This window comes from Chiloscyllium plagiosum, unplaced genomic scaffold, assembly GCF_037043375.1.
Source record: "Chiloscyllium plagiosum isolate Xiang-an unplaced genomic scaffold, Cpla_swu_hap1 HiC_scaffold_10, whole genome shotgun sequence".
NCBI lineage: Eukaryota > Metazoa > Chordata > Chondrichthyes > Orectolobiformes > Hemiscylliidae > Chiloscyllium > Chiloscyllium plagiosum.
The window spans coordinates 6,639,855-6,702,086 of NW_028270148.1; the positions used below are offsets into that span (position 1 = coordinate 6,639,855).

General features: G+C 46.0%; 3 protein-coding genes across 6 annotated transcripts in view; all 3 read right to left on the bottom strand.

The window, feature by feature from the left end:
• Window positions 1–11,219: 11,219 nt before the first annotated feature.
• On the bottom strand, window positions 11,220–21,058 carry LOC122553156 (CD276 antigen homolog). The gene is made up of 5 exons (XM_087990992.1): window positions 21,049–21,058; window positions 17,591–17,938; window positions 14,076–14,360; window positions 12,356–12,640; window positions 11,220–11,707 (listed from the first exon to the last, which is right to left on the bottom strand). Exons 1-5 carry the CDS (start codon window positions 21,056–21,058, stop codon window positions 11,493–11,495), a joined length of 1,143 nt encoding a protein of 380 aa, XP_087847118.1. The 3' UTR covers window positions 11,220–11,492.
• Window positions 21,059–21,536: 478 nt separating this feature from the next.
• LOC122552571 (interferon-inducible GTPase 5-like) lies at window positions 21,537–45,009 on the bottom strand. Of its 2 annotated transcripts, XM_087991043.1 has the most exons (4): window positions 44,498–45,009; window positions 30,312–30,386; window positions 25,717–25,765; window positions 21,537–24,582 (listed from the first exon to the last, which is right to left on the bottom strand). In XM_087991043.1, exon 4 carries the CDS (start codon window positions 24,574–24,576, stop codon window positions 23,380–23,382), a length of 1,197 nt encoding a protein of 398 aa, XP_087847169.1. In that variant the 5' UTR covers window positions 24,577–24,582; window positions 25,717–25,765; window positions 30,312–30,386; window positions 44,498–45,009; the 3' UTR covers window positions 21,537–23,379. The 2 variants fall into 2 exon arrangements, with proteins under 2 accessions (XP_087847169.1, XP_043551212.1); XM_043695277.2 differs by lacking the exon at window positions 25,717–25,765.
• Window positions 45,010–53,784: 8,775 nt separating this feature from the next.
• The window catches only part of LOC122552572 (V-set domain-containing T-cell activation inhibitor 1-like), a 43,310-nt gene continuing 34,862 nt past the window's right edge, over window positions 53,785–62,232 (bottom strand). For all 3 annotated transcript variants that reach the window (XM_043695278.2, XM_087991045.1, XM_087991044.1), the window contains exon 6: window positions 53,785–62,039. The gene's annotated coding sequence lies outside the window, so the exon portion shown is untranslated. The remainder of the gene's footprint in view (window positions 62,040–62,232) is intronic.

A 62,232-nucleotide genomic window follows, 5' to 3' on the forward strand; every position in this document is an offset into this window, starting at 1 on the left:
AGAGAGAGAGTTCTCAGGAGCTTACAGAAATCAACCCCACTTCTGCCAGAACAGTCAAGGCAGTCTTCAACTGCTGTAACCACAAGAACAAGGGAGCTCTTTAAGTCTCTCTTTCTCTCTCAAAGCCCACTTCACTGAGACCTCCTGTATAAACAACCTGCTGCTTATTCAACATCAGAAGCCACCAAAGGAGCTGATTTCTGAGTTCAGGATTTCAATGCCTTGACTTTGAAAATAGAATCTGCATGCAAGGAATAAATTGCAAGGGTAATACGTACAGTCTGTACGTATTAAATATTTGTATCAATGTTTTGCTGTTAACAGCATCACACTTGGTAAATTTTTGATACTTTCAATAGCAGTTGGTCTTATAAACTAACCATTTGAACAAAAGCAATGTCACTTGTTAGTTTGAAAATTAAGCAATTCAAAGCTAAAAGGGAGTTAAATGAATGAGTCACATTCATGCACCCGCCAAGGACAGATAAGCAGGGGGTATGGTGACTGGTAATGGCTTATTGGTATTATCACTAGACATTAATCTAGAGACCCAGATAACGTTCCGTGGACCCCAATTCAAAACCTGCCATCCTCACCTCATCTGGCCTATATGTGACTCCAGACCCATGGCAATGTGATTGACTTTCAATTGTCCTCTGAAATGGCCTAGCAAGCCACTCAGTTGTATCAATCACTAGACAGTCTCAAAGAAATGAAAACAGATGAATCACCTGACACTGACCTAGGCACCAGAAGAGACAATGGCAGAAACAGCCCTGTCAACCCTGCAAAGTCCTCCTCACTAACACCCAGGGGCTAATGCCAACACTGGGAGAGTTGTCTCACAGATTAGCCAAGCTCACGGAATCATACCTTCGAGATAATGTCCCAGACCCCACCATCACCATCCCTAGATATGTTCTGTCCCACTGGCAGGAGAGACCCAGCAGAGGGGGCAGCACAGTGAGATACAGTCAGGAGGCAGTTGCTCTGGGAGTCCTCAACTCCGGACCTCATGAAGTCTCGTGACTTCAGGTTAGACATGATCAAGGAAACCTCCTGCTGATTACCACGTACATCCCCTCTTGGCTGACGAATCGGTACCCCTCCATGTTGATCAACACTTAGAGGAAGCACTGAGGATGGCAAAGGCAGAAAATGTACTCTGGGTGATGGATTTCAATGTCCACCATCAAGTGTGGCTCAGCAGCAGCATTACTGATCGAGCTGGTCGGGTCCTACAGGACATAGCTGCAAGACTGGGTCTGTGTCAAGTGGTGAGGGAACCAATGAGGAAAAAACATACTTGACCTCATTCTTCCCAATCTGCCAGCTGCAAATACATCTGGCCATGACAGTATCGGTAAGAGTGACCACTGCACAGTTCTTGTGGAGACAATGTCCCACCTTCACATTGAGAATACCCTCCATCGTGCTGTGTGGCACTATCACTGTGCTAAATGGGATAGACTTCAATCAGAACTAGCAGCTCAAGACTGGGCATCCATGAGGTGATGCTGTCCATCAATATCAGCAGAACTGTACTCCAGCACAATCTGTAACCTCACGGCCTGGCATATCCCCCATTAAACCATTACCATCAAGCCAGGGAATCAACCCTGGTTCAATGGAGAGTGCAGGAGGGCATGCCAGGAGCAGCATCAGGTATACCTGAAGGTGAGATGTCAACCTGGTGAAGCCACCAAGCAGGACTACCTGCGTGCCAAATGGCATAAGCAGCAAGTCATAGACAGAGCTAAGCAATCCCACCACCAACATATCAGATCTAAACTCTGCAATCCTCCCACATCCAGGCGTGAATGGTGGTGGATAATTAAACACCTCGTTGGAGGAGGAGGCTCCACAAATATCCCCATCCTCAATGATGGAAGAGCCCAGCACATCAGGGCAAAAGGTAGGGCTGAAGCCTTCGCAGCAATCTTCAGCCAGAGGTGCCAAGTGGATGATCCATCTCTGCCTCTTCCAGTGACTCCCTGCATCACAGATGTCAGTCTTCAGTCAATTCGATTCACTCCACGTGATGTCAAGAAATGGTTTGAGACACTGGATACTGCAAAGGCTATGAACCCTGACAATACTCCAGCAAATGTACTGAAGACGTGTGCTCCAGAACTTGCCGCTCCCCTAGCCAAGCTCTTCCAGAACGGGTACAACACTGCATCTACCCAACAATGTGGAAAATTGCCCAATTATGTCCTGTACCTAAAAAGCAGGACAAATCCAACTCAGCCAACAACTGCCCTATCAGTCTACTCTCTATCATCAGTAAAGTGATGGAAGGTGTCATCAATAGGGCTATCAAGCAGTACCCACTCAGCAATAACCTGCTCAATGACACTCAGTTTGAGTTCTGCCAGGGTCACTCAACTCCTGACCCCTTTACAGCCTTGGTTCAAACATAGACAAAAAAGCTGAATTCCAGAAGGGATGTGAGAGTGACAGCCCTTGACATCAAGGCTGTATTTGACAGAGTATGGCATCAAGGAGCATGAACAAAACTGGAATCAATAGGTATCAGGGGGCAAACACTCCGCTAGATTGGAGTCATACTTGGCACAAAGGAAAATGGTTGTGGTTGTGGAGGGTCAGGCAACTCAGCTCCAGGACATCTCTGCAGGAGTCCCTCAGGGTAGTGTCCTAGGCTCAATAATCTTCAGCTGCCTCATCAATGATCTTCCCTCTGTCATAAGGTCAGAAGTGGGGATGTTCACTGATGATTGCACAGTGCTCAGCACCACTCGTGATTCCTCAGATACTGAAGCATCCCATGTTCAAATGCAATAAGATCTGGACAATATCCAGGCACGGGCTGACAAGTGAAAAGTAATATTCACTCCACACAAATGCCAGTGAATGACCATCACCAATAAGAGACAATCTAACCATCCCCGCTTTGATATTCAATTTTGTTACCAAAAATGAACCCCAGCATCAGCATTCTGGGAATTATCATTGATCAGAAACTCAGCTGTACTCACCACATATACACAGTGACTACAAGAGCAGGTCAGAGGCTAGGAGTCTTGCAGTGAGTAACTCACTCCCTGACTCCCCAAAGCCTATCCACCATCTACAAGGCACAAGTCAGGAGTGTGATGGAATACTCCCTAGTTCCCTGGATGGTGCAACTCCAACAACACTCAAGAAACTTGACACCATCCAGGACAAAGCAGCCCACTTGATTTTGGCATCATATCCACAAGCATCCACTCCCTCCACCAGCGATGCTCAGTAACAGCAGTGTGTACTATCTACACTGCAGAAATTCACCAAAGATCCTCAGACAGCACCTTCAAAGCCCATGACCACTTCCATCTAGAAGGACAAGGGCAGCAGATACCTGGGAACACCACCCCCTGCATGTTCCCCTCCGAGCTCCTCATCATCCTTACTTGGAAATATATCACTGTTCCTTCACTGTTGCTGGGTCAAAGTCCTGGAGTCAACCTACAGCAGGTAGGTTCAAGAAGGCAGCTCACTACCACTTTCTCAAGGGGCAACTAGGGAAGGGCAATAAATTCTGGGCCCAGCCAGAGACATTCACATCCCACAAAAGGAAAAGAAAGGCCTTGGTGGCAGGTGGGTGGGGGAGAGTGGCAGGTGGGTGGGGGAGGGTGACAGATGGGCAGGGGGAAGATGACAGGTGGGCGGAGGAGAGTGATGTTTGGGCGGGGGAGGGTGGCAGGTGGGCAGGGGGAGGGTAATGTGTGGGCGGGGAGGGTGGCAGGTGGGCTGGGGCGGGTGGCAGGTGGGCGGGGAGGGTGATGTGTGGACGGGGGAGGGTGGTAGGTAGGCTGGGGGAGGGTGGCAGGTGGGCAGGGAGGGTGATGTGTGGGCAGGGGAGGGTGGCAGGTGGGCGGGGGAGGGTGATGTGTGGGCGGGGAAGGGTGGCAGGTGGGTAGGGGGAGGATGATGTGTGGGTGGGGGAGGGTGGCAGGTGGGCAGGGAAGGGTCATGTGTGAGCGGGGAGAGTGGCAGGTGGGCGGGGGAGGGTGATGTGTGAGCGGGGAGAGTGGCAGGTGGGCGGGGGAGGGTGATGTGTGAACAGGGAGATTGGCAGGTGGGCAGGGAGGGTGATGCGTGAGCGGGGAGAGTGGCAGGTGGGTGGGGAGGGTGATGTGTGGGTGGGGAGGGTGATGTGTGGGTGGGGGAGGGTGATGTGTGGGTGGGGGAGGGTGGCAGGTGGACGGGGGAGGGTGATGTGTGAGCAGGGAGATTGGCAGGTGGGCAGGGAGGGTGATGTGTGGGTGGGGGAGGGTGGCAGCGGGTGGGGGAGGGTGGCAGATGGGCAGGGGGAGGGTGGCAGTGGGTGGGGGAGGGTGGCAGATGGGCAGGCGGAGGATGGCAGGTGGGTGGGGAGGGTGCTGTGTGGGCAGGGGAGGGTGGCAGATGGGCGGGGGAGGGTGGCAGGTGGGCAGGGGAGGGTGATGTGTGGGCAGGGGACGGTGGCAGTGGGCAGGGCAGGGTGATGTGTGGGTAGGGGACTGTGGCAGTGGGCAGGGGAGTGTGGCAGGTGGGCAGGGGAGTGTGGCAGTGGGCAGGGTGATAGGGTGGTAGGTGGGCAGGTAGGTCAAATATGAAATGGAGAAGGAGGATTTTGGGAGGGGTGACAGGCGAATAGAGTCGGGTGGATTTAGGTGATTGAGATTTAAGAGAGGAGTGCAGTTAGTTTGTGTGGGTGGGGGGGGGGGAAGATTGGGCAGGGTGAGGAATTCTATTTATTGTGCAATCAGGAGGTTACCAAGCCATCGAGGGGTCCGTGGCAGTGATTGTGGACTTCAACTGTGTTCTTATCCAGGAGCTATACCAAGTTTTCTTCTGTTGGATGTTTCCTGGACAACTATCCAGGCAAGTAATTCCGCACTGTCTGTAGTCCCCAGCTCTAACTGTCAGTCATTGACTTGTTCTGAGAGCTCACTGGAGCAGTAGAACTGCCCATTGCCAGCTGAAGCCTATGGGGCACCCCCAGAGTCTTTGTATTGGAATCTCTGACGGGTTCCCATGGCACATTCAGCCTCTGCTTACACATACCAGAGCATCTCAGCAATGAAACCCCATCTGTCTGCTTTTGTGGTTCACAATTTCACACTGAATACAGGGTTCCAGACAATAGAGGGAAGCAGAGACCAGGTGAACGTGACAGTCAAAGTGGCCATAAGGGTTGATTTAATGAAATACTGCAGGTTACTGACAATGTCACTGCTGTTGATGAAACATGTAAGACTGAAGCTGGTAACAGCCTTCAGGATGTGGGACTCACACTGTGACCAGAACCATGCCCCAAATTGATCACAACCACAGTCTCACAGAGAGAGCAGCTTATTGAATCCTCAGTTGCTGAGGCTCCTCTGAATATTGTTAAAACTTAAAACAACACATAGGTTTGCTCAACATCTGCCATGGGGAAGATGTTATTAAAAGCCATTATTAAAAATGTGATGGTCATGCACAGAGAAATTCAAAGCAATCAGGCAGAGTCAAGGTTCCGTAGAAGGGAGATCATGTTTAACCCAACATAAAAATCCAAAGAACTGCAGATGCTGGAAATCAGAAACAAAAACAAAAATTGCTGGAGAAACTCAGCAGGTCTGGCAGCAGGTCTGGAGGAGAGAGAGGCAGAGTAAACATGTCAGACCCAGTGACCCTCGTTCAGAACTGTTTAACCCATCCATTGGAGTTTGGTAAAAGTAATATGTTCTGTGGATGAAGGGGAAGGTAAAGTGAATGGAGAGTCTTTACATTTCCAGAATGTACTTAATAATATGCCACATCAAAGGTAATTGTGGAAAATATTGGATTATGTTATAGAGTGTAACACATGGATAGATTAAGGCAGGGAGGTGATTTGACTAATGGGCTTGATTTTGGAAGTGCCAGAGAGGGCAAAAGAGAGAGGATGGGAAATGAGGAAAAGGATGTGAGGGAAGACAGGAGTGTTGATAGTGAACAAAGAAATGATTGTCTTCCAATGGGCAAGAAAGAGAGAAGCAGGGTTAATGATAGAGAAAAGTTTTCTTTCTGGTCAGCAGCCTCCCACTTATCCACATTAAACATCACCTGCCAAATGCTGGTCCATTCACCCAAACCTAACTACATCCATTTGAAAATTTCTTAATCCTTCATTGCAATTTACTGTCTAACCTATTTCAGTGCCATCTATAAATTTGGGTCTCAGTCCCACCCCTCGAACTCAGCACCACCTTCCTAACCTGCAATCTTCTTCCTGACCTCTCCGCCCCCACCCCCACTCCGGCCTATCACCCTCACCTTAACATCCTTCCACCTATCGCATTTCCAACGCCCCTCCCCCAAGTACCTCCTCCCTACCTTTTATCTTAGCCTGCTGGACACACTTTCCTCATTCCTGAAGAAGGGCTTATGCCCGAAACGTCGATTCTCCTGTTCCCTGGATGCTGCCTGACCTGCTGCACTTTTCCAGCAATACATTTTCAGCTCTGATCTCCAGCATCTGCAGTCCTCACTTTCTCCTAGAAACTTAACATCCCTGGTTATACAGGGTGGGCAAAAGCTGAGGAGGTGTAGTGGGCTCAGTCAAATAGAGTATCATTACCCTTGAGTGAGATACAGTTTCTGAATTAGTATCTACTTGGTAGGAGGTGAGAAACAGGAAAGGAGCAGGATCTTGTTAAGTCTTTATTATAGAGTTCCAAATAATGGGGAGGAAGTAGAAAACATTTGTTGGCAAATTATGGAATCCCGCAGGACAGGTAGGATTGTGATAGTTGGTGATGTCAATTACCCTCAGACGGACTGGGGAAAGGGTAGAGTGTGGGGGTACAAATGGGGAGAAATCTCTGCAATGTGTGTAGGTGAACTTTCCGGTCCTACCAGGGAGGGATCTGAGCTGGGTCTGGTCTGAGGAAATGAGGCAGGCCGAGTGGAGAACGTCTCGGGGGAGGGGGGGGGGGGGAGCATTTGGGAAATAGCAGTCGTAATAAAAGAAGGTTCAATATCAAGTTGGAAAAGGATAAAAATCAGTCAAAGATTAAGATGCCAAACTGGGAAAGGGCAGATTTCAGGGGTCTGAAAATGGAACTGGAGCGTGTTGATTGGAAACACATTTTGGTGGATAAAATAATGGATGAAGAATAGAATATCAAAAGGGTTGCAAGCTAGGTACATCCCATGGGGAATCCAAAGGTAATGACTAAGGATATTGATGGGAAAATAAGAAAGAAAAGGTGGACAAAATGGAATAATATTAGTGACAGAAATCAAGAAGAGTATCTCAAATGCAGACGAGAGGTTGCAGCTGGAATAAGGAATGCTAAGAGAAAGCATGAGGAAAGGATAGCAGGCTGTGCTCAAACAGATAGTTAAACGTCCTTCAAGATTTGTGAAGGATTGAGTGGGACCTACAAGGAACAATGAGGGTAAGCTGCCCACTGAAGCAAAGGATTTGACAGAGGCACTTAATGAATAAAAAATTTGAAAGCACTGTGGTTGCTGGTAATCAAAAACAAAAATAAATTGCTGGAAAAGCTCAGCAGGTCTGACAGCCTCTGTGGAGAGAAATCAGAGTTAATGTTTCAGATCCAGTAACCCCTTTAGCAGCCACCCAGGGTGACTGTTATCCACTCCTTTGTCCAACTATTCTTCTCTCTCTTTGGGCTCTATCTCCACCTATCATTTACTCCTCACCCCCTCCCCTTACTCTAGCTTCTGAATAGAAACCATCTTTTCCCAAGCTACCATCAGTTCTGAGGAAGGGTCACCTGGACCTGAAACGTTATCTCCGATTTCTGTCCACACATGCTGCCAGACCTGCTGAGCTTTTCCAGTAATTTTCACTCATGTTCTAAATGAATATTTTGCTCCTGTCTTTACCAAATTAGAAGCTGTTGATAATGGCCCAGTTAAAAATGTGGGTGTTGAGCAACTGAGCAGTATTGTGATAGATAAAGATGAGGTGATAGCACTCTAGGTACAGATGTTGGTGGAACGGACTCAGATGGGACACATCCTAGATTGCGGAGATAGGCAAGGAATAAACTGCAGAGGTATTGACGGAAATTTTCCATGCCTCCTTGAACGCAGGATTAGTCCCAGAGGACTGGAAGATTGCAAATGTGACACTGTTGTTTAGAAAGCAAAAGTTAATTCAGGAAACTACAGAGCTGTCAGCTTGACATCAATAGCAGGAAAACTGATGGCGGTTGTAATATACACTTAGAGAAAAATAAGTTAATACTGGACAGTCAACGTGGATTTGTCAAGGGCAGGTCATGTCTGACAGATTTCATTGCGTTCTTTGATGAGGTGATACAGTGGACAAGGGTACTGTTATCAATATTGCATATTTGAATTTTCAGAAAGCTTTTGGTACGATGCTATATGGCAGGTTGTTTAGCAGATTAGACACGTTTGGAATTGATGGGTCCTTGGCAGCATGGAATAGAAGTTGGCTAAAAGGTAGGAAACAGAGGGTCAATATTGATGTGCATTTTTCACATTGGAGACAAGTTTGTTGAGAACAAAGCCTCACAATTTGCAGCTGATCCTAAGCGAAGGAGGAGAGTGTATTGTGAGGATGTTGCCAAGTGACTTCACAGAGATGTTGACAATTTGGCCCAATGGGTGGGCACCTGGCAGATCAACTTCAATGCAGAGAAATGGGCGGGAATGCATTTTGGCTGGAGAGACACAGAGAGACAATTCAGGTTCAATGGAGGGGGGGGGGGGGGGTACAGGAGCAGATTCATGTGCATGATTCTCTGAAGGTGACAAGGCAAGTTGAAACAATTGTTAAGAAGGTTTGTAGGATCCTTGGGTTTATAATTAGAGGCAAAGAATATAACAGTAAGCAAGTAATGCTACACCTCTCCAAATCATTGGTCACACCTTGTGTAAGGAAGGATGTCAAAGCCCTGGAGAGAGTTCAAAAGAGATTTACTACAATGACACCTGGAATGAGGGATTTTAGACACAATGAAAGATTAGAGCAATTAAGCTTATCCTCCTTGGAACAGAGAAAATTAAGAGGTGATCTGTCAGTGTTTCATCTCGTCCCTATGGGCTTCCACTGACCTCACTCTCAAACCCTCCCAATGCTTCTCATCCTCTGCATTAGCAAGAGGGAGCCTGGCTGGACTCTGACTGTATAAGACCTCTTTCACAGGATGTGGGCATCTCCTGCTGAACCAGGATTTATTTCTGTGAGAAACGAATCTCACACACTTCAATAATTTCAGTCCAAGACAAGATCTGAATCAGTATTGTCATTTATTTCGCTCTTGCAAGAGAGGTGTGGTGTCTACTGTGTACAAAGGCAGTCAGACACACACACACACTGAATTCAACTAGTACACAATATTTATGTAATTTGTTTCTCTTCTCTCCTCCCATTGCTCCTCCCCTGTTTACATCTCCCACTTCTTTATGACCGGTGCCCATTACTCTTGTTTATTTCTTGCCTTATCCGGCCTTGTCTGTGACAAAATGCTTATTTCTGGCCTCACAAGGCCATTTGACCACATCCTGCTGTGGTCCATTGTTAGGTATATCCTCCCTCACTATCATCTGTTTCCCTTACTTGTTATGATCTTATAACCTCATGATTTCTTGATTGTGGTTTGTTCTTGTTTTTGCAGAAGCAGGAAATAGATGCTTATAACTACTGTTTGTGCAGGTATATCTAGCTTAACCCCCTCCCCTCACAGCACCTTATCTATTTGTCTGTAACATCTACCATTGTTTGCAGGCACATTTCATTCTTGTATGCACATTTTAGCTAATACAAAAACAATTATGTATTTCCTTCACATAGTTTTCATTCTTGTTGACTCAGCTCTTGACTGAAACAATTATACACTGGTGTGAGTTCATTTACCTTGCATAAGTAATTATGATTGCAGAAGTAACACTACTTTATCTATATCCCACATTTCCCCTCCCTAATGGCCCCTTAAACCCAGGGAGTCAATGGCGAAAGCTTTGCTAATCCACTGAGTACAATAATTAAACACACAGCTGTGATTCACGATAAACAATAGATATTTATTCTGTTAAAGTGTAATATTCTCTCTATTACAATCAGCCATTGCTGCTGGTTTCTTGTTCGGGAGGTCCAGGGTGAGACTGCCTGAATCTCTCTGACTGGTCACACCATGTTCTGGAATGTTCTCGAATTTCCTTCATTTCTCCGCCTCCTCACTCAGCTGGTGAATAGGCAGTGTGAGCTACAAACAGCAGAACTGATGGTTACCCTGAGCAACACGCAAACTACAGCAGTACATTGATTTGGGACGTTAGCTGTTTCCTAACTCGATTACACTCTCTATCTCCCTCACTCTTATTTGCTCACTCACACCATCTTTCTCCAGTGTCTCTTACAATTGTTCCCAATTACAATCCACCTATCTATTTATCTGTTGTCAGTTCATTGGTCTATCCATCTGCTTATCTATCTTTCTATCCAGCTATCTGTCTGATTTCCTATCTGTGTATTAATCTATCTGTCCGTCTGTCTGTCCATCCCATCCTTCTTACTTTCTTTTTAATATTTCAAGTAAAGTAGACCACAGTAGGTCTGGTAGTGTCTGTGGTGAGAGAAATAGAGTTAACGTTTTTGGTCAAAGACTTTTCATCAGAATACTGTACAGTCTCTCTCTCTCTCTCTCTCTCTCTCTTTCATACTGACTCTTTGTCTCGCTCACTAGCATTCTCACAATTCTCTTTTTCTCAGGGGCTGTCCATGTTTCTTTCTCTCTGCCCTTTGTAGTTCCAGCATTTCTTCCTGAGCTGTCCCCCACTCAGCACCAGGATCTCCACCATCGATGGGGTAAGGAGAAAGATCCATGCCCCCATCCAGAACACCATTGAAGCTCATGCTGTTAGTGCCAATCTGATCCATAGAGCCAGCCATCCAACCAACTGGGCAAGCCCTGCCCCTCCCAGGTTGCTGTGGCACTGTTACAGGGTGTTGTAGCCTGAGCAGTGGGAGAGGGCCCAGCTTTCTGCCCAGCAAGTGGCTGAGCAGGAATCTCTCCTGCTCTCAGCTCCTGCCCTTGGAGGGTTTACAAGTTGCTCCTCAGCCTGTTTGACCACACTATGACACATCTTCTTTCATCAGCAAACCTGGAATGGGACTTGAACTTGTAGCTTCCAGTTCAGAGGCAGGGACACTACCCACTGTATAACAACTTCCAGGATTTGTAACATCTCAATAACATTGACTACCAAGACTAATGCATGTGTATGTGTATGTGTGGAAGGTTGTGTGCAAATGTGTGTGTGTGAGAAAGAGAGACTGTAAGAGTGTGTGTGTTGCTTGTGTGCGTGTGTAAGAGATTCTGTGTGCAAGTGTGTGTGAGAGTGAGCCTGTAAAAGAGTGTGTGAGAGTATGTATGAGTGTATGTGTGAGAAAGTGAGTGAGTGAGAATGTCGGTGACTGTGCGAGATTGTGTGGGTATGTGAGTAAGAGTCAGTGTCAGTGTATGAGAGTGTGTGCATCAGTGTGTGTGAGAGTGCGTGTGCGCCTGTCTGTATGTGAGAAAGAGTGTGTGTGTGTGGGATGAGCTGACACAGTTGACTGTACCTTTCCTGTCCTTCTTTATCTGCCTGATGAAGGTCTTTGCTTTGATCACCGCTGCCACGACCAGGACGGCAGTGGAAACAATGGCACCGGCTGCGTACCAGTGTGACCGGATCTCTTTATACCGGGTCGCTGGAAAAGAAACAAGATTCCAGAAAAGAGATTTCGCCCACGAGGAAAATTCACTCACCCTCAGAGACCAAGAGCAGACTCGTCGAAGGAATAGATAGATTCCTGTGGATATTCAGTATCTGGGATAGGCTTGGGACACGCTCACACACAGTGAGCAGCCCAGGCCCACACTGAGACTCCGAGCTGGGTAACACCGTCAGTCCCAGACTGGCCTCACACCAGGGGAGCTCCTTGGGCACCTTTAGGCGTGGCGAGAGTTGATTTTGGAAAGGTTGTGACCTGTTGAGGCCACATACAGGGAGCAGTTGTAAATGGCCTAGTGAAAACTATTCTGCACTGAGCAGTTACTAGGCTCCAGTTAGGACTCAAGAACACACAAAGTCATTGCTGTCTGCAACCAAACAGAGAGATTTGATTCTGTATCTACACATTCGACACACACTCAAACCAGTCTGAGCAAGCTCACAGACCTGGCTAAAGATTGACCAGAGGAGATTTACATGACTCACCTCTTAAAGGGATACTGTCCCAACTTTAACACAAGTCAACTATAAGACATGCCAAATTCAACACGCACCAACTATAACACGTACCAACTATAACACGCACCAACTATAACACACAGTGAAAGCCTGTGGGTGTACTCACTCAGGACAGTGAAACGGTGAAACAATCCTTGTTCCAACACTGGGTTCCAGATGGTGCAGGTGTAGTTCCCACTCAGCCCAGCCTTCAGTTTGAGTGAGCTCTTCACAGACACACTCCCATCAGTGCTGTTGGTCAGCTCAGTGAGCAGGAACCGTGTCATGGTGTCACCCAGGTCATTGTGCCAGCTGACCTCCGGAGTGGGGTACCAGCCCGAGGACTGGCAGGTCAGCACCGAGCGCCCACCTCCTGTTACCCACGATTGGATGTACGGACCATAGCCTATAGCTGACAGGAGAGAAACACAGGATATCTTTAGAGACACCGCTTTGAGGCTGCCCTTTGCTGAGTAAAATGGGACAGGGTCATATCCTGGAGAATAGGACAGCAACCTCCCACCAGAACATCCTGGGCACTACACCTGCTCTCCTGACACTGGGCTGCAGCCCCACACAGATGGTCAACCTTTTAGGGGAGAAGATGGCCTCAAGGTATTATCGCTGGACTGTGAATCCAAAGACCCAAGTAATGTTCCAGGGACCCAAGTTCAAATCCCACCACAGCAGATGGTAGAATTTGAATTAAATACAAATCTGGAATGAAGAGTTTAATGATGACCATGAATCCATTGTTGAAAAAGACTCATCTGGTTCACTAATGCCGTTTGGGGAAGTAAACTGCCATCCTTACATGGTCTGGCCTATACATGACTCCAGCCCCACAGCAATGTGGATGACGCTTAGCTGTCCTCTGGGATGGACAATAAATGCTGGCTTCATCTGTAACACTCTCATCCAATTAATAAATAAACACACCTTGGGGTGGGTTTAATTCTAGTCCTTTCTTGTCTCCCAGTCATCAGCACCGTTCTTTCCTTTGCCCCCAACCTGACCCTCCTCCCTTTTCTCTCTACCCAGGATGCACTGCAAAGTGCCAGATCCTCATTCCAATTGGGTCTCAATGGCCTTAGAGACAAGATCAAGGTTAACTACAATTGTGTAGAAGCTCAGGTCAGTTTTAATAATACAAGAGTATCTTGTTGATTGTTGGGGGGGGAATGGAATATGTTATGGGATTTTAACAACAGATTGCTGGGACCATGTCTGCAGGGTCCTAAATTGCACAAGACACAGCTCACAGGAAGGTCATGAGATTGCTTCCTGGGATGGCAGGGGTTATGTTGTAAAAAATGGTGGACCTGTATCCATTGGAGTGGTGAAGAATGAGTGGTGACCTCATTGAAACATGTAAGTTCCTGAACGGACTGGACAAGGTGCATACTGAGAAGATATTTTCCCAGTGTGGGTGAGTCAAGAACTAGGGACGTGGTTTGGAAAGAAAGGGTCTTGCCGCCTAAATAAGAGAGAGATGGTGAGTGGAGGAGATGGGGCGTGGCTGAGGAAGACCTCCATCTTGGATATCTTTCTCCCAATGCCTTAAATTTTTCCATTCAAAGGTGTATTCAGCAGCCACTATAAAGGTGGGAATGGCCAAGGGAAGGCAGCATTATTGGCCGTCCTGTCTTACCAATGAGATGTTAAATCCAAGCCAACCCCCTGCAACCCTCCCCTCCCCCAAGGGGCTGTTAAGATACATTTCAAGATGTGATTGGGGGCTGTTGCATTTCCGACACACTTCAGACTGATTTCACTTGGGCACATCCAGAGGGGGAGGTGAACGTTTCTACAGTAATGCAGTTCCTGTTGTGTTGTACGGTACTCACCAGGCAGTGTATAAGTGGAAGAGATGCCCTGGTACAGTAGTGGGTTCCAGATGGTGCAGGTGTAACTGCCTTTGGAGCCAGTGGGGAAGGTCATGGCACTACGTACCCGGACTGTGCCATTTCTGCTGTCTGTCTCATGGGTCTGGGAAGATTTGGTGATGTTCCGCCACGCGGGGTTTTGCCAGGTCACATTCGGTACAGGATACCAGCCTGTGGACTCACAAACCAACACTGAGTCGTTCTTCTTTGTGACAAATGAGTAAAATCTGGGAGAACGGCCAATGGCTCCAGGAGACAGAAAATAAATTCATTCTGTTAACAATCATTCCTTCAAGATTAAACAAAGAAACAGTGTCTGAACTATTAAAAATATACTGTGTCTATTTCTTTTCGCCAAGACTAAACTAGGATAATTCATTTTACAAAGGGAGAATCAATCATTGCTCCTTAAACTCTCAGGACAAGGACAGCATGGGGTTAAAGATACAGAGGAAAGCTCCCTCTACTGTCCCCATCAAATACTCCCAGGACAGGGACAGTGTGGGGTTAGATACAGAGTAAAGCTCCCTCTACATTATCCCCATCAAACACCTCCAGGACAGGGACAGTGTGGGGTTAGATACAGAGTAAAGCTCCCTCTACATTGTCCCCATCAAACATTCCCAGGACAGGGACAGTATGGGGTTAGATACAGAGTAAAGCTCTCTCTCTACTGTCCCCATCAAACACTCTAGGATAGGGATAGCATGGGGTTAGATACAGAGGAAAGCTACCTCTACACTGTCCCCATCAAACACTCCTGGACAGGGACAGCATAGGGTTAGATACAGAGGAAAGCTCCCTCTACTGTCCCCATCAAACACTCCAGGACAGGGACAGCATAGGGTTAGATACAGAGGAAAGCCCCCTCTACTGTCCCCATCAAACACTCCAGGATAGGGACAGCATAGGGTTAGATACAGAGGAAAGCCCCCTCTACTGTCCCCATCAAACACTCCCAGGACAGGGACAGTATGGGGTTAGATACAGAGGAAAGCTCCCTCTACTGCCCCCATCAAACACTCCAGGACAGGGACAGCATGGGGTTAGATACAGAGGAAAGCTCCCTCTACTGCCCCCATCAAACACTCCAGGACAGAGACAGCATGGGGTTAGATACAGAGGAAAGCCTCCTCTACTGTCCCCATCAAACACTCCAGGATAGGGACAGCATGGGGTTAGATACAGAGGAAAGCTCCCTCTACTGCCCCCATCAAACACTCCAGGACAGAGACAGCATGGGCTTAGATACAGAGGAAAGCCTCCTCTACTGTCCCCATCAAACACTCCAGGATAGGGATAGCACGGGGTTAGAGACAGAGTAAAGCTACGTATAAACTGTCCCCCCATCAAACTCTCCTAGGCAGGGCTTGGATGGAGAGGAACGTGTTAAGTGTGCACAACAACATTTTCTAATTCAGTATGTGGATGCACCTACTGGAGAAAGTGCAAAACTTGACCTACTCTTGGGAAATAAGGCAGGGGCAGGTGACTGAGGTGTCTGTGGGGGATCATTATGGGGCTTGTGACCAGAATTCTATTAGTCTTAAAATAGTGATGACAAACAATAGACAGGATCCAAAAGTTAAAGTTCTAAATTGGAGGAAGGCCAACTTTGATGGTATTAGGCAAGAAATTTCAAAAGTTGATTGTGGGTGAACGTTCACAGGTAAAGAGCTGGCTGAAAAATGGGAAGCCTTCAAAATTGAGATTACAAGAGTCCAGAGACTGTATGTTCCTGTTAGAATGAAAGGCAAGGCTAGTAGGTGTAGGGAATGCTGGATGACTAGAGAAACTGAGGGCTTGGTCAAGAAAAAGAAGGAAACATATGCCAGGTGACAGAGATCGAGTGAATCCTCAGAAGTGTATAAGTAGAGGTATACTTAAGAGGGAAATCAGGAGAACAAAAAAGGAGACATGAGGTAGCTTTGGCAAATAGTATTAAGGAGAATCCAAAGGGATTCTATAAATACATTAAAGACAAAAGAGTAACTCAGGAGAGAATAGGGCCCCTTAAAGAGCAACAAGGCAGTCTATGTGTGGAACCGAAGGAAATGGAGGAGATACTAAGTGAGTACTTTGCATCAATATTTACTGTGGTGAAAGATATGGAAGATAGAGAACGTGGGAAAATAAATAGCATCATTTGAGTAAAGCCCATATTACCAACGAGGAGATGCTGGACGTCTTAAAATGCATAAAGGTGAATAAGTCCTCAGAACCTGATCAGGCGTACCCTAGAACTCTGTGGGAAGCTAGGAAAATGATTGTTCAGCCTCTTGCTGAGATATTTGGATCATCAATAGCCACACACAAAGTGTTGGAAGACTGGAGGTTGGCTAACATGGTGCCACTGTTTAAGAAAGGTGGTAAGGAAAAGGTGGGAACTATAGACCGGTGAGCCTGACATCGGTGATGGACAAGTTGTTAGAGGGAATCCTGAGGGACAGGATGTACATGTATTTGGATAGGCAAGGACTGATTAGGGATAGTCAACATGGCTTTGTGCATGGGAAATCATGTCTCACAAACTTGATTGAGTTTTTTGAAGCAGTATTGAAGAGGATTGAAGAGGGCAGAGCGGTGGATGTGATCTATATGGACTTCAGTAAGACGTTTAATAAGGTTCCTCATGTCAGACTGGTTAGCAAGTCCACATGGAATACAGGGAGAACTAGCCATTTGGATAAAGAACTGGTTTGAGGCTAGAAGACAAGATGGTGGTGGAGGCTTGTTTTCAGACTGGGGCTGAATAGGATGGGACTGTTTTCGCTAGAGCGTCGGAGGCTGAGGGATGACCTTATAGAAGTTTATAAAATCATGAGGGGCATAGGTAGGGTAAATAGACGAGGTCTTTGCCCCAGGGTTGGGGAGTTCAAAACAGGTATATGAATAGGAAGGGTTTAGAGGGATATGGGCCAAATGCTGGCAAATGGGACTAGATTTAAGGAGATTGGAGACAGTAAGGACTGCAGATGCTGGAAACAGAGTCCATAAATGTGAAGCTGGAAAAACACAGCAGGTTAGACAGCATCTGAGGAGCAGGAAGGTCAATTGGGCCAAAACCCTTCATCAGGTTTTATATAGGATATCTGGTCAGCATGGATGAGTTGGACTGAAGGGTCTATTTCCATGCTGTATATCTCTATGGCTCTATGACAGGGACAGCACGGGGTTTGATACAGAGTAAAGCTCCTTCTACACTGTCCCCACCAAAAACTCCCAGGGCAGGGACAGTGTGGGGTTAGATACAGAGTAAGGGTCCTTCTACACTATCCCCAACAAACACTGTCATTATTCTGACCATGAATGAATAATATGAGTAAAAATCTAACAATCTGGCCCTGGGATTCTCCGTCAGTGATCTGTTAATCTGCATTGTTCCCAGTCACATCAATGAGATTGAAATGATATTATGGACATTGCCATTCTGGCGGTCTGTGGGACTGGGGTTTAGTTGAAGGCCTTGCTCTTACCTCCCACCTGGATAGTGATATCCTTGTGACCAGCTCCTGAGGTAGCATTGACATTGAGTCGGTATGTCCCTGCATCAGACAGACGCACATTATCTAACCTCAGGGAGACATTGCCTTCTGCAATCTCTTTCTCAAACATCTGCGCTCGGTTTCGATAGTCTGGATCCAGTTGGTCAAAGAAGGTCTTGTTGATCTGGTAACGTTGAACCAATCTGCCAGCTCCCAGTTTCTCCCATTGGACGGTGATGAGTTGGGGCTCGTTTTGTGAGTAAAAGTAACAGGGAATGATAAGATCATCTCCAGCCTGGAGTATAAATCTGTCACTGTCACATCCGACAAGGAACAACCCTGGAACTGCAAACAGGCCTTACTGTCAGAGCAGGAGATAGGAGCGAGTGAACAGGCATACAGCAGCTACACGATGTCCTGACTGGGAGAGCAGCAACATTCAACAATACATTAAAGCTAGGCTAAAGCCTAATATAACAACTGACCTCACACCATTCCTGTCAAATACCGGCCCCAATCCATCTCTAACACTGCCCCGACTCTGTTTCTGTCAAATGCAGACCCCACTTTCTCTCTCTCTAACATGGACCCCACACACACACTCTCTCTCTATCTCTCTGACACAGTCCCCACCCTCTCTGTCTGACACAGGTGCTACCCTCTCTCTACTAACAGAGACCGGCTCTCTCTCTCTCATTCACTGTCCACCCTCTCTCTCTAAAACAGTCCCCTTTCTCTCTAACACAGTCCCATCTCTCTCTCTGTCTCTAACACAGTCCCAACTTTCTCTCTCTAATATAGGCTTCACTTTCTCTCTAACACAGTCTCCGTTCTCATTCTCTGACACAGACCCTACGCTCTCTATTTAATGTGACTCTATTCTCTCTTTAACATGGTTCCCTCTCTCTGAAATCAGCTGTAAACTGAATGAATGACAGAGCAGACTTGATGGAACTCTCCTGCAGCTATTTCTTACTGTCTCACGGTCCTGCAATGGTGGTCCTTACCACCACGGCCAGTGTTCCTGAGCAAAGTGCCCATTCAGGTGGACTGTCCCAGTGACCAGGAAGACCCTCCCACACACCCTTCCAGCTCCCCAGCATCACGCCCTCGTGTGGTCATTCATTGACCTTGAAAAATCCCAGCCACATGCACACCCACACACTCTGTCACACCTTTACACACTGTCGCATAATCACACTCACACAATATCACACATCCCATTCCACACTCCCACACTGTCACACCCTTACACACTGTCAAACACTGACAGTCACACCCACACACTATCACACAGTCACGCCCTTACAATCATGTACACACTTGCTCACATCCACAGGTGTGCATGTGTTTCTCACACACGTGGTGACATATAAAGAGTGACCCAACCTCACACAGTGACACAAACCCTCACACAAACACATGTACAGTGGCACACATGTTAACACAAACCCTAACATACACACAGTGATACACCCACATACAGACAGTGACACACCTGCATTCACACGCATACTAACACACAGTGACACAGACTCTCACACACACAAACACACAGTGACAGAAACCCTCATACACACATATAGAGTGACACACATGGTAACACAGACCCTCACACACAGTGACACAGACACTCTCACACACAGCGACAAACCCTCACACACACACTGTGACTCACACAGTGACACAAACTCTCATACAGTTACACACCCACACACATGGTGATGCACCCTCACACACACCCTCACACTGACATTTTCTCACCAGTATTCGAGCCAACAGTATGATGTGACAGGGTGATCAGACTGATAAATAGGAAGATGAGATGATTCATTTCCCTGTCCAGGTGGTGCCAGGAGCCTGCTGCATAGGAAACACGTCAGTTTGTGTAAACCTGAGCACTCTGACCCACAGCCTGTGGAAAGCCCATGAACCCAATGCGGGACTGTTACTTGGAAATCCATGTTAGCATCCAAGGGGATTGTGTGTTTACACAGTGTAAGCACTGGCTGCACCAGCATAACAATGTGCTGATGTCATGGGGTAATTGTTTGTACTGTGTGATGTCAGAAAATATGGCTCAATACAACTGGCACCCTCAGTGCAGCTGAGTGGGCACAGGGGTGGGGGAAGACAAGGTGGGCACAGTATGTACAGCAGAAGAAGCAGAGTGTGCCTGACCAATCAACATCCCATAGTCACAACATCCAAGCTGCCAATTGCTGGAATATATAGAACCAGTTAAACAGTGTCTGACTCTCACCCAACCATCTTCACCTGCTTCATCAATGACCTTCCCTCCATCGTAAGGTCAGAACAGGGGATTCTTTGGGGATTTTTAAAAAATTCATTCACAAGATGTTGGCATCGCTGGCCAGGCCAGCATTTATGCCCATCCTTAATTGTTAACAGTCAACCACATTGCTGTGGGTCTGGAGTCACATATAGGCCGAACCAGGTAAGGGTGGCATTTTTCCTTCTTTAAAAATGGGCATGAGTGAACCAGATGGGTTTTTCCCCAACAATTAGCAACAGTCTTATGGCCCATCAAGTTCACACTAACCTTCTGAATATGATCCCACCATTTCCCATAGTTAACCAATCTAACTTAGACATCCCTAGACACTATGGGCAAATTAGCATGGCCAGTCCACCTAACCTAGACATCTTTGGACTGTGGGAGGAAACCAGAGCACCCGGAGGAAACCCATGCAGACACTGGGAGAATATGCAAACTCCACCCAGACAGTTGCCTGAGGGTGGAATTGAATCCATGTCCCTGGTGACGTGAGGCAACAGTGCTAACCACTGAGCCATCATCCTGTCCATATTCCTCAGAGCTGGACTGGGTTGAAGAAGAAAACTCAGTTGCTTAGAAGAAAACTCCAAAAGCAGAGGGCTGTGGGGCATCAGAGAGGAAAAGGCTGACAGTGTAAGCTGAAGGAACCCATGCCCTGAATAATAGTGAGCTGAGTTAGTAGCTTTTTTTAAACATTGTGGGGAGAAATGTTAATCTGCAAAAAATAGCAACAGATGAGGAACAGAAATTTCCAAAAAGGGAACAGATCACAGCTGTGCCAATTGAACAAAGACCTCTAGGATGAAGATTGGGGTCATCCTTCCCTGGGGTTTGAGTTTCTGCAACGCTATTGCTCATGTAGAAGTATTGGATCTTCCTTCCTTGCAACCAGATTGTTCCATTCGTTCTCATCCAGCGTAAGATTATTCCTGGTATTCTTTTATGTAAGAGACTTTTGTGCTCTTGTGTTAAATGTACACTAGCAGCCTCTTGTGAATAGGTTGCGAATGACCTCTACAGTAAAGGACAAAGGAAACTTATGGTCTATCAAGTTGGTTTCACTGTGGGATCTTACTTATCCAGTATTCCAATCAGCTGGGATCAGAAGGTGTATAACGGAGGTCAGTGCGGGAAGCAACCCTCTACTCACCTGAGGCCATAGTAAGACTAATCAGACCGAGCCTCTCTCACCCACCTTCATCCACCCACAGGCCAGAACCGGGGTCACTAAGGATATAGGTTAGGCCATTTAGGAGAAATGGCTTTATCCAGAGAGTGGTGAAAGGAATTCACAACCACAAAAAGCTGCAGAGGGCAAAACATTGAATTATATACAGTTATATATATAGTTCTTAGCGTTAATGGTATCAAAAGGTATGAGGGAGAAAGTGGGAACAGGAAACTGAGTTGGATGATCCGTGGTGATCATATTGAATGATGTAGCAGGTTTGGAGGGCTGAATGGCTTACTCTTCTTCCTAGTTTCTATGTTCCTTTGGACGATTTACTTGGAAAACCATCTCCAGTAATTTCATTCCACTGGAGAGTCATTAGCTGTAGGTCAATAAGTTTCTCTTTCACTCTGACTCATTGACAGAGTGATCTGGTAAAGGTGATTGAAGAGAACAGAGAGCAGCTGTTGGTTTGTTGTGTTTGAACTTTAATATTGGTTCAACCTTACACCACATTACCACATTACACTCTTAACAGAAGAAGCAGGAGGGTTATTGCAAAAGCTGAAAAAGCAGGAGCTCTGGTACAACTTGACATTGTGAATGAGGATGTGAATATATATGGGTCTGTATGGAGGATTATAGAGAATGACCATGCAGCAGTAAACCAGGCAGTCCAGCAAATACATATATTCTGCATGCACAGACTGTGAGGAAACTATTGCTCATGTCTTTTATGCATAAAACATATCTTAAAAATTGATACCAGAAAAGAATGCACTGTTGAAGAATATAAAATCCATTAAAATATTTCTGCTAAATTAACTATCCACAGTAGCTTCCCCTCTGTTTGAATTCCACAGATACTGGGGTGGAGTTTGAGAACCTCAAGCTGTATTGGCTTTCTATTTTAAATGGACCACAGCCAATTAAAGTACAGTCAATTCTGATATGACGTGGTAGTTCTATTCATATGATCCTGTTATAAGAAAATTGTGTAATAGCAGCACCATTTAAACTAATGGGGCCAGAATTGCATTATAACCAATACACGCTTTAAAAGTTTGCACTTTGGAAACAGCAATCCCAATTCATCAATCATGTTAGAGCGAATCCATGTTAACGAAACATGCATTATAGCACAACAACCTGTAGTTAGCACATCGATACAGAATTAATGCAGGACTGTTACATCAGTCTGTAATATCAAGACATCAATGACAGTACATGACAGAGGCTAAGAGCAAGGAATAACAAAGACCCAGAACAGTGAGTACCAATTTAACACAATGATTCGTTTCATGTTCACTCATGAGACATGGGTGTCACTAGCTGGATCCAGCATTTATTGCCTGTCCCTAGCTGCCACTTGAGAAGATGGTGGTGAGTTGCCTTCTTGAAATGCTGCAGTCCAGCCACTATAGGTAGACCCCCAATGTCATTAGGGAGGGAATTCCAAGATTTTGATCCAGCGAAAGAGAAAGAAGGGTGATATATTTCCAATTAACGACGGTGAGTGGGTTGGAGGGGAACTTGCGGGGGGATGGTGTTCCTATGTATCTGCTGCCCTTAACCTTCTAGATGGAAGTGATTATGGGTTTGGAAGGTGCTGTCTAAAAGATCAAGACAAATTTCTTTGGTGTATCTTGTAGATAGTACACACTCCTGCTACTGAGCACCCGTGATGGAGGGGGGATGGTTGTGGATTTGGTGCCAATCAAGTGGGCTGCTTTGTCCTGGATGGTGTCAAGTTTCTTCAGTGTTATTGGAGCTGCCCCATCCAGGGCAAGTGGGAAGTATTCCATCACACTCCTGACTTGTGCCTTATAGATGGTGGACAGACTTCGGGGAGTCAGGAGGGGAGTTACTTGCCACAGTATTCCCAGTCTCTGACCTGCTCTTGTAGCCACTGTGTTTATTTGACAAAACAGTTCCTTTTCTGGTCAATGCCAACTTCCAAGACATTGATAGTGGGCGATTCAGTAATGATAATGTCATTGAATGTCAAGAGATACTGGTTAGATTGTTTCATTGCTTGGCTTGTGTGAAGCAAATGCCACTTGCCATCTGTTAACCAAAATATGGATAACATTAAACAAGTCTTCAGTACTACTGGTGAAATGTTGTCAGGGTCCATAATCTTTGCAGTATTCTGTGTCTCCATTTCTGAGGAGCAAGCACTTGGGATGATGAGGAACGTAAACTTAGGATGATGAGGAGCGGGGACTGAGCATGAAGATTAGCTGCAATATATTTGCAACAAGCTGTAGTCTTGTGTATTCCTGTTTTCCCTCATCAGGTGCTGATGATTTAAGCAAGGTCATGGGCATTCATTAGGACTGTTTTTGCAGCGTTCACCATGTCTTGCAGTGCCTGAGTCAGGACAGTGTAGGTTACATAAGCAGATGAGGTTACCCCAAAGATTGTGCCAAAGACTGGGACAAAGTCCAGGACTGGTTCGGCTGCTGTTAGAAGCAACATGGTGGTATTCCGCATGAGCAACATCTTCACCAGGTTTGGATTAATCTCTTCAAAAATCCATGTGTCATTGGTGTTAGCTCGCAGCTCACTCACAGATTTTCCCAAGGACTTAGCCAGCTTTTTAATCGCGGAGGTATTCAGACCCAGAACGTTATGCATGAACAGCAGTGCTGAGGTAATCAGGGCTAGGTCACAGGCTAGGGATAGCCCTGGAATTGGAATGGCACCACAGCCTGCAGAGGCTGCAACAACCCCATGGATGAATATCTTCAGGCCTTTTTGTTTCTTTTTGATAACATCTATGGATCTGTTTGGTAGAGAGAACAAAAACACATTCCTCTTTGTTTCTGGTAGGATAGCATCCACTGCACTGCGCAATTCAGGGAATTCATACTTATCCAGATGTTCACATGATATGAGAAAGACACGTTCGTCTTTCATACCCATTTGGGCCAATGAGCTGGAACAATAATCCCTGATTTTCTGAAATACTTGCTCTTCGCTGTAACCAGGTTTCTTTCTCTCAGACCAGAGAGACTGGTCGATCTTCGAGCGCACAAAGAAGAGTGGTTTACCTGCCTTCTTCATCACTTTGACCAGGATTTCATCTTCTTCTCTGAAGCGGTGATCACTAACAAGCAAACCAAAGTCAAAATCTGCAAACCTGATACCTTTGAGGAACATGTTAACTTTAACCTTGAGTGAGCCGACTCCAGGGGTGTCCCAGTATATCACATTGGGTACAGTGGGATGTGTGTAGCATTTGGGCTCCATTGTGCTTTCTACAATATCAATGGGAGCTGCATCTTCATCATTGTTATCCACGCCTCTCAGTGCATTGACTAAAGTGGATTTCCCTACACCCGATGCACCCATCACTGCAATATTAATCTTCACATTTTTAAATGTGTTGGATATTTTCTCTATCTTTGATTGAAGAGCTGACAATCCACCATGATGATATATGTTTATCAGATGTTCAACATCTGTTGAATTATACCTTGCAAAGGATCCAATATCAGCCATCGATACCTGAAAGTAAAAGCAATGTTGTGTCCACATTATAAATTATTGATACCATCTAATACTGAGAAGAAAAGCAGGCCATTTAGCCCATCATATATCTGTCATTTTACAGCATCGACTAAAGGATAGAGAAGCTGCTAAAAATAAAACAAAATGTTTGATAATGAAGTCTAAGACAAGTCTAAGGTGGGTCAAAAGCATTGGGTTCAGTTGAACTTGTGACCGTGCTGCCCCTTTAACAAGCTTATTTATGGTGTCCTTGGCTTTTTTTTTCAGGAGGTCTTAAAGGAAACAGATGCAGGCTTGGATGGGTTTTCGGGCCAGTTTGATGACAGCTAACAGATACTGCCTCAGGCAAAAGACTTTCACGTTAAAAAAAAACACTAGTACAATGAAAGGAGAGTGGCCAGTTCTCCTAGCTCTGCTTCTCTCTAGTTTGGTTTGGTTTTAGCAGAGTAGAGTTGAAAAAAGCTGCTGGACCCCAAAGAAGTAGGTCCACTCTGACCATCTCTCTCCCTGACTTCTCTCCTGTAAAGACCCTGTGTTTGATTTTACCTTTTGAGCCAAGAGGTGTTTATGGGGATTTTTGCAAGTATTGGGAACAGCATCATTAAGTTGGGATAATCTGTTTGGTTTTCAGATCGGTTAAGTTATTCTGTATTCTGTTCACTTTTGTTTGTGTTTCATTCAGTAATCTTGTAATTAAGTTCTGTTTTGTTTAAAATTATGTGGTTTGACCAACTGCAACCCTCCTGGAATATCCGCATTACACCTGCTTAAAACAATGATCAAAGTTAGGGTCTGGGCTGCTTACTTGAAATGTTCTGAGGGGGTATCACCTGGTCCATGACAGACTGCACACAATCACTCAAATAAATCCGAACCAGAACTAGTTATGGGATCTATACTGTCTGTTTGGAATCATTATGATTGAGCTGTAAAATGATAGACATTTAATGGGCTGAAAGGCCTTCATTGGCCCGAATCATTTTATTTCATGTACCATTTACCAGTGCAGTGGAAGGGATGACCCAGTGTGCCCCTGAACAAGCAGCTCATTCCAAGTTTCAATCCCACCCTCCTCCCCAACAATCTCATTGCCTCCTTCTCCCACATTCAGATCCCTGAAGTCAATTTTACCTTGTTGCTCCATTGTCTCTGCTCTGCTTCTAAATCCTGGAAAAAGGTGCTAGAACAATTCAGAAAAATCTTGTTTAAGAGGTCTCTTCCACAAATGCACCATGACATTTTCTTACCAGGGTCAATGCTCCTGAATGCATCTTTAGCATTTCTTTCAAGACATTTCTACTCCACAGCAAAGGCTAAGCTCAATCCACTGGAGTTTCTCTGAAGTCCTTTTGAAAAGATTGATGTTACCTCAGCCAAGTTCCGAAAATTCAGACTCTACTCTCAATTCTAACAACTTCCAAAATCCAGGAAGAAGCACAAAACCAGTTCTGCTGAAGACCTATTCAAGTGTTTTGCTTGCAGTCTCCCTGAACTTGATCTTTTTTCCACCTTTAACTTAGCTAATCTTTTAATTTATTTATTTATAACAACTTCTCTGCCCTCAATAGAAACTCAAACTCCCACAGCTGGAAGCTTCTATCAAAGTGGAGAAATGACCTGTGCTCCTATCTCTTGATGATGATAAAGTGACAACTGCGGGGAAGGAGGAGAAAGTGTGGGAAGGCTGTGTCATAGCAGATTCAATCATGAAGGGAACAGACAGGTGTTTCTGCAAGATTCCACAGGGATCTGCGCTGGGACTGCAACCGTTTACATTGTATATCAATGACAGGGAGGAATGAAGTGAATGGACTGCAGCCAAATTTGGCAACAAAACAACTGGAAAGGCAGGTTGTGGGAGGGATACTCACCTTTTACAGAGAGATATTGATACATACTATAAGTGGACAAAATGTTGGCAAACAGTATAATGTAGGAAAAAATAAAGTTGTTCTGCAGAGTGAGCAGGAAATTGTTCAACTTTGGACACCTCCAGGCCAGATCCAGGAAGAGCCGAGCCTCTGTCATTGAGCTGCAGTACACTAACACTGCCCACGTGTGAGCAAACTCGCAAGGCCAGCCTACAAACTATTGTCAACACATTCACCAACAACTGGGAGAGAATGGGCCTCACATTACACATCCAAAAAACAAAGGTTCTCTATCGGTCCCCTCCACGCTGAACAACATGGATCTTTTCCCAAACAGTGGGTGGTCCATTTTTTTCCCAAATCCTTCAGTTCGCTGATCCTTTCCTCAGCTTCCTTCATATTTTCACAGGGCACACGGAGTGACTGTTCCACATGGTAACATAATAGCAAGAGCTCACAATGACTTCCAACGTTCAGCTTCTGGTTTTACCAGAGAGGGAGAGAGAAACCTCCTTGTCAGAGGGCTTCCCACAGAAACATTCACCGCTGTCTCCCAACTCATCAACTACCCAGGAAGGAAGCACAGAGTTGGCATTAGGTAGATGACCTCTGGCATCCAAAATTGGTCATGGCTGGACAAACTAATCAGCGGCTTGTTGCTGGTCAGATCTCACATTATACATCTGGAACTCTAACATCTAACACAATCTTCTAGCACTGCTGTCAAAGAAACACTGGAAACACAGCTTGTAATGAGTTTCACTAAGTAGCTTTCTCAAGGGATAGCAACACCTTCCTCGGTCCTTAACTGGACAAGAATCCTTGTCCCAATTCAACTCATAATCAATACTAAACTAAAATAAGATGTTGTGATCTTTACAGAACAGAAGGTTGAAACGACCCAGAGTTCAGTTTGTAGGAGAATAAATTCAATCTGAGCAGGCCAACAAAGTAATTCAGCTCATTTCAGGGCATCAGTCAACCCAGCAGATGTTGATTCCAGTCTGTGGAGATTCCAGGTCAGGAGAGCTTTAATCGAAAACTACAAGTTGTTAGAGGTGGAAATGTTTACACCAACAGATTAATAAATGGTTTATTCTCCTGATCTTGGGAAAGAATTGCAGAAATATGTCCACTCTTGAGGAGAAAGAAACTGGAAAGAGTCAGTTGAGCAGATATGGTGTGCTGAGATAGGAATGTGTCTCTGTGTCTCATGAACAGATAATGTTAGGGTAAAGGATGAAACTCCATTTGGATGTTTGCTTTAAGATCTTTTGGTCTGATTCCTCCCTCCTTCTATGTGGCTTTATTTTTCTTGCATTTCTTCTTGTGTGTGAAATATTTCTGTTCTGTTGTTAATCTCATCTGAATATATTGCAACGACTAACCAGCACAGTAATTAACTGCAAAAACGTTCCAGCCAGTTTTCATTTGGAGATCTGACTTGTTTAGTATTCGTATCAGCCGGGATCAAAACTATGGGAAGACCATTGGGTGTACCACCCTGGAGTGGGAGGGAAACTCCTGCAATGCTGGTATAAATCAAGCCTTGTAGCAGTCACTGGTAAAACGACACTTATCCACTCCCCACCACCCACCAACCAGTGGTTGGTGGTCCATGTGACACCTAGTTACAAAGAAGATAGAAGATATTAATAAATGAATGGACCAAAATTTGGCAGCTGAAGTTTAACATGGATAAAGATGAGGTTGTCTAATTTGTTTGGCAGAATGGAAAAGCAACTTATTTTCAAAATGGAGAGAGATATCAGAGTGCTTCAGTGCAGAGAGGTCTCAGTGTCCTTTTGTATGAATGACAGAAAAGCGGTGTGCAGGAAACAGCAGGTAATAGGGAAGGCAAATGAAATGTTGGCATTTATTGCTCAAGGAAAAGAGTAGGGAAGTATTGCTGCAACTGTACAAAGCATTAGAGAGACAGCACCTGGAGTATTGCATGTAATTTTTGGTTCCCTTCTTTGTGGAGGGATGTAGTTTTACTGGAGGAAGTTCAGAGGATATTCACTGAGTTGATTCCAGGGGTTTGCCTTCTGATGGAAGATCAAGCAGTTTAGGGCTACACTGTTCAGAGTTAAGAATGCTGAGCAGAGATCTAATTGATGGATATAAGATGCTAAAGGAGATTGAGATAGAAGATACTTACAGGATGTATCTTCATGGGCAATCTAGAATGAAAGGTCATGGTGTTAAGGTAAGGGGTTGCAGATTTAAAACAGATGAGAAGAAATTACTTTTCGCAAAGGATCATGAATCTGTGGAATTCGCTGCTGCACAGATGGATGCTGGCACATTGAGTAAGTTTAAATAGGAAAGACAGATCTTGAATGAGTAGTGGGTCAAAGGGTTATGGATTGCAGGTAGGAAAGTGGAGTTGAGGCTACAATGAGGTCAGCTGTGCTCATATCATTTGGCAGAGCAAGCTCGAGCCTACTCTGGTTCCTCATTCTTATACCCTTTTATAAAAAGCTGCAGAAAGTTGTGGCAGAGAGGGATTTATCCTTATGCATGAATTAAAAAAAGCTGACATAGAAGTTAAGTGGGTAATAGAGAGGGGAAATAGACTGTTTCAAAAGGAATGGAGTATTAACATAGAGAGATGCTGCTAAAATAATGCAAAGCATGTGTCAGATCACATCTGAAATACTGTGAACAGGTCCCCTTATTGAAGGGAAGATATATTGGCATAGGAGGCAGTGTAGAGAAGATTTTCTAAATTGATCTCTGAAATGGAGAGCCTGTTTTATGAGGAAGGGTTGAGTATGTCAGGTCCATACTCAATGAAGTTTAGAAAATTGGAGGGTGACCTTATTGAAACATAAAAGATTCTCTGGAGATTTGATAGGGTTGGTGTGTTCTTTTCCCCCCTGTGAGCGAGTTCAGGACTCAGAATTAGAAGTTGCCTGTTTTAGACAGAAATGGAGAGGAATATTTTTGTGTTTGCTGACGGTAGTGTACTTGGGGGAATTCTGTACCACAGAGGAATATTGAAGCTGAGTCATTAAATACATTGAAGGCCGAGATAGACATTTTTAATCAGTAAGGGATTATTAAAACTGGGAGGCATGCGTTTCTCAGTGTCTGTTCCGGGATTTCTCCGACTTCTCATTCTTCTCCCTGTCACTCTATCTTCTTGCTAACATCTTTTTCTGTGTCTTTTCTTCTGTCTTTCCTGCCTTGTTTTCCTGTCTCTGCTTCATTCTCTCTGTCTTTATCTATCTCCGTGTCTTATTCCTCTCTGGTCTTCCTGAGAAAGTTCAAAGGAGACATGAGGGACAAATGTTTACTTACAGAGACAGTTAGGAGTCTGGAATGCACAGTCAGGGCTGGTGGTGGAGGTGAATACACTAGGGGCAATTCAGGGGCTGTTAGACAAGCACATGAATATGTAAGGAATGGAGGGATATGGACCAAGACCAGGCAGAAGGGATTAGTTTAGTTTGGCATCATGTTCGGAACAACTTTGTGGACTGTAGGGCCGGTTCCTGTGCTGTACTGTTCTTTGTTCTAGAGATCCCCAGCTCATTGAACATAGCACCAGCTGAACCTCAGGACCTTCAGAATCACTTTGGCACAATTCCTCAAGCATTGACCTGAACACGGGGAGGGAAAGGGTGTCCCTGGGGTTAGTTATAGATCCTTTAGCTGCTGTAAACAGGCCTCACATCATAAACGTACCTCTCTATACCCGATATTCTTTCAGAAAGTCTCAATGTAACAAGATTGAGGATTGAATGCGGAGACTGAAAGATCTGGCTGGGAATGAAACAATACAGACAATCATTCCCCGAACAACTTACCTCCCGACATACCCCCCCACCCTCCGGTCCTGGTACTTACCTTCAGGGAAACCAGAATTGGCTCAGGAGAGACCAGTGAACTCAAGCTGTCCCAAAATCTGTTGACAGAATATCTCTGAAGATTTAAAGGTACATAAGAGGTACAGTTAGTAAGTTTGCAGATGACACCAAAATTGGAGGTGTAGTGGACAGCGAAGAGGGTTACCTCAGATTACAACAGGATCTGGACCAGATGGGCCAATGGGCTGAGGAGTGGCAGATGGAGTTTAATTCAGATAAATGCGAGGTGCTGCATTTTGGGAAAGCAAATCTTAGCAGGACTTATACACTTAATGGTAAGGTCCTAGGGAGTGTTGCTGAACAAAGAGACCTTGGAGTGCAGGTTCATAGCTCCTTGAAAGTGGAGTCACGGGTAAATAGGATAGTGAAGATGGCGTTTGGTATGCTTTCCTTTATTGGTCAGAGTATTGAGTACAGGAGTTGGGAGGTCATGTTGCGGCTATACAGGACATTGGTTAGGCCACTGTTGGAATATTGCGTGCAATTCTGGTCTCCTTACTATCGGAAAGATGCTGTGAAACTTGAAAGGGTTCAGAAAAGAGTTACAAGGATGTTGCCAGGGTTGAAGGATCTGAGCTACAGGGAGAGACTGAACAGGCTGGGGCTGTTTTCCCTGGAGCGCGGAGCTAAGGGGTGACCTTATAGAAGTTTACAAAATTATGAGGGACATGGATAAGATAAATAGACAAAGTCTTTTCCCTGGGGTTGGGGATTCCAGAACTAGAGGGCATAGGTTTATGGTGAGAGGGGAAAGATATAAAAGAGACCTGAGGGGCAACCTTTCATGCAAAGGGTGGTACTTGTATGGAATGAGCTGCCAGAGGATGTGGTGGAGGCTGGTACAATTGCAACATTTAATTGGCATTTGGATGGGTATATGAATAGGAAGGGTTTGGAGGGATTTGGGCCATGTGCTGGCAGGTGGGACTAGGTTTGGTTGGGAAAACTGGTCGGCATGGACGGGTTGGACCGAAGGGTCTGTTTCCATGCTGTACATTTCTATGACTCTAACTGTGATTGAAATTGTATTGTCCTGTAATTAACATCGATCTCCTGTAACCCTGTAAGAACTGACTGTTCCTGAAGCTCCAGGAAGAGTGTTTTGACTCAGCTGTGCAAAATGTCCATTTTGCATACCTGCGGTCAATCTCTCTTCCCACGATATCATTAAACAAACCAGTATTTGTTGATTTCACAAGAAATGTGTACGGGCTTTATTTATAATAATATATTCCTGATAAAGGGCTTTTGCCCAAAACGTGGATTTTCCAGCTTCTCGGATGCTGCCTGACCTGCTACACTTTTCCAGCACCACTCTAATCTAGACTCTAACCTCCAGCATCTGCAGTACCCACTTCTGCCTAAATTAATTATAAATTGGATAGTTCTCTGACACCTGTTCCTGCCTTTCCCCCAGATCCTTTAATCCCTTTAGGCCCAAGCGCTATATCTAACTCCTTCTTGAAATCATTCAATGCTTTGGTTTCACCTGCTCCTTGTGGCAAAGAATCCCACAGTCTCCCCACTCCCTGGATGAAGACATTTCTCCTCATCTCAATCCCAACTAGTTTACGCTGTAGCTTCAGTCTGTGACCCTTGGTTCTGGGCTCCCCGGTCATTGGGAACACCTTTCCTGTATCTAACTTGTTTAGCCCTGTTAGAATTTTATAGGCTTCTAGGAGATTCCCTCCCCCCTCATTCTTCCAAACACCAGTGAATGCAATCCTATCGATTCAACATCTCCTCGTGTGTCAGTCCTGCCATCCCAGGAATCAATCTTTGCTGCATTCCCTCAACATTCCCTACAGGGTTGGCAATGGCCCAGTTGGTATTGCTAGACTATTAATTCAGAGACTGTAGTAATGTCCTGAGGACCTGGGTTCGAAATATGGCAGATGCTGGAATTTGAATTCAATAACAGTCTCAAAATAACAGTCAGAGATGATCATGGAAACAATTACCAACTGTCAGCAGGAAAACACCATCTGGTTCACTAATATACTTTACAGAAGGAAATCTGCCATCCTTACCTGGTCTGGCCTACATGTGACTCCATACCCACAGGAATGTGGTTGCCCAACCAGTGATACCCATTTCCAAGAATGAATAAAATAAAAACTTTCCTCTGATAAGGAGACCAATACTGCACCTCATACTTTGCCTCATATCTCTGAATGTGTGATTCACAAAAATCTCTTAATCTCATGTTTAAAATGAACAACTGATTCACCATCAGTTTCCATTGTGTAAGAAAGTTACACCCCCTATACGAAGAAATGTTTCCCAGTGACAATCCTAAAGGTTCTGGCTCACAGTTTAGGATGTGCCTGTCTTCCTAGTCTTTCCAGTTGGCACAGAGTGTGTCTCTCTTTATCTGTTCACCCTGATATCTTGATAATTTGGATAAAACAGTCCTATAACTTTCTAAAAACAGCAAATACCACGCAACTTTGTACATTCTCTCTTTGCAATTTAGTATTTGTAATTCAGATATCATTGTGATCATATTGACAATCCAAGACCAGGAAAATCCTGCCGAAGGTGTGGTGCCTGTCTCCAAATCTCTCTGAACTGTCACCATTTCAACTTTTCATGAGCTTGATTCTGCTGAGTGCCAAAATAGCTGACCTGACACTTGTCGACATTAAAATCTATTTGCCTCAGATTTACACTTTTCACTAAATCCACGATTTTTTTTAAATTCAAAGTTCCTATCTCCATGACTTAAAATGGCACCACAGTTTGGGTCATTGGCATATTCTGATGTGTAGCTTTCTACATGATCATGTATACGTTTAAAGAAGAGGTGAATAGCTGAGGGCTTATCACAGGTCCTTGCAGGACCATCACTACTCCCATCTTGTACATCAACTCCCTGTCCATTCACCCACTTCCTTCCCAAGGCTCAGCTAATATCGTAACCGACTGAATGACCTGATATGAAGGTGCCAGTGTTGGACTGGGGTGAACTAAGTCAGCAGTCACATGACACCAGGTTATAGTAAACCAGGTTTATTTGAAATCACAAGCTTTCAGAGCCCACCTGACAAAGCAGCAGTGCTCCACAAGCTTACGATTGCAAATAAAGCTGTTGGACTCTAACCTGGTGTGGTTTAAGCTGAATGACCAGCCAACAATTGCATAAGCTACAACTTTAGCTGACAGTCTTTCACAGGACTTTTTAAATGCCTGTTGGAAGTCTGTAAACAAAACATTGAAAGGTTAAGTATCTGTCCAGTACCTAACACTAGATCATGCCTCTGATGTGAAATTCTCCAGTCACTGTGTAAACCTTGGGTCCAGCTATTTACACAGTGTGAACAGGGAAGGTTTACTTCAGCACGTAAGCAGCTACCGAACACAGGGATTAGAGAATACAACAGGGAGAAAGAATGAAAACTGAACAGCCTCACAGTAAACAGCAAGTAAATCAGTACAACATTCAGAATGCCCGAGCGAGTGCAGTGAGGCAGCCCCATAGCACAGTTAGAGATGCGGACCTGACAATTTGCATTGTGCAAATCAGTAAGGACACAGGGTCAAACCAACAACATGCAGTAGCACAGGACAAGTTACTGAACTTTGGGCTGTTAAAGAGCCTTACACAATAAATGCAAATAAACCAAATGCTTATTTAGTGGGGAATGAAAAGTACAACTGAAAGAGCAGACAGAAGTATCAATGGAACAGAACAGGACACAGAAACAAGTTAAAGGAGCTGCTGAATAAGGCTTTAAGGCCAGGACAGTCAATTATTCCCAATCCCAAAAGCCTAGAAGACAAGGGCACACTATCATTTATTAGCATTGTGAATTTTTGGAAATCTCTACTCCCAGGAACTGTGCTGCTCAGCTGCTTCATTTCTTCAAATTTGAGATTGACAGTTTGAGAAAGTAAGGGAATTGAAAGTGATGGAGATACTGCGTGACCTCTTAGCAAATAGTTGAGGAGGTGGATTGGACAAGGGGGTCCTATTTCTGCTCATGTTTCTCATGTTCAAGATATTAGGATATTTACAGCAGTGCTTTATCATTCCCTGTTCCTCATTTCCAAACATTGGGCTGTTACAGCAGCTTGGAAGAATGAAGCCTCCATGACATGATGGTTACGACAAACACAAACACAGGGCAGTGACTCAGGGATGTTTTGCAATCTGTGCAATATTCCCCCTCTCCACCTCTTCAAACAGTGTCAATCACAGTCTCACACATGATTTCCCTCCCATTTTAAGGCCTGCGGCTTTGTATTTCATCGACACAGATCAGCCACTGAGAAGTTGTTAATAGGATGCTAATTATATTAATAAGGGGCATGCTTTAATTATGTACCTACAGCACTGATAGAGACTGACGGGACACCGGAGTGGTTGGTAGGCAGCAAATATACTTCATGCAGTATTGGGTAAATACAACTAGTGTCTAGTTCCACACTTCACCAAATGGTTTGGGATTATGTTATCAGACGTACGTGAAGACTGGGATTCTATGAAGTCGAAGAAATACATGTGCTCGATAAGACAAGTTAATGAGACTAGGCAAGGCAACGATATCAATGAAACAGCTCTGATGGACAAATATAAGAACAGGATATGGTATATTAATAGGTAACTCATCAAAACCAACAGCACTGAGCAATGTCAGCATGATCAGACCTGGAGATGAAGCCAGAGTCCCAGTAGGTGTGAAAGATGGTTCTTCTGCATTAAGTTATCGTTTTATGCAAAGATATCCTGGATGCATGAACATCAACTAGCCACAAAAGGACATGACCCACTCTCACTTGTATCCTTACATACCGATGAGGAAGGACACCACTTCAACTGGGACAATACATCCATCTAGGACAAGCCAAACAGCGACATGCACGAAAATTCCTAGAAGCATGGCATTCCAACTGGAATTCTATCAACAAACACAATGACTTGGATCCCATTTACTACCCCCTGAGAAAAAGAGCAAGAAATGACATCACCATAGGAAATGATATCATCACAAGAAATTACATCACTGACACTAAGAAACTCAAACATATAAATAGAAAGCTGGCTAGACCACAAGTGCTTCATTCAGAAGCTCCTGAAGATGTTACCTATTATGGTGACAAATTATCTGAAAATGAACCATTCACCTCGGCAAGCAAACTTACATCCAGAACATACAGCGTTACAGCATAGTACAGGCCCTTCGGACCTGTGGAACCAATCAGAAGTCCATCTCACATATATTATTCCATTCTCGTCCATATGCTGCAGCATGATCTCACGGTTCTGAAACTCAATCCTTCGATCAGTAAAAGCTAACACACCATATGCCTTCTTAGAAACCCTATTAACTTGGGTGGCAACTTTCAGGGATTTATGTTCATGGACACCAAGGTCTATCTGCTCATCTACACTGCCAGTAATCTTACCACTAGCCCAGTATTCTGTATTCCTGTTACTCCTTCCAAAGTGAATCACTTTACACTTTTCTGCATTAAACTCCATTTACCACCTCTCAGCCCAGCTCTGCAGCTTATCTATGTCCCTCTGTCACCTACAACATTCTTCTACACTATCCACAACTCCACCGACCTTAGCGTCATCCACAAATTTAGTAAGCTAAGCTTCTATGCCCTCATCCAGGTCATTTATATAAATAACAAACAACAGTGGACTCAAAACAGATCCTTGCGGTTCCCCACTCCAGTATGAACATTTCCCATCAACCACCACCCTCTGTCTTCTTTCAGCTGGCCAATTTCTGATCGAAACCACTAAATCACCCTCAATCCCATGTCTTCATATTTTATATAGTAGCCTACCGTGGGGAACCTTACTAAGCGCCCTTCTGAAATCCATATACACCACATCAACTGCTTTACACTTATCTGAGGAAGTTAAAATGCCACAGAGGGTCAAACATTCCACTACCAAAGGACTTACTGCAGTATCAACTAAAAGCCTGTAGTCTTACAATACAGACAGGGGGAAGGCTGACTGTATCTCAGAAATAGAGCCTCGTGGAGCCACACATGTGGATTCCCCGTGTAGCCCCAGACAGAGGGATTTGCCCCTTCCAGACAAGACTGATAGCCTTGAACACAACCCTGTTAAATTGCCTCCTGCTCCCATTGTCTTACTTCCCCTCCATATTAGCATTGGTTTGTGAATCCCCAATTTACAGCAGGCAAAACTCTTTTGTCTTACTCTCTTCCCATCAACACATAATCATGAAGAATACGATAATCAGTTTCTGTGAACTATTCACATGTTATTACAGGACAACCATATTCATTGGGCTTTGTAAATTCATAATTACCTACATTAAACTTTGTGATGATAATCGCCCATGTCACTGGTAAACCTTTTGTTTAATCCCTATAAAATATACTGTCTCTGTGCGTGGAGCGGAGGTTTGTGGAGAAGTGTCACCACAAGTAGACACACGACTAATTTGGAGACATTTTGAATCTCTTGCCGGCTGTCCGATAATAAAGTTGCAGCTGTTGTACAGATAACTTGTGTCGTCCGGATTTGTGGAACAAAGCAGACATCAATACATCCACCTGTTTGGTCACCTTCACAAAGAACTCAGTAAGGTTAGTGAGATACGACCTACCCTTCACAAAACCATGTTAACTATCCCTAATCAACTTATTCATCTCTAGATGATTATAAATCTTTACCCACAACTGAAGTAAGGCTGACAGGTCTATAGTTTCCAGGGTTGTCTCTAATCCCCTTCTTGAACAAGGGGACAACATTTGCTACTCTCCAATCTTCTGGAGACTATTCCTGAAGACAATGACAACATAAAGATCAAAGCAATCTCCTCCCGGCATCCCAGAGAATCATAGGATAACTCCCATCTGGCCCCAGGGGGCTCTTCTATTTTTACACTTTCCAGAATTGCTAACACCGCCTCCTTGTGAACCTCAATCCCATTCAGTCTAGCAGCCTGGAACTCAGTATTCTCCTTAACCAGATTGTCTTTTTCTAGTTTCAGTACTGGTGAAAAGTATTCATTTAGTGCTTCCCCTATCTCCTCTGACTCCAAGCAAAACCTCCCACTGCTGTGCTTGATTGGCCCTAATCATTATCTAGTCCTTCTTTTATTTCTGATATAGCTATAGAAAGCCTTAGGGTTTTCCTTGATCCTATCTCTTTAAGTCTTTCCTGGATAACATGTAACTCTCAAGTGCCGTAACTGAGCTTTCATATCTCATCCTAAAATAAGCCTTTTTCTTCCTCTTGAGAAGAGATTCAACTTCTTTAGTAAAACATGCCTCCCTCGCTCAACCACTTCCTCCCTGCCTGACAGCTACATAACTATGCGCAACATCGAGGGCCGAAGGGCCTGTTCTTCGCTGTATTGTTCTAAATCAAGGACACGCAGTAGCTGTTTATTGAATAAACTCCACATTTCAATCGTGCCCAATCCCTGCAGTTTCCTTCCCCATCCTATGCATCCTAAATCTTGCCTAATCGCATTGTAATTGACTTTCCCCCCAGCTATAACTCTTGCTATAACTTTATGCAGACATATAACCATTACCGGAGCACTGGGATCTATTGAGGTCCCACTGCTGGAGCACTGGAGCTGATCCATGTCTCACTGCTGGAGCACTGGAATATATCCATGTCTCAATGCCGGAGCACTGGAATACATCCAGGTCTCCCTACCGGAGCACTGGGATTGATCCAGGTCTCACTGTCAGAGCACTGGGATAGATCCAGGTCTCAATGCCAGAGCACTGGATTGATCCAGGTTTCACTGCTAGAGCACTGGAATTAATCCAGGTCTCATTGTTAGAGCACTGGGATTGACCAGGTCTCACTGCTGGAGCACTGGGGCTGATCCAGGTTTCACTATCAGAGCACTGGGACAGATCCAGATCTTACTGCTGGAGCTCTGGGTCTGATCCGGATCATTGCTGGAGCACTAGGACTGATCCAGGTCTCACTGCCTGAGCACTGGGGCAGACCCAGGTCTCACTGCCGGAGCACTGGGACCGATCCAGGTCTTGCTCCCGGAGGACTGGGACTGATCGGGATCACTCTGGGAGTTCAGGGATTGATCAAGGTCTCAATGCCGGAGCATTGGAATTGTTCAGGTCTCACTGCAGGAGCACTGGGATTGATCAGGTCACACTGCTGGAACACTGGGATTGATCCAGGTCTCACTGCAGGAGCACTGGGATTGATCCAGGTCTCACTGCTGGAACACTGGGATTGATCCAGGTCTCACTGCAGGAGCACTGGGATTGATCCAGGTCTCACTGCCGGAGCACTGGGACTGATCCAGGTTTCAATGCCAGAGCACTGGGACTGATCCAGGTCTCATTGCCAGAGCACTGGGACTGATCCAGGTCTCAATGCCAGAGCATTGGGACTGATCCAGGTCTCAATGCCAGAGCACTGAGACTGATCCAGGTCTCATTGCCAGAGCACTGGGACTGATCCAGGTCTCACTGCCGGAGCATTGGGACTGATCCAGGTCTCAATGCCAGAGCACTGGGACTGATCCAGGTCTCATTGCCAGAGCACTGGGACTGATCCAGGCCTCACTGCCGGAGCACTGGGGCTGATCCAGGTCTTGATCCCAGAGAACTGGGACTGATCGGGATCACTGCGGGAGTTCTGGGATTGATCGAGGTCTCTGTGCCGGAGCACTGGGGAAAATCCAGGTCTCACCGTGGGAGCACTGGGGCTGATCCAGGTCGCACTGCCGGAGCACTGGGACTGATCCAGGCCTCACTGCCGGAGCACTGGGGCTGAGCCAGGTCCCACTGCCGGAGCACTAGGGTTGATCCAGGTCTCACTACTGGAGCACTGGCACCAATCGAAGTCTCACTGCCTGAGCATTGGGATTGATCCAGGTCTCACTGCCAGAGCACTGGGACTGATCCAGGTCTCTCTCCTGGATCACTGGCACCAATCGAAGTCTCACTGCCTGAACATTGGGATTGATCCAGGTCACACTGCCAGAGTACTGGGATTGATCCAGGTCACACAGCTGGAGCACTGGAGCTGATCCAGGTCTCACTGCTGGAGCACTGGGACTGATCCAGGTCTCACTGCCGGAGAACTGGGACTGATCCAGGCCTCACTGCTGGAGCACTGGGACTGATCCAGGTCTCATTGCCGGAGCACTGGGGCTGATCCAGGTCTCACTGCCGGAGCACTGGGACTGATCCGGATCACTGCGGGAATTCTGGCTTTGATCGAGGTCTTACTCCTGAAGCACTGTGACTGATCAGGATCACTGCTGGGGCACTGGGACTGATCCAGGTCTCACTGACGGAGCACTGGGATTGATCCAGGTCTCATTGCCAGAGCACTGGGATTGATCCAGGTCTCACTGCCGGAGCACTGGGACTGATCCAGGTCTCCTTGCCAGAGCTCTGGGACTGATCCAGGTCTCACTGCTGGAGCACTGGGACTGATCCGGGTCTCACTGCACGAGCACTGGGGCTGATCCAGGTCTCCTTGCCAGAGCTCTGGGACTGATCCGGGTCTCACTGCACGAGCACTGGGGCTGATCCAAGTCTCACTACCAGAACGCTGGCATTGATCCAGGTCACACTGCCGAAGCACTGGGACTGATCCAGGTCTCACTGCCAGAGCACTGGGGCTGATCCAGGTCACACTGCCGGAGCACTGGGATTGATCCAGGTCTCACGGCTGGAGCACTGGTATTGATCCAGGTCTCATTGCCGGAGCACTGGGACTGATCCAGGTCTCACTGCTGGAGCACTGGTATTGATCCAGGTCTCACTGTTGGAGCATTGGGACTGATCTAGATCTCACTGCCAGAGCACTGGGACTGATCCAGGTCTCACTGCCAGAGCACTAGGGCTGATACAGGTCTCACTGCCGGTGCACTGGGATTGATCCAGGTCTCACTGCTGGAGTATTGGGATTGATCCAGGTCTCACTGCCGGAGCACTGGGACTGATCCAGGTCTCACTGCTGGAGCACTGGTATTGATCCAGGTCTCACTGTTGGAGCATTGGGACTGATCTAGATCTCACTGCCAGAGCACTGGGATTGATCCAGGTCTCTCTGCCGGAGCACTGGGATTGATTCAAGTCATCCAATCCCCAACTCCCACCAACCCTTCACCAGTTGATAGTCCATGCTACACCAAGTGACTCCCAGCTCTTTGAACATCATATCAGCTGAACCTTGGGGCCATCTGAACCTTGTTGGCTCAATTCCTCAAATATTAAACTGAATTTCGCAAGAGGAGGGGTGTCCCTGGGGTTGGTCAGAGATATTTCAGCTTAATCTGCTGGCCGTAAACTGGCCTCATACCAATCAATTAATTGAATGAATAGAACTAAATTAACTTTACTCTCATAGGTACTCAAATGTGTACAGTGACAAAATTGAAAAATCATCACTTACAGTACCGTCGTAGGTACAAGATCCCTGGGTACAATTCCTTTAGATACTGCCTAAGGTCTTCTCGCTAAAGGTAAACGGGGGTCTGTTATCCGATTCTCCTAGTACCTCTATATATGTAAATATAGTCGTGTATGTGTAAGAGATGTCTTTGGTTTGTTGGGATAATGTGAAACTGAAATGTTTGTTCACTTGATATGCTACTGTAAAGAACTGAACTGTGTTTGTGACTCTTTTTTATATATATATATATAAAACAATATATATATTGATTAGGTTACTTACAGTATGGAAACAGGCCCTTTGGCCCAACAAGTCCACACCGACCCTCCGAAGAGCAACCCACCCAGACCCAGACCCATACCCCTACATTTACCCCTTCACCTAACACTACGGGCAATTTAGCATGGCCAATTCACCTAACCTGCACATCTTTGGATTGTGGGAAGAAACTGGAGCACCCGGAGGAAACCCACGCAGACACAGGGAGACACGCTGTACATAAGATAACCATAGGTCAGAAAAGTTATGAAGCCAAGTTACAAAGACAAATGTTACAGTCTTGGGCAGCACAGTGGCTCAGTGAGGCAATGAGGCTCTCTTCAATTCCAGCCTTGGGTGACTGTCTGGGTGGAGTTTGGACATTCTCCCCCTGTCCGTGCTGGTTTTCTCCGGAGGCTCCGATAACCTCCCACAGTTCAAAGGTTAGGGCGAATTGGCCATGCTAAAATTGCCCACAGTGTTCAGGGATGTGTAGGTTAGGTGCAAGGGTACTCTTCGGAGGGTTGGTGTGGTCACCGTTTTCTGCTTGGATCCGCTGTCCGTGCGCAGACTCATGCGCATTTGTGACCAGTTCAAACGGGCTTCGGGGGCCAAGGTAAATCAAGGCAAAAGCAAGGCCATGCTCTTCGGGAACTGGGCCGACCAATCCTCGATCCCCTTCACCGTCAGGACCGACCACCTGAAGGTGCTGGGTATTTGGTTCAGGGGGGGCGCTGGGGTGTGCGTCAAGTCTTGGGAGGAGCGTATCAGCAAAGTGAGGCAGAAACTGGGCAGATGGAAGCTACAGTCGCTCTCCATCGCGGGAAAAAACCTGGTCATCAGATGTGAGGCACTGTCATTGTTATTATACGTAGCACAGGTCTGGCCTATACCCAGAACCAGTGCCGCTGCAGTCACACGGACCATCTTCCAGTTTATATGGAGATCAAAGATGGACTGGGTCCGAAGGGACTCGCTGTATAAAGGTCTGGGTAACAGGGGAAAAAATACACGCAATGCCACCCTCACCCTGATGGCCACCTTTGTGTGTGGCTGCATCAAGCTGTGCGTGGATCCCCGGTACGCAAACACCAAGTGTCACTATGTACTGAGGTTCTACCTGTCCCTGGTGTTGCGAAGGATGGGCCTGGCCTCGCTGCCGCGGAACGCTCCGAGTAGTTGGACCATTCCGTATCACCTGTCCTTCGTGGAGAAGTTTATGAAGAAAAACACTTTTGACCACAAGTCCAGGAAGTGGTCAGCACGTAGTGTCCTTGAGACCCTTCGGGAAAAGGAGAGGGCGGATCCTATCGAGCGGTTCCCTGAGCAGACTGTCAAAGCCATTTGGCAGAATGCCTCATCGCCAGAACTTTCCAACAAGCACCAAGACATGGCTTGGCTGGTGGTGAGAAGGGCTCTGCCTGTGAGATCCTTTATGCACGCCCGGACTCTCAGCCGCACCGCACACTGCCCTCGAAGCGGCTGCGGGGGGGACGAGACTGTCACACACCTCCTTCTGGAATGTGCCTATGCAGAGGAAGTCTGGAGAGGAATGCAGTGGTGTTTGTCGAGGTTCGTCCCGAGCAGCGCCGTGACGTGGGACTCCGTGCTCTACGGCCTGTTCCCTGGGACGCACACCGAGACGAACATCAACTGTGCCTGGAGGATCATCAGCTCGGTGAAGGACGCTCTCTGGGTGGTCCGAAACCTGCTGATCTTCCAGCTGAAGGAGTTGACCCCGACTGAGTGTTGCAGATTAGGACATTCCATGGTCCAGGGCTATGTGTTGAGGGACGCGCTGAAGCTTGGGGCAGCTGCCGCCAAGGCGCGGTGGGGAAAGACCACCGTGTAACATCTGCCTGCCTAAAGAAGAACAGGGGGCCCGCGCAGTCATTTGGGCTCTGCTGATGCGTCAGCTAAATATATGGATATAGGATTGATAAACGTACAGACCTGTATGTACAAATGATAAATTCTGATCTCTGTATGCAAATGTTTACGTATGTATGGCATGACCAACTGTACAGACCATCAAATTATTTTATGAATAAAGTATATTTTTTGAAATAAAAAACGTCGGACTCATTGGGCGGAAATGCCTGTTTCCACACTGTAGGAATTCTAATTCTCTCTCCAGAAGCCTTCTCCAGACCTGATATTCTTTTAGAGTTGAAAAATGTGTTGCTGGAAAAGCGCAGCAGGCCAGGCAGCATTTGAGGAGCAGGAGAATCGACGTTTCGGGCATAAGTTCTTCTTCAGGAATAAGGCTGGTGTGCCAAGCGGGCTGAGATAAAAGTTGGGGGGAGGGAATTTGGGGGAGGGGCGTTGGGAATGCGATAGGTGGAAGGAGGTGAGGGTGGGGGGGTGATAGGCCAGAGAGGGGGTGGGGGGGGCGGAGAGGTTGGGAAGAAGATTGCAGGTCAAGAAGGCACTGCTGAATCCGAGGGTTGGGACTGAGATAGGTGGGGGGGATGGGAAATGAGGGAGCTGGAGAAATCTACATTCATCCCGTGTGGTTGGAGGGTTCCTAGGCGGAAGATGAGGCGCTCTTCCTCCAGCCGTCGTGTGGCCAAGGTCTGGCAATGGAGGAGGCCAAGGACCTACATGTCCTTGGCAGAGTGGGAGGGGGAGTTAAAGTGTTCAGCCACAGGGCGGTTGGGTTGGTTGGTGTGGGTGTCCCAGAGGTGTTCTCTGAAAAGTTCTGCAAGTAGGCGGCCTGTCTCCCCAATGTAGAGGAGACCACATCGGGTGCAGCGGATGCAGTAAATGATGTGTGTGGTGGTGCAGGTGAATTTGTGACAGATATGGAAGGATCCATTGGGGCGGAGGATCCGGAGGGACATCCGTTGCTTGAGGCTTCAGATTTGTTGCAGGTACTGGTTGTCCTGGTTGGGTCCAAATTGGTGTTGGTCTGAATGTAGTCCGGAGTCCATGCGGGGTCAGTCGGTTCTGTAGGGTAAAAACAATGACTGCAGATGCTGGAAACCAGATTCTGGATTAGTGGTGCTGGAAGAGCACAGCAGTTCAGGCAGCATCCAAGGAGCAGTGAAATCGATATTTCAGGCAAAAGCCCTTCATCAGGAATAAAGGCAGTAAGCAAGGATGCCTGCCTTGAAGAGGTTTTCCTCTTCAGGAATAAAGGCAGTGATCCTGAAGCGTGGAGAGATATTCTTGTAGAGAGAGGAGGAAAACCTCTTCAAGGCAGGCATCCTTGCTTACTGCCTTTATTCCTGATGAAGGGCTTTTGCCTGAAACGTCGATTTTACTGCTCTTTGGATGCTGCCTGAACTGCTGTGCTCTTCCAGCACCACTAATCCAGTCGGTTCTGTAGGCAGGTGCTGAGGAAGGAGATGTGGCTGTGGTAGCGAGTCTGTTTCAGGACGTGGCTGATATTCTTTCAGAAAGTCTCAGTGTAAGAAGATTAAATGTGGAGACAGAGCTCTGGCTGAGAATCAAACACCCCAAACAATCATTCCCCAAACAATTTACCTCCCGAGACACAGCCTCCCAGCACTTACCTTCAGGGAAACCAGGATTGGCTCAGGGGAGATCTGTGATCAGCTGTCCCGAGATCTGTTGAAGGAATATCTCTGAAGAGGTAAAGGAGCAGGTAGACATAAAGATACGCGCACAGAAAGACTGATTTTGTGTCAGAGACAGGACGAATATAGAGTAAAAAGACACAGAGATAGATGGAGACAGAGAGAACAAAGCAGAGGCAGGAAAGGACAAAATGAAAAGACAGAGAAAGGGGTGACAATGTATGGATAAAAAGTGACAGGGGACAGGGCGAAGAATGGGAAGTCGGAGAAATCCAGGAACAGACACTGAGATGGTCCGTACTCGAAGATTCTGTTCTTCAATTTGACTGTTTCTACTCAAAACTCTGAGACTGCACAAAATCTCTGCGGATGAGGAACACACCCAGTGATATGCTTCCGCAAACATCTTTCAATGTCCAATAACAGGAAACACTCATCAGGCACGGAAGCTGGAAATCAGATTTGTAAAACGGAAACCAAACCGCTCTGGAATTCAGACTTTTCACTTCACAACAAGGTTCACTGAACCAAAAATATGATTTTTTTTTGTTTCTCTCTCCACAGATACTGCCAGACCAATTGAGTTTCTCTTCAGCGAACTCCTCAGTGTGGATCACAACACAGCATGGATCTTCTGTTACTCAGTCTGGAGCTGCCCAGGGTTGTTTAGCTGCTGCTCCTGGTCCACATGATGATGGGGAGGAGCTTGGATGACCAGCAGAGATCAGGGCCAGTGACAGTCACCAGGCCATCAATGGCAGCAGAGAACGGTGGCACAGTGGTTAGCACTGCTGCCTCACAGCGCCAGAGACCCGGGTTCAATTCCCGCCTCAGGCGACTGACTGTGTGGAGTTTGCACATTCTCCCCGTGTCTGTGTGGGTTTCCTCCGGGTGCTCCGGTTTCCTCCCATGGTCCAAAAATGTGCAGATCAGGTGAATTGGCCACGCTAAATTGCCCATAGTGTTAGGCGAAGGGGTAAATATGGGTGGGTTGCGCTCCGGCGGGTCGGTCTGGACTTGTTGGGCCGAAGGGCCTGTTTCCACACTGTAGGGAACCTAATCTAATAAGCAGGGCATACACCTCAGGCACTGACGCATACAAAGACTATCGAGGAGGACTATCCACCAGACAATGACCTGATATCACTCTCCAGGCTCATCAAGTTCAGCTTATTCAGTGCAACAGGCAAACTCCGACAGCCTAATCCCTGAGCTCCAGCTCACACCCTCTCACAGCGTAGAAGGACAAACGTCAACATGAAGCTGTGAGTTGGAGCAAAATAAAAGTTCCTGCGGAATAGCCTGGAACTGGGTTGGAAATGTTGCTCAGGCTGCTCGTTCTCTGTGGTTTTCGTACGTTCAGTTAGGAATATTTTTATTTATTCGATCAGAATATAACTGCCCTGATTTGGTTACACCGACCTCATGGAATTCATTGCTGCCATGAATCAATCCAATAGCAATCCAGTGTCCAGTCTGTCACAGAAGCACTGATCCGATCGACACTAACTGCTTAATTGTGTTCACCGCCAGTCACTAGGGACACATTTTGAATTTTAAAAAAATCTTCAAACAACCTACTGCATTAATCACTCCACTTTAAGTTCACTTCCTATTCCTCACATCGCCAACATCACTCCACCTTTCACTGTCTGTATTTGCAGCTCTCGCCTGACAACACTCCGAGACTCCAACGCTCCTGTAATTCTGGAGTAATGCTCCATCTACATTGTCCTCTATCCGACACTCCCAGGTCAGGGACAACATGGGGTTAGATACAGAGTAAAGTTCTCTCTACATTGTCCCCAGTAACACTCCCAGGACAAATAGAATATAACATTTATCCTTTGCACACAGATACTGGGTACAGGGTCAGATATGGAAGCTTAGTCTACATTGTCCCCATCAAAAACTCACAGGACAAGGACAGCACGGAATTAGATACAATGTGAAGCCCCATCCGCACTGTCCCAATCAGACACACCCAGTAGAGGAACACTTCGGGATTAGATACAGGGTAAAGCTCCTTATACACTGTCCCTGTCAAACACTCCCCGGGCAGGAACAGCAGGGGGTTAGATACAGAGTAAAGCCGTGTCTATAGAATCTCCTCTCAGTGACATGGTGGATGTTTGCACTGTTTTGTGTGAAGTGAGTGACTGAACATCTGGAATGGAAAATCCCTGGGCATTTCACTGCTTCAGACTGGAACATGGAGCATGGAGTGTAATTGAACCTGTCAGGCAGGATACAGATAGCTCAATGCTGAAAATGTGTTGCTGGAAAAGCGCTGCAGGTCAGGCAGCATCCAGGGAACAGGAGAATCGACGTTTCGGGCATAAGCCCTTCTTCAGGATTTCTCCCTACAGTTAGCTCAATGGTGAGTAATGGGTAAGGTAAAGCTTCCTTGGCCCCATAGGATTGCTCTCTCCTCTGAGAGAGGTGACTGGTGGTGGCTTAATCTGAGGGTCACCATGCCTCAGGCGAGCTGTGAAGGTGAGAAGGCGTGACCTTTCTGGTAATTTCAGGAGGAGCAGGAATTGAACCTGGAGGCACAGCAACTCCGTGGTTAGCAGCTGCTGCCACACACAGCCAGGGAACCGAGTTCAATTCCAGCCTCGGGCAACTGTCTGTGTGGAGTTTGCACTTTCTCCCCGTGTCTGCGTGGGTTCCCGCAGGGTGCTCCAGTTTCCTTCCACAGTCCAAAGATGTGTAGGTAACGTGGGTCAGCCATGGGAATGCAGGGCTGATAATATGTTGCTGGAAAAGTGCAGCAGGTCAGGCAGCATCCAAGGAGCAGGAGAATCGATGTTTCGGGCATGAGCCCATCTTCAGGAATGAGGAAAGTGTGCCAAGCAGGCTAAGATAAAATATAGGGAGTAGCGACTTGGGGCAGGGGCATTGGAAATGCAATATGTGGAAGGAGGTCAAGGTGAGGGTGATAGGCCGGAGTGGGGTGGGGGCGGAGAGGTCAGGAAGAAGATTGCAGGTTAGGAAGGTGGTGCTGAGTTCGAGGGATTTGACTGAGACAAGGTGGGGGGAGGGGAAATGAGGAAACTGGAGAAATCTGAGTTCATCCCTTGTGGTTGGAGGGTTCCTAGGCAGAAGATGAGGCGCTCTTCCTCCAGCGTCGTGTTGCTATGGTCTGGCAATAGAGGAGTCCAAGGACCTGCATGTCCTTGGTGGAGTGGGAAGGGGAGTTAAAGTGTTGAGCCACGGGGTGGTTGGGTTGGTTGGTCCGGGTGTCCCAGAAGTGTTCTCTGAAACGTTCTACAAGTAGGCGACCTGTCTCCCCAATGTGGAAGAGGCCACATCGGGTGCAGCGGATGCAGTAAATGATGTGTGTGGAGGTGCAGGTGAATTTGTGATGGATATGGAAGTATCCCTTGGGGCCTTGGAGGGAAGTGAGGGGGGAGATGTGGGCGCAAGTTTTGCATTTCTTGCAGTTGCAGGGGAAGGTGCCAGGAGTGGAGGTTGGGTTGGTGGGGGGTGTGGACCTGACGAGGGAGTCACGGAGGGAGTGGTCTTTTTGGAATGCTGATAGAGGAGGGGAGGGAAATATATCCCTGGTGGTGGTGTCCGTTTGGAAGTGGCGGAAATGACGACGGATGATACGATGTATATGGAGGTTGGTAGGATGGTAGGTGAGGACCAGTGGGGTTCTGTCCTGGTAGCGATTGGAGGGGCAGGGCTCAAGGGTGGAGGAGCGGGAAGTGGAGGAGATGCAGTGGAGGGCATCGTTGATCATGTCTGGGGGGAAATTGCGGTCTTTGAAGAAGGAGGCCATCTGGGTTGTACAGTATTGGAACTGGTCCTCCTGGGAGCATATGCGGTGGAGACGAAGGAATTGGGAATATGGGATGGCGTGTTTACAGGGGGCAGGGTGGGAGGAGGTGTAGTCTAGGTAACTGTGGGAGTCGGTTGGTTTATAGTAAATGTCCGTGTTGATTCGGTCGCCCGAGATAGAAATGGAAAGGTCTAGGAAGGGGAGGGAGGAGTCTGAGACGATCTAGGTAAATTTGAGGTCGGGGTGGAAGGTATTGGTAAAGTGGATGAACTGTTCAACCTCCACATGGGAGCATGAGGCAGCGCCGATATAGTCATCGATGTAGCGGAGGAAAAGGTGGGGGGTGGTGCCAGTGTAGCTGCGGAAGATGGACTGTTCCACATATCCTACGAAAAGGCAGGCATAGCTGGGGCCCATGCGGGTGCCCATGACTACTCCTTTGATTTGGAGGAAGTGGGAGGATTGGAAAGAGAAGTTGTTCAGTGTGAGGACCAGTTCAGTCAGTCGAAGGAGGGTGTCAGTGGAAGGGTACGGCGGGAAAGGAAGAAGCGGAGGGCTTTGAGTCCTTCGTGATGGGGGATGGAGGTGTACAGGGACTGGATGTCCATGGTGAAGGTAAGGCGTTGGGGACCGGGGAAGCGAAAATCATGGAGGAGGTGGAGGGTGTGGGTGGTGTCCCGAACATAAGTGGGGTGTTCTTGGACTAAGGGGGCAGGACCATGTCGAGGTATGCAGAGATGAGTTCGGTGGGGCAGGAGCATGCTGAGACAATGTCCTCATGGGACTTTCTCCTCCATGGGAATGCAGGGGTCAGGGTAGGATGCTCTTCGGAGGGTCAGTGTGGACTCAATGGACCGAATGGCCTGCTTCCGCACCATAGGAATTCTATGAACCCACTCCATTGGTGTCACGCTGTGTCACACACCTGGCTGAGCTAACCAACCTCACCCCAAGGGAAGGAACACACTGGTGCTAGATGGAGCTCACCAGGCTCTGGGGTGCTGAGGATCACACTCCCACCATACCTGTGATACTCCTCACACTGCCTGGACCTCTCCACATTACCCAGCTGAGTGCTGCTACTGGCTTCTGTTGAGATATTGTAGGAGAGAATGCCTCACTTCCAAGAAATAATCCCACACATTTCCCAATTCCTAAAGCTCCATTGTTGCTCCTATCAGGGTCTCCAGGCAACCCTAGCCCATGCCAGGAAACAGGATGACAACAGACCAGGAAACAGTCTTATCCTGCATACCCAAAGTTTCATTCGTGGCTCTACCCAGCAGAGGGAAGCAGAGTTCAGTGCAGAAAACATCACGCGAGCTCCTGGAATCTTGAGCCCACACTCTGCTGTGTCACTGGGGCTGCTATACAACACCGGACGGGTAAAGCTGACTAACAGAAGGACGGAAAATAGTCTGAGCTGAAGGGTTTACCCAGAAGGATTCTGCAGTGCAAGACGCTGTATAGAGGAAGGGGCGGCTCTGGGAGAGGGGCCTACAGGGGAGGGAGTGGCACTGGGAGAGGGGTCTACAGGGGAAGGAGTGGCACTGAGAGTGGGGTCTACAGGGGAGGGAGTGGCACTGAGAGTGGGGTCTACAGGGGAGGGAGCACCAATATCTAAAATCTACAAGCAACTGTCAAAGATGGTCTATATTCAAACCAGTTTTTAATTCCATTTATTAATGAATTCACATTTCACCATCTGGTAGGATTTGAACTCATGTCCCCAGATGATTAGCCTGGGGTTCTGGTTTCCTGAACCAATGACAGTGCCATAACACCTTTGCCACTTTGTTTTGACCTCTCCCTGTGTTTGATTTTACTTTTTATGCCAAGAGGGGTTTATGGGGATTCTTGCAAGTATTTGGAACAGTATCACGGAGTTGGGATGATCTGTTGGGTTTTCAGATAGGTAAAGTTTTTCAGTTAGGTAAAAACAATGACTGCAGATGCTGGAAACCAGATTCTGGATTACAGTGGTGCTGGAAGAGCACAGCAGTTCAGGCAGCATCCGAGGAGCAGCAAAATCCATGTTTCGGGCAAAAGCCCTTCATCAGGAAGTTTTTCAGTTATTCACTTTTGTCTTTCATTTGATAATTGTGTAAATAAATTCAGATTTGCTTAAAACAATGTGGTTTGACCAACTGCATCCCTCCTGGAATATCTACTTTACAGCTACTGAAAACAAATATCAAAGTTAGGGTCTGGATTACTTTCGTGCAATGTTTTGAGGCAGTCTGACCTGGTCCATCCCACAATGCTCTATCCCCTGGATGTGAGAGTCTGGACATAGAGCACAGTTCTCTGCCAGTAGATAGTATTTTGGCCTCTCAGCAAGATCCAACATATGGATGGTCACAATATTGAACACAGAACATGGAATAAGACAGGAATAGGCCCTTTGGCCCATCATGTGTGTGCCGATCATGAAACTAATCCCATCTGCCTGCACATGGCCAGTATCACTTTATTCCCAACCTGTCCATATGTCTGTCCAAACCCTCTTAGATCTTGCTATTATATCTGTTTCTACCAACTCCCCCAGCAGGGCATTCCAGGTACCGACCACCGTGTGTAAAAAGCTTACCTCACACATCACCCTTAAACACTTCTCCCTCTCACCCTAAACCTTTACCCTTTACTATTTGATGTTTTCATCCTGGGAAAAACAATCGGACTATCCACGCCTTTTGGAATTTTATATACTTCTATCAGGTCACCACTCAAGCCTCTGATGCTCCAGCAAAAACAATCCAAGTTTCTCCAACCCCTCCTTACAGATTAGTACACTCCAATACAGGAAACATATGGACAGGTTGGGAATAAAGTGATACTGGCCATGTGCAGGCAGATGGGATTAGTTGTGGGCAGCACGGTGGCACAGTGGTTAGCACCGTTGCCTCACAGCGCCAGAGACCCGGGTTCAATTCCCGCCTCAGGCGACTGACTGTGTGGAGTTTGCACATTCTCCCCGCGTCTGCGTGGGTTTCCTCCGGGTGCTCCGGTTTCCTCCCACAGTCCAAAGATGTGCAGGGTCAGGTGAATTGGCCATGCTAAATTGCCCATAGTGTTAGGTAAGGGGTAAATGTAGGGGTATGGGTGGGTTGCGCTTCGGCGGGGCGGTGTGGACTTGTTGGGCCGAAGGGCCTGTTTCCACACTGTAAGTAATCTAAAGTAATCTAAAGAAACATCCTGGTAAACCTGAAAACCAAAGAAGTTCAAGTACATAATTATTTGAAGATTGTGTCACTGGTAGACATGGCAGCATGGTGGGTCAGTGGTTAGCACTGCTGCCTCACAGCACCAGAGACCCGGGTTCGATTCCCACCTTGGGGCTGACTGTGTGGAGTTTGCACATATCCCTGTGTCTGTGTGGATTTCCTTTGGGTGCTCCAGTTCCCTCCCACAATCCAAAGATGTACAGGTCAGGTGAATTGGCTATGCTAAATTACCCATAAAGTTAGGTGCATTAGTCAGGGATAAATAGAGGGGCTGGGTGGGTTACTCTTCGGAGAATCAGTGTTGACTTGTTTGGCCAATTGGCCTGTTTCTACACTGTAGGAATCCAAAAAAAATAAGGTGGTGTTTGGCCCGCTTGCCTTCATGCTCAGTCCTTTGAGTGTAGGAGTTGGGACATCATGTTGAGGTTTTATAGGACATTAAGAAGGCCTCTGCTGTTGTAATGTGTCCTGGTCTTAGGAAGGATATTATTAAGCTGGAAAAGATTCAGAAACAATATAATAGGATGCTGTTAGGTATGGAAGGTTTGAGTTATAAAGAGAGACTGGGACTTTATTCAGTGGGGTGGAGGAGGTTGCAAGGTATATTGAGGTTATAAATAGGGTTGATGATAGGTGTCTGTACCACAGGGTGGAGCATATCAAGACTGAGGGGCATATATTATTAAGGTGAGATGAGAGAAATTTTAAAAGGATGTGAGGGGCACATCTTTTACACAGAAAGTCGTACGCGTTTGGAATGAACTTTGTCAGGAAGTGGTAGATGTGAGCACAGTTACAACGTTTAAAAGACACTAAGATAATGATTAGGAAAGGTTTGGAAGAATATGGACCAGGAGTGGGCAGGTGGAGCTAGGCTGGGTTGGGAATATGGTGGCATGGGCTGGTTGGACCAAAGGCCCGGTCTGACTCGATGACGTTGGTTAGGCCTTTTCTGCAATACTGTGTCCATTTCTGGTCTCCCTGTTACATGAAGGATATTATTAAGCTGGGGAAGGTTCGGAAGAGATTTATCAGGATATTGCTGGGACAGGAGGGATTGGGTTCTAAGGAGAGGCTGGGACTTTTTCACCAGAGCGTGGGAGGTCAAGAGGTGACCGTATAGAGGTGTATAAAATCATGAGGGGTACAGATAAGGTGAATGGCAGGTGTCAATTCCCTCGTGTAGGGGATTTCAAGACTAGGGTCATATTTTGAAGGTGAGAGGAGAAAGTTTTAAAAGAAGACATGAGGGCCAATATTTTACACAGAGAATGGCTCGTGTGTGCAATGACCTTCCGGAGGAAGTGGTGGATGCAGGCACAGTTACAACGTTTAATAGACACTTGGATAAGTTCATGAAAAGGAAAGGTTTGGAGGGATATGGGCCAGGAGTGGGCAGGTGGCAGTAGTTTAGTTTGGGATTATGTTTGGCAGGGACTGGTTAGACTGAAGGGTCTGTTTCCATGCTATATGACTCTAGAGCTGCAGATGTTGGAAATTAGAAACAAGACAGAAATTACTGGAGAAATCCAGCAGGTCTGACAGCATCTGCGGAGAGAAAGTAGAGTTACTGTTCCAGGTCCCGTGACTCTTCAGGGGTTCTGAAGAATGGTCAATGGACCTCAAACTGGGTGCTCCTTTTCCTCCCATAGTCCAAAGATGCGAAGGGTAGGTGGATTGCTCATTCTAAATTGCCTTATATGTCCAGGTATGTGCAGGCTAGGTGGATTGGTGATGGTAAATGTAAGGTTAGAGGGATAGGTTTTCAGTTACCAGTGACATCAAAGGGTATGAGATAGCACTTGAATTTGGCATGGAGGAAGAGAGTTTATCATGGAGTAGAATGTTGCAGTAGGTTCAAGGAGCTGAATGGCCTATTCCTGTTCCTCTGCCCAGTCCAATCAAATGCCAACATCAAGCTGCTATGTGGATGGCTAGTCTGCATGCTGTATCAACTAACCAGCAGAACATTGCAGCAGCTCGAGCTATTGGCATAGTAGAGGCAGATTTATCCCCATCACGTGTGAGTGTTCAACAGAGCAATGTGCAGGATGCTTTACCAAGTCACACAGCCCTGTGTGACTTTGCTGATTCCAGACCATCGCTAGATAAACTCAGGTTAGATGACAGCTGTCTACACAGTGCAGCAATGGAGACGAGAGAACAGGGACGAAAAAACAAACAAAACATGATGGGAATGCATAAGCCCTTTGCAAGCAGACTCTCAAACCAATGCACCAGCTGAGACCAGGTAGTGAGTGAGAATATTTTATTGTGTTTCATAAATAATTGAAGAGTTTGATTTTTACAGGCTAAATTGGTTTGATTACATTCAACAACTGGTCATTTAAAATTCAGTTCAAGGCACAATAGGTGAGACCGAAAGACAATGAACAAATCTGGTCACATTGGCGGAGAACACTGAAAAGGTGCAACTCAGTAATCACAGAGAAAGGGTTGTTCAGTTACAAGTGATCTCCAGCACAGGGTGAACTATCCTCACCCCCCTCTCTGTAATTCAATCTCTTGGCTCTGGTCTCAACAATCTCCAGATGAGACGGCTCTGCAAATAAACTACAAATTCCGACAGGTGCAAACCTTTCAGCGTTGCTTCATGTCCAGTGATCCAACTTTCTTATTTTGCAGCTCCGCCGATCAGGACTTGTCCTGTTCTACTTTGGAACCAAGCCCCCAGCCCACCTGGCACTCTCATTGACGATTGCACAGAACACCATGTTCCACCTTTAAAGTGTGGATCACAACACAGCATGGATTTTCTGTTGCTCAGTCTGGAGCTGCCGAGGGTCATTTAGCTGCTGCTCCTGGTCCACATGAGGAGCTTGGATGACCAGCAGAGATCAGGGCCAGTGACAGTCACCAGGCCATTGATGGCAGCAGAGAATAAGCAGGACAGACACCTCCCCTCAGGCACTGACACATATAAAGGCTATCGAGGAGGACTATCCACCAGGCAATGACCTGATATCACTCTCCAGGCTCAAGTTCAGCTTATTCAGTGCAACAGCTAAACTCCGAAAGTCTAATACCTGAACCCCAGCTCACATCCTCTCACAGCGTAGAAGGACAAATGTCAACATGAAGCTGTGTGTTGGAGAAAAATAAAACAAAGCTAGTTCCTGTGGAATAGCCTGGAACTGGGTTGGAAATGGTGCTCAGGCTGTTCACTCTCTGGTTTTCATAACATTCAATTAGATTAGATTAGAAACCCGGTGCTCCGGTTTCCTCCCACAGTCCAAAGATGTGCAGGTCAGGTGAATTGGCCATGCTAAATTGTCCGTAGTGTTAGGTAAGGGGTAAATGTAGGGGTATGGGTGGGTTACGCTTCGGCGGGTTGGTGTGGACTTGTTGGGCCGAAGGGCCTGTTTCCACACTGCAATGTAATCTAATGTAATCAATTAGGAATTATTTTATTTTATTTGATCAGAATATAACTGACCTGATTTTGTTACAGTACCTCATCTAATTCATTGCTGTCATGACTCCATCCAATAGTAATCCACTGACCAGTCTGTCACAAAAGCACTGATCCAATCGACACTAACTGCTTAATTGTGTTCATCGCCAGTCACTGGGGACACCTTTCAGTCTTGATATTTTCTAATTAACTAGTTCAGGGCTCTTACTGCACACTTCAGGAGCAAGTGGGACTTAGACTGAGGAAGGGAACAACATAATTCTATTCTATTCCACTGTTAATCACTGGCCTCTTTCTGTGCATCACATCCTAACACTTTCAATCATCGCTTTTAAGGAAATCCCCAGAACCCCAAATAGAGGTTTCCTATGACAAATGCAGAGGGTGAAAGAATGAAAATAATTGGATTATCTCTCCAAATTCCTCCCAGAGAGCCCTGGATATGAGTATCTTGTCCTATGATTGAAGTGTTTACATCAGCTCTATGATTCACATGGAGCTTGACCTCAAAAGCCAAACCACATTGAGATGTCTGTTGGCATACAGCTAACATTTAGCAAATACACATGTTCCAAAAACATAGTTGAAAGTGGAGTCGCAGGTAGATAGGATAGTGAAGAAGGCGTTTGGTATGCTTTCCTTTATTGGTCAGAGTATTGTGTACAGGAGTTGGTAGGTCATGTTGTGGCTGTACAGGACATTGGTTAGGCCACTGTTGGAATATTGCGTGCAATTCTGGTCTCCTTCCTATCGGAAAGATGTTGTGAACTGAAAGGCTTCAGAAAAGATTTACAAGGATGTTGCCAGGGTTGGAGGATCTGAGCTACATGAACAGGCTGAACAGGCTGGGGCTGTTTTCCCTGCTACATTGGAGGCTGAGGGGTGACCTTATAGAGGTTTACAAAATTATGAGGGGCATAGATAGGATAAATAGACAAAGTCTTTTCCCTGGGGTCAGGGAGTCCAGAACTAGAGGGCATAGGTCTGGGTTAAGAGGGGGAAGATTATAAAAGAGACCTAAGGGGCAACTTTTTCACGCAGAGGGTGGTACATGTATGGAATGAGCTGCCAGAGGATGTGGTGGAGGCTTGTACAATTGCAACATAAAAGAGGCATTTGGATGGGTATATGAATAAGAAGGGTTTGGAGGGATATGGGCTGGGCACTGGCAGATGGGACTAGATTGAGTTGGGATATCTGGTCGGCATGGACGGGTTGAACCAAAGGGTCTGTTTCCATGCTGTTACATCTCTATGACTCCATACAATCAGGAGCAGAAAGGATCAAAGAATGGTTGGGGGGGTGGGGGAGCAGTGTTTGATGGTGAATATCTGCCCTCGAAAAGGCTTATAATGAAGGATCTGAAAACTGGAAGACAATCACAACACCCTGGAGAACAGGAGGTCTTTGAGTGCAGTTACCAGAGCAAAGCAAAGAAATTATGTGGAGGAGCTGGTGTTGGACCAGGGTGGACAAACTCAGAAGTCACATGACACCAGGTTATAGTCCAACAGGTTTATTTGAAATCACAAGCTTTCGGAGCACTGCTCCATTGTCAGGTGGGGTAGACCATGCCTGTGTGCTTCCCTCCACTTCACTTACCAAAGGAGCAGCATTCTGAAAGCTTGCGATTTCAACTAAACCTGTTGGACTATAACCTGGTGTCATGTGACTTCTGATACTTAATGAAACACGCTCATCTCCATGAGGAAGAAACTTAGAAATTGGTGTCCATCCTCAGAACTTCAGATGGCATATTCAATACTTGGTTTGATTACTTGATCTTTACTGATACTAGTTAGACCCTTACAAAAGTAAAACGCTGCAGATGCTGAAAATCTGATATAAACACACTGCTTCAAAACATTAACTCTGTTCCAGATCCTACCTGACCAGAAAATTCACTGCATTTTCGGTGCTTATTCCATTTGGCTCCTTTTGGCCTGTTCCCCAAATCTAATTCTGTGGATCCACCTTACCTAGAAAATAGGAGTGCGAGTAGGCCATTCAGCCCTGCTATGCCATGCACTATGACCATGGCTGACCATCTAACTCAGCAGCCTGTTCCTGCCTTTCCCCCATATCCTTTAATCCCTTTAGGCCCAAGTTCTATATCTAACTCCTTCTTGAAATCTTTGATGCTTTGGTCTCACCTGCTCCCTGTGGCAGAGAATTCCACAGTCTCCCCACTCCCTGGATGAAGACATTTCTCCTCACCTCAATCCCAAGTGGCTTACGCTGTAACTTCAGTCTGTCTGTGACCCTTGGTTCTGGGCTCCCCAGTCATTGGGAACACCTTTCCTGTATCTAACTTGTCTAGCCCTGTTAGGAGTCTATAGGTTTCTATGAGATCTCCCCTCACCCAATCTTCCAAATACCAACGAATTTAATCCTATCGATTCAACATCTCCTCATGTGTCAGTCCTGCCATCTCAGGAATTAATCTTCGCTGCATTCCCTCAACATTCCCTACAGGGTTGGCAATGGCCTACTTGGTATTATTGCTAGACTATTAATTCAGAGACTGTAGTAATGTCCTGAGGACCTGGGTTCAAAATATGGCAGATGCTGGAATTTGAATTCAATAACAGTCTCAAAATAACAGTCAAAGATGACCATGGAAACAATTACCAACTGTCAGCAGGAAAACACCATCTGGTTCACTAATATACTTTACAGAAAAAAATCTGCCATCCTTACCTGATCTGGCCTACATGTGACTCCATACCCACAGGAATGTGGTTGCCCAACCAGTGATACCCATTTCCAAGAATGAATAAAATAAAAACTTTCCTCAGATAAGGAGACCAATACTGCACCTCATACTTTGCCTTATATCTCTGAATGTGTGATTCACAAAAATCTCTTAATCTCATGTTTAAAATGAACAACTGATTCACCATAAGTTTCCATTGTGTAAGAAAGTTACACTGCTATACGAAGAAATGTTTCCAAGTGACAATCCTAAAGGTTCTGGCTCACAGTTTAGGGTGTGCCTGTCTTCCTGGTCTTTCCAGTTGGCACAGAGTGTGTCTCTCTTTATCTGTTCACCCTGATATCTTGGATAAAACAGCCCTGTAACTTTCTAAAAACAGCAAATACCACACAACTCTGTACATTCTCTCTTAGCAATTTAATATTTATAATTCAGATACCAATGTGATCAAATTGACAAAGCAAGGCCAGGAAAATCCTTAAAATGGCACCACAGTTTGGGTCATTGGCATTTTCTGATGTGTAGCTTTCTACATGATCATCTATACGTTTAAAGAAGAGGTGAATAGCTGAGGGCTTATCACAGGTCCTTGCAGGACCATCACTACTCCCATCTTGTACATCAACTCCCTGTCCATTCACCCAATTCCTTCCCAAGGCTCAGCTAATATCGTAACCAACTGAATGACCTGATACGAAGGTGCCAGTGTTGGATTGGAGTGGACTAAGTCAGCAGTCACATGACACCAGGTTATAGTAAACCAGGTTTATTTGAAATCACAAGCTTTCAGAGCCCACCTGACAAAGCAGCAGTGCTCCACAAGCTTACGATTGCAAATAAAGCTGTTGGACTCTAACCTGGTGTGGTTTAAGCTGAATGACCAGCCAACAATTGCAAAAGCTACAACTTTAGCTGACAGTCTTCCACAGGACTTTTTAAATGCCTGTTGGAAGTCTGTAAACAAAATATTGAAAGGTTAAGTATCTGTCCAGTAGCTAACACTAGATCATGCCTCTGATGTGCTATTCTCCAGTCACTGTGTAAACCTTGGGTCCAGCTATTTACACAGTGTGAACAGGGAAGGTTTACTTCAGCACGTAAGCAGCCTCCGAACACAGGGATTAGAGAATACAACAGGGAGAAAGAATGAAAACTGAACAGCCTTACAGTAAACAGCAAGTAAATCAGTACAACATTCAGAATGCCCCGAGCGAGTGCAGTGAGGCAGCCCCATAGCACAGTTAGAGATGCGGACCTGACAATTTGCATTGTGCAAATCAGTAAGGACACAGGGTCAAACCAACAACATGCAGTAGCACAGGACACGTTAGTGAACTTTAGGCTGTTAAAGATTCTTACACAATAAATGCAAATAAACCAAATGCTTATTTAGTGGGGAATGAAAAGTACAACTGAAAGAGCAGACAGAAGTATCAATGGAACAGAACAGGACACAGAAACAAGTTAAAGGAGCTGCTGAATAAGGCTTTAAGGCCAGGACAGTCAATTATTCCCAATCCCAAAAAGCCTAGAAGACAAGAGCACACAATCATTTATTAGCATTGTGAATTTTTGGAAATCTCTACTCCCAGGAACTGTGCTGCTCAGCTGCTTCATTTCTTCAAATTTGAGATTGACAGTTTGAGAAAGTAAGGGAATTGAAAGTGATGGAGATACTGCGTGACCTCTTAGCAAATAGTTGAGGAGGTGGATTGGACAAGGGGGTCCTATTTCTGCTCATGTTTCTCATGCTCAAGATATTAGGATATTTACAGCAGTGTTTATCATTCCCTGTTCCTCATTTCCAAACATTGGGCTGTTACAGCAGCTTGGAAGAATGAAGCCTCCATGACATGATGGTTACGACAAACACAAACACAGGGCAGTGACTCAGGGATGTTTTGCAATCTGTGCAATATTCCCCCTCCCCACCTCTTCAAACAGTGTCAATCACAGTCTCACACATGATTTCCCTCCCATTTTAAGGCCTGCGGCTTTGTATTTCATCGACACAGATCAGTCACTGAGAAGTTGTTAATAGGATGCTAATTATATTAATAAGGGCATGTTTTAATTATGTACCTACAGCACTGATAGAGACTGACGGGACACCGGAGTGGTTGGTAGGCAGCAAATATACTTCATACAGTATTGGGTAAATACAACTCGTGTCTAGTTCCACACTTCACCAAATGGTTTGGGATTATGTTATCAGACGTACGTGAAGTCCGGGATTTGTATGGAGTCCAAGACTTACATGTGCTCGATATGGCAAGTTAATGAGACTAGGCAAGGCAACGATATCAACGAAACAGCTCTGATGGACAAATATAAGAACAGGATATGGTATATCAATAGGTAACTCATCAAAACCAACAGCACTGAGCAATGTCAGCATGATCAGACCTGGAGATGAAGCCAGAGTCCCAGTAGGTGGAAGAGATGTGAAAGATGGTTCTTCTGCATTGTTATCGTTTTATGTAAAGGTACAACCACTGCTGGAGCACTGGGACCCATCTAGATCAATGCTCCAGCATTTATTGCCCATCCCTAGTTGCCCCTTGAGAAGGTGGTGGTGAGCTGCCTTCTTGAACTGCTGCAGTCCACCTGCTGTGGGTGTACCCACAATGCCATTAGAGGTGGAATTCCAGGCTTTTGACCCAGTAACACTGAAGGAATGATCCTAGTTTTGCCAGGGCTCATGGATGGCCAGAGTTGAATCGTCAAATATGTTTGAAGTCTGTCCCAATGAAGACTGTAGTAGTGCTACAAAATATGATAGATACTTTGCTCAGTTTGAAAGTGGGATGTCACCCCTACAAATATTCTACAGTAATTACTGTTACTGAGGGGCTGTTCGGAACAGATTGATCAGGTATATCCATCCCTCATCAACCACTACTGACCCGTGGGGGCGGGGAGATAGTGACAGGAGTTTTCAACACCTCATAAGGTCTGCAGTCAACTCCCTCCTGACCATATGTCACTGTGTCATTACCTCTGCTGGGCTTGTTCGGGCTGTGGGATAATGGTGATAGTGTTGTCTGAGACTTGAGAAATGAGATCTTTGCTGTGTGTGAAATTTCCATTTCCTGTCAATTCTCTGTTTCTGACTGGCTCGTCCGGCTTTACTGAAGAGTCAACCATTTTGCTGTCGGTCTGGAGTTACGTGTAGGCCAGAGCAAATGAGGATGGCAGAGTTCCTCCCTAAAACAAAGCTGATGAGCCAGACAGACAATTGAGAATAGCTACATAGTCACCAACAGACTTACTATTAATTCCAGATTTATTCATTAAAGTTTCACCATCTGCCACATTCTCACAGCATTAACCTGCTGCTCAGGATTATTCACCCAATGACAATGCAACTACATCAGCGACTACCCCCAGGAATTAAATGTCGTAAGGATTGAAAAACATTCTGGCAGCTGAACTGGATTAAAATAACTTGTGCAGCCTCAATGATCATTAAGAACAAGCAGCAGCATCTGGAAGAGACATTTCGATTGCTATGTGACAAGACGATTGTACCTTTCTGGAGAATGGTAGAACGGTTGTAGAAGATACTCAGATTTTAGGGAGAGAGCAGGACAGTGGAATCTGGCTTTGCATAGCATATACTAGCATTTCCTATGTTATAAATCCTTAGCAGCAATTCCCACAGTCTGGAAGGATGTAACAATTACAGAATTAAGCACCATGGTTCTTGTGAGACTGGCAAGTAAGCTCAGGTTGTTAATGTCGATCCTCTATCCCAGAGCTCACCAGAGTTACCTGGGTAGGGAAGAATTTCACTTCCATGTTTTCTTTAGCTCATGCTCAGGAAGAAAGGGAAGCAGTTGCGTGGAGTCCATAACTTAGCGAAACCTACGTGAACTGGGATGAGTTAAATACAGCTTTTAACATGATAAACACAATGAATGTTAGAGCCACAAATCCTCAACAGGGATGATCAAGAGAAAGCAGATATTCACCAAGTAGTACAAATCACATCATTCCAAGTTGCAGAATTCCTGATTATAAGTGGGTTAGGTTTGTCACTATCACTGTGGTAAGCATTGTTCGTGTTAAAATTTTAGACACACATACACACACAGTGCTGAGGCCACACTGTAAAGTGCAAAAATAAAAACTTATTTTCTTTAAAAAGGCACTAATTTGCAGAAGAACTGCACTCAGGAAGTAGAGTCTGCTGAAGCTCTGTTGGCTCTGGTGTCTTTCCAGGAAGAAACAGAACATGTTCTTATGTACAGGGCAGAAATAATTTCCTTCCACCCAGGGCAGCTCATCTTGTGTTCATACCAGGTATGTCCTTTAAACCAACAGGTCTTCAGTGACAGTCACACAAGGGAAACCTGGCAATGAGAACAGGGATTAATATTCTTTCTGCATGCAGCATGCTAACGTGGGAAACTGGGATGTGAATTGTCCCAGTTATATTAAGTCTATGCTATTACGTCCGCCACAAAACACTCACAATATTTAAACTGTAGTTTAATGTATAAAACATACAGAAAAAGGAATCCATTGGTAACCATAAACAATGCA

Bases quoted from the DNA above. Each gene is read 5' to 3' on its own strand.
- LOC122553156 (XM_087990992.1), bottom strand. The intron at 12,641-14,075 runs GTGAGTACCGTA...CTCTCCTGTCAG, and splicing joins TTCCACTTATACACTGCCTG to CTATAGGCTATGGTCCGTAC. The intron at 11,708-12,355 runs GTGAGTACACCC...TTTCTTTTCCAG, and splicing joins TCACCGTTTCACTGTCCTGA to CGACCCGGTATAAAGAGATC.
- LOC122552571 (XM_043695277.2), bottom strand. From the start codon at position 24,576: ATGGCTGATATTGGATCCTTTGCAAGGTATAATTCAACAGATGTTGAA.